The sequence below is a fragment of the Corylus avellana genome, chromosome 5, assembly GCF_965113065.1.
Source record: "Corylus avellana chromosome 5, dhCorAvel1.hap1.2, whole genome shotgun sequence".
In the NCBI taxonomy this organism is placed as follows: Eukaryota; Viridiplantae; Streptophyta; class Magnoliopsida; order Fagales; family Betulaceae; genus Corylus; species Corylus avellana.
This window is the reverse complement of record NC_142494.1, coordinates 15811924-15883587: the sequence shown is the minus strand read 5'-3', so window position 1 is coordinate 15883587 and position 71664 is coordinate 15811924. Positions and strand designations below refer to the sequence as shown.

The following is a 71664-nucleotide window of genomic DNA, read 5'->3' as shown; positions in this document are numbered from 1 at the left end:
TAATTGTACAATACTTTTTGATAAAAAGGAAAGGAAAAAAAAAAAAAAGTGTTATGCCATTGCAAACGTAAAAATGCCATTTTTATAGTTGTGCGTGTGTTAGAAGTTTTAAAAGGAAAGTTATGGTTTTTCTTAAGAAGTGTGGTAGGGTTAGAAAGTTGGGTTTTGAAATGGATGTGTTCTAAAAATAAGCTTAAAGAAATATATTTATGGATCAACCAATCATATAGTGGATCTAAATATATTTCTTTAAGCTTATTTTTAATCAAATCTAAAAAGGCAAAAGAGAATGAGTCGTGCTGGACTGTTTGAATATGTGGTTGAAAAATATTATTTTTTAAAAAAAAATAATAAAAATAAATTATTGATGAAAGAAAGCTTCTCTTAAACCCGATTGACTAAATCACTTAACCGAATCCATAACATAAAAGGAAACATTTTTCTGCCCAAGCATAGGTTAGGAATTATTACTAGATACAAGCACTCCCATTATTTTACTTAAGTGGCTCATATATGTGTTGTTGTATAGATGATTGAGTCTTTTGATAAGTTAGTCGAACTTTTTTTTTTTTTTTGTAAGAAAGGTAAGATCTTGAGACAAACCTTGAGACTTTGGTGTTAAAAGTTTTGCTTTTAGGTCTTACTTAGTGTTTAAGTTGGAAAAGGGAAATTTTTTTTTTTTTTTTTTTTTGGTGTCTTAGAACAACTTAGTGTTGTGGATAAAAACACATTTATCCTGCCCAAAGACTTGTGAGATATGAAAAGAACAAAGGATTTGCGGAAAAACAAGATAAGTAATCACGTAGGAACAACGAGATTTATGTGGTTCGCCGCTAAAGGCTTCGTTCGTTGAGTTGTAGTAGATTTCACCATGTAGAGAACGTTACACGAGGATTATAAAACAAGAGTGTTGAATAAACTATTCAACCTCTAAAACCTCTATAGAAAACTTCAAAATTCTTTTTTTATGTTTTTTCTCAGTATTTGGCTCGTAGAAAAACATAATTCTTGTCAAGAGGTTTGCAACAAGAAGTTTAGAGGGAGAAGATGAGGTTGATTCTATATTATTCGGCTTCTTGTTAACCTACTACAAACATCCTAATATATAGGATTAAGATAATATCACAATGACCAAAATGCCCCCAAACTCTAATGACTTACTAACCCTAATAACTCTTCTACCATTCCTCCTCAAGTTGGAACACATAAATCATATAAATCCAGCTTTGAAGAAACAAGCAAACAAAAAATACATAGAAAAACATACTTTAACACTCCCCATCAAGCTTAAACAGCTTTGAGGACACAATATAAACACTGATAAATATAAAAATAGCAAGAAAATTTGCTAAAACTTCAACGCTGGTCAAAAACTCGCTGGAAACTGCAACGAGTAGTCGAATCTCACCCAAAAACACCAAGGCCGATAGGATCTCACCACAAAACCTCAAGGCAGGTAGAATCTCGCTCGAAAACAACAACCGGTCGGAAACCACCGCACAACACCAAGGTTGGTCGGATCTTGATAACTAACAACCAACCACCAAGATTTGATTGGATCTCACCACAAAACAAATCTTGCCAGAAACTTGCCCATGACGACTAGAAACGCTGAAAAACTGCCGGAGACCACCATAACTTGCTGGAAACACCTCAGAACACCACAGAGGTCTCCAGAGAACTCAAGCAACACCATGAAATGCCACAAATACGCCGGAAATGTACCAGAGACAATCAGACATCGTTGGGAAACACCACAAAAGCCTGCCAGAGACTTAGAAATTGCCAATAATTTCCAAATTTCATTGGAAAACCACCGAAGGCTACTACACAAGGCACAACGACAACCAACCACCGTGGAAACGCACAGTAAATGATTTTTTTTTTTCTTTTTCACTTAAAGAGGCATTTCTGGTTACTATAGGGCGGTGATGCCACCAACGAGAGAAAACCTAACAAGAGGATTAGCCAAGAATCGAAACACGCTCTAATACCATGTCAAGATGTTTGCAGTAAGAAGTTTAGAGGGAGAAAAGGATGTTGATTCTATATTATTCAGCTTGTTGTTAACCTACTACAAACATCCTAATATATAGGATTATGAAAATATCATAATGACCAAAATACCCCCAAACCCTAATGACTTACCCTAATAATTCTTCTAACAATTCCAAAGTCCCAAAAAGAGACTTTAAATAGGCAGTAGTAGAAATCGTAGGTTTTAAGGCGGTGGTGTCCGGACAGCTCAGCCGGTCTGTCCGGGGACGTCTAGAGTTATTGAACTCGTTGCTCCATGTGATGCCCCAAAATATTTAAAAAAAATTTATAAAAAACAAGCGTTTATTTAAAACCAATGAACACCACAGTAATCTTCTAGAGAGCTTATGGAGTGCCATTTCTTTTGATAAAACTTTCACTTAAAAAATGGCCCCAAAAACCCAATTTCATCTTCTGACCAAACTTTCGTTGGGGACCATGCCAAACATTCGTTAACTAAGTTGTAAACCGATGGGTTTTGACCAAACGTTTGACCTGCAACCATAGAACCATTTTGTAATAGTACACTGAATGTTCGTACATGGTACACTCAACGTTTGGTAACGGTCTGAAAAGTAATTTTAACCTATTCTCCACCTTTACAGACCCATGCACTCGTTCCCCCACTATAAATACCCCTCTTTCTCGCCCCAAAATCATCCCTCCACCAAAAAATGCAACCCTAGAGTGAGATGAGGTTTTGAGAGAGAAGGAGAAGGCTTAGAAAGGGAATTGCCATCCTCAAGGTAAGCTTTTCTGGATCTACTTGGTTTTCATGTTATACTTATGATTTTCATTCTCCTTACAAGTTTTAAAATGGCTTGATAAATTGTGTTATCATTCTCTTCAAGAAAAGAAAAGGGTTTTCAAATGCTCCATGTTTGCTTAAGTTTGCATACTATTATGGTTTGTTATATTTACATGTACTCATTAAGAACCTAAGATTAGAATCCTTACGTGATGATTTGAGGATAGGAGCCTTACATGCATTCTGGCATCTGACCGAACACTCTCTACATTCTAATCGAATGTTCGCTCTCAAGCCAGGACGTTTGCTAAACTAACAGAACGTTTGACCAGTGCCCAGAATGAGTAAAATTAGGTTTTCATGACCTTTTAGCTAGTTGCTTCTTGATTAGAAACTTATGTGTTTGTAGTAGGTTCTCTAGTACTGCATATAACAATGAATATGTTTCGTTATAGCAGGGATTCGAGATGTTGGAGGATTCTAGCGAGCGAATGATGTAAGTAAATACTTACGACTGCTTTCCTGAAACACGTATGATATGTCAGATGACTGAGCACACGTATGTTTTGAGCATAATTACGTTTTACACAGTTTGGTAACTGTCTCAATAACTAATTAACAAGATGCATTGTATGACATGTTACATCGGTACGTGTGGTATAATGGCCATATGCTTACTATAGGTACTTCATTCTATGGTCAAATGTGTATGTGTGTGTGTGTGTGTGTGTACGCGCGTGTGTGTATGTTATATGGGCTTTAGATCCAATGCTTGTTTCATGACAGACGCATCCATGTTTGATTGGCAGGTCACTATAGGACATACATTATTAGTAGCGAGGGCCACCCGAGGTCAGACTCGGTCCGACTGGTAGTTATGGATGGTAGCATACAATGGTCGGGGCACCAACAATGTATTACAGGTCCCTCGGGACAGCGCCAACCTTACTAAGAATGGGTAATATCTCGGGTAAACCATACATGATAGTTATGACCTATTGAAACATTAGTTTTATACATTAAAACTTATAAGCGATTGTCGCTGGATTACACCTATACCTCTCTGAAACCAAAACTATGTTTTGTGGTGTAATAACATAGGCAACACCTCATTTACTTGCTACAATGAAATACATGTTTACTTATGCCTATAACAAGCTCATTTCATAATCGACTATGAGATTTATTTACTAAGTCCTTAGACTTACGCAGTTACTGCGGCTTGTAGATTACCTATTTTGAGGGGACCTCCTTCAAAGAACAGGCCAATGGTATGTTTGCCACATCACATTTGATTTGAATGATTTCCCTTTTTATTATTTAGTAGCTCATAGTCTTCGATCAATGATAACACATGCATCTTTTATGATTTTGGATATCTCAGATATGTCATTTTTGCCTTATGTTTGTATTTACTTTGAGTACGTTAGGCCGACAATCTCTTTAGTTAGTTACCAGTTAACTAAATTGAGAGAATTGCCAGTAATCATACCAGAATGGTTAATGACAATTTTAGGGCATTATAGCCCAACCTATCTGGACAGACGAACACAATGTCTGGACACGGCCCAAAACTAATGCTCTCGGTGGCTCATATTTGGACACCTCTCCTGGTCCGTTCGGTCATGCTCAAATCCTGAAGCTCTTGATGGCTCCTGTCCGGACACCTCTCATGGTTCGTTCGGACACACACTCAACCAGACTCCACCAACTTCAACACTTAGATTGCAAAAATATGGGATTTTTTGGAGTTAGGAGTTTCGATGCAACAATTGCGTTGACGATATCATTTGGATATCCACCCTAATTGTGAAATTGTCCTAACGGTACTTGAAGTGTCCTAATGAGTTTTAGGCAAAATGTAGAAAGTTGAAGTTTTTAGGTGCCAAGTTAGGATTTTCAGTTTAGAGTTTTAACTAACGATATAATACATTTTAGACGAACTTACCGACCCATGTGAGGGAGATTACATCGAGGCTTACTACACACAAGGTGAGTAAATTCTCACATGAACCCTAAACCATGATTATCTGGTTATGAAATGTGCATTTTATAATATTTTGAATGATTTCTAATTTATTGTTGTGAGCCATAATTTTATAGGCATGATGACATGACTTGTACAATGAATAATTGTGTGATACTTAGATCATGATTCATATGTATGAAATGAAATAAGTCTCTAATTGTATGACATGGCTACCATTGTTAAATCTTGTAAAACTTTTGTGAAAGAAATATTTGGCATGCCCATACTAGCTATATGGACTTGACAATATGGTCTAGTGATGTGTGTGAGTTTCTACCTTGGATTCAGGGCTGTTGTGACTAGCACAACCACCCACGGTAGAGCCACTCTTGCTTGCATCACTAGTTGGTGGATTGATCGGGGTGGGACTCGGTCAGAAAATTATGTGATGGCATTTTTGTGCATTTCTCAAGGCACCGACATTGTACCAAAAGTCACACACAAGACGTGCAAACCCTACCGTGAAAGGGTTAAGGGTGCAAATAGGCCATATTGAACATAATTACGGCATTTAATATATGAGAATAACTTTTATAAAGTTTTGATACAAACTAACCTCTTTGTGCCCTCCAATAAGAGATTGACACATTAGCCTAGAACAAAAAAATCAAATACTACCAAAACACATCTTGCCCTTTCTTTCACTCATCTACGTAAAAGATAAACACTTTTTGCTACAATTTTACATGATGATGAAGACTTAGGAGTAAGACTTTGGATTATTTTCTAATAAATATTCTGGGAGTGTTGCCCTTGTGACTGAACTTGTTATATATGCATCTCCGTATAGTGTCATTTTTTTCCCTTATCCAATTCTCTTGATATTGAGAAGGAAAAAAAAATTGCCATATAGGCATTTAATTTTTAAAATCAAATATAGAAAGCATAGATTTGTCAGCAAAAATTTGTGAAAACTACCATTACTTTTTTTTTTTTTCCTTTTGTTCTTTTTTTTTTGTGTGGGTGGGTGATGAGTGGGCGTGCATGCATATTCATGGGGTGGACTTGTTTGGGACAATTGGTGGTCCTTGACGGTGACTTTATCGATCAGAAATTTATGGACAAAATAGTTGTAGCACCATCCCAATCTACCTTTATAGTTTGACATTTATTTTCTTTCACATTGTGCTTATATTATAATGTTGCACATAATTACTAGTTCAAGAAGCATGTTTTCAAACCATCTTAAATAGGCTTTTATACATTGTCGGAGTTTGGTCCCCTTCTGCCCTTACAAGAATGTAGTTTACAAATTTATGTTGTCTAGCTTCTATCTTGACCTTTCGACCATCTAAAAATCTTTGGCTGAAAATATACTACTCTGACAAGCATGTTTTTCTCGGATGAATCAGCATGATATATCTGTTCTCATGTCAATCTCCTTTTCTTTTGATGGATATTTGACACTGAAAGAAACCAAAAATTACTTGCATTATATGACTCTTTTGTGCACTCAAGTGAACAACGATTTCACCTTTGTAAAGTTCTCCATAGATTTTTTGATTTTTTTTTTTTTTTTTTTTTTTTTTTTTTTTAGTGAAAGAATAAAATTTGATTCTGATGGTGTGCAAGTGGGGAGACCAACTATTTTTTTTTTTTTTTTTTCACGACCATAGTAGCACCTTACACATTGGGAGTTACACAAGAGAGAGCCTAGACAGTGAAAATCGCGTATGCTTCTTCAAGTGCGATTAAACTATAACTTGACCTACCTCTACCAAGGTATCAATATGAACCAATGTAATTTACTCTAATCAAGCGTGAAGATTCTCATTACAGGTTTCAAACTCATGCCCTAGTGTATATCTAACCGCTTTGAAAATTCTCTAAGCCATGAAACACCACCCTAAATGGTATCCCAATAATAAACTTTTGTAAATCATTTACATATTTATAAATGGAAAAATACATTTTACCCCTTGAACTATCTACACATTTGCACGTTTAACCCAAATGTTTAAAAAATGACATTTTACCCTCATCTTAAAGTATATGACATTGACACTTGACCCCATAAACTACACTTTATCCCCTAAAGTATTTTGAGTTGACACTTTACCCTTGAAGTAACTAAGTTTTTTGGGGTAAAGTGTCAACTCAGAGAGGTAAAGTGTCCATTCAAAATGAGTAAGGAAAGAGAGTGAAAACAAAAAGAAGACTGATGAAGACGGTTAGAATTAAGAAATATTCAAACAATATTAATTAATCTGTCTCATTAAGTCATCGTTTGCATATATCATGTTTGAACAGAAACGAGTAATGACTTTGTCATATATCCTCGTGGACTCGCACGTTTATTAGCTGCAGATTAGACTTTTGCTTACCAAGAATCTAAGTTAGGTGTAATTTTCCCCATTTTTCTAGCAGATAATGAAGATAGGCTTAGTATTCAGGATATTTAATTTCACTAAGCTGGAAAACTAATGAGCATTAAAACCTCAAGTTGACCTCATTTTGTTGTTTGGAAATATGGATTAGATGTAATTGCTTGACAGCTTGATCTCTATCGTATGCCATAGCTACAATCTATAAACCAAATTAAACAGTAGGGGTGACAATATATATTCGCATATTATATTTATATTGTGTCGTGTTGAGATATATGTATAAGATTATAGAGGTTAATTATAATTTAACCCATTTAATCTTCTACTCTAACCTGCTAATTTCATGCTAGATTTGTGTCGAAATTCATGAATCGAATAAAAAATTGTCAAACCTATGAAACAATACTTTGATTTATATTTCTTTGAAATTTAACTCAATATTGCCTTATTTGAACAATCGTATATAGGTCATTATGTAACCATATAGTGAAGTTTTGGAACTTAAAATTAAGGGACAGGGTACTCTTCCATCTCTCATTCAGATCTTTTTCAAATTCACAGCTGGATCCCCTACATATTAAATGGTGAATTTGAAAAAAAAATAATAATAATAATGAATAGAGATGGATGAGAGATTAAGAAAAATAGCATTTCTCGTTGCTTAAATATTAAGAAATCGACCAGTCTTATCTTGACAAGGGATTTTCAAAAGGTTGAATTGAATTTTACAATTGTCATTAGCCAATTTTGTTCTTGTCACTCAAAGAAATGAGACTAGGTAGGATTGGACACTTGAAAATTCAAACTATAAACGGAAAAAAAAAATTAAAAAATAAGAATAAGAATTGAAAATAGTAGAAGAGTTTCGTGTATGTAAGCAAATCATCCAAAAGTCCATGTATAGATTGTGCTTAGACACTTGATAATTGATTGAAGAGAAAAGAAAACAAACAGCCATTCACATCCAAATACAAGAAGACAGAAATGTAATGGAAACTCTCATTAATATGTATATATATATTTAGGGTTTCCCATTGATCAAGAACCTTTACTCCTTCCAAGAAAGAAGCAGATATGTATGAGCTTAAATTGGTTAAACATGAATCTGGTGGCAAGCCTAACATGCTTGCGTGTTGGGAATCTCAGAATTTCACCTTCTTTTGTGTGTCAAACTAAAATTCTTCCACCATTTCCACTTTTATCTTGTCCTTTCTACATATCACAATTTTTACACGAAATATAATAAGTATATATATATATATTGTATGAATACTACAATGATCATAATATAGAATAGATATTTGGGTTCCACAATCTTACAAAACCTTTTTGTCTCCTCTTTGGTCATTGTGCTTCCAGTGAATTTATTAATTACTTGCAGAGGTAAAGAGATGGAACTCGCAGCATGGCATTTGAGTGATATGCCTAAAAAAAACAAATTATAGTATATATGTTGTAGTTTTACCAACAGTTCATATTGAAGAAGACACGGCAGATTCCAGTCCATTGTCAATAATAAGGATTCCATATTCATCACATATTTAATTTTATTCTCTCTTTCTTTCTCATGTAAAACCTATCACACGTATACTGTATTTTTTTACGGTACTTAAAGTAATTATACTTGATCTCAATCCCACCCCTAATCTCTTCTATTCTTACATACTATATCTTTGCAGCTCTTTTTCGCTGTCTCTCTCTCTCTTTTCATCGCAGCTCCTCAAATGATTTGAGAACATAAAAAAATATTTGACGATTTATCATACAAGCTAAATGTTAGAAAATAATTTTCGAACCATTTTCCAAGTTGCAAACAAATAGCGAGCGAAGAAAAAAAAATCTTCGTTTTTTAAAACATGTTTTCACCTGTAAAACATTTTCTGAGGCATAAAATATTTTATGCTGAAACAAACGGGAGCTTTAATTTATATACTAGCTTATTTCTATTTATACATTGAAATTATGATATAAAAAAAATAAAAAAATTAATAGCATTTTGCAAGACATTTACTTATTTTTAGAAGGATTTCTCCATTTTTTTGTCAGAACAAAAGGCATATAAAAACCTTCCAGTTTAAAATATTGGATTACTATTCTAGTCTATTAAAAATGAATTTTTGCGAGAAATATATCCACATGTTTATTAAAAGATGTAGTTTTATTCAAATTGAGTTGGTAATTTTTTTATTCAATTCAATCTATTAAATTAAAAGTTGTTCTTAAAACATATAATTCTCACATATATTTTTAATATAAATTGACATTTATTCTTAGAGTAAGTGATTCGTGTTCTAAAGACATATGTCAATTTAATATACTGAGTTTGAAGAATTTCTTCCAACACAACTAAGAGAAAAATTTATCTTTTATTACAGTTTTTTCGGATAAAATTTTTTTTTTTAACTCAATCTATTAATTAACATATATTCAAAATACATGTAATTCTCATATATATATATATATATATATATATATATATGTGTGTGAATTTCATTCTATTAAAAATGTATATACCTTTTAAAACATACAAGTCAAAATTTAATAAATTTTAAGAATAAATTAATTTAATGGACAAAAATAAAGACAAATGCTGCCACCCATTTTGAAGGATTACTTTTCCATTCGTAGTTTGAACTTTGAAGTCATAACATTATCCAAGTATTTCCCAAAAATGACCTTTGAATATTGGTATACATGAGTCGGCTCCAGTGCTTTTCATTTAAGAAGCTACCAACTCTCTTCAAGAAAAATGTTTGTAAAAAAAAAAAAAAAAAAAAAAAAAATGATATTGCTAGCTTCCATCCCGCTGGCAGTGACAACTATGATGTGATGTGATTGAACACTTTCAAGACGTACTGTGGATAATGATGGATAGATTTGGATTAGGTACATTAAAAAAATAAAAAAAATTTAAAGCTAGATTTTTAAGAATTCAAATTTTATTTTATTTTGTTTTCTCTCTTTTCATTAAATACTTGAGGATATTGGATTGGAATGACAAGTATCACAATGCCTATATGGAATTATGGATCATCTCCAATTTATTTATTTATTTATTTTTTTAATTTTTGGGACATCATCTCCAATTGATGAGGAGTCCGTTCTCTTTAAGTGAAGAGCAAAATTGTAAAATTATAATAATAAAAAAAAAAAAAAACAAAACAAAACAAAATTTTTCTCAATTTAAAGAGGATCGATTCTACTCCGGTTAAAATCAAATGGAGAGAATCTGCTTCCTCGCAATGCTTCAACTGAACCTTTTTTTCTTTTTTTATTAAATCAATCACCCATCTATTCATTAACGAGATAAAACTTGAGTACAACGTACAGCGATTACAATATTATTAACGCAATGAGGAGTGTTCCTCGTGTGAACCACTTTTTCTCCTATAGAAAGTGCAAGCTTTTGTTATTATATGAGCAGTTTCTTTTGCCTCTCATTTTACTTGAGACACCTCTAACATAGAAATTTATTTCAAACATATTACATTCTGTCTTTAAAAAACACGAATTTAATTTATTTAAGAGGTAAAATTACATTTTGTCTCCATAAACTATAGCGCCTTAGTACTTTTCCTCCATGAACTATTAACTATGACTCCTAAATCCATCAAACTACCATCTTATGACAAAAAGTCTTCTTTCGTTAGTCAAAGGTGTCAAAATTGATGGCCAACGGTCATATGTAAGCCATGCGTCATGACTGTTGACTGTCAATTTTAACACATTTGACTGACGAAAAGAAATTTTTTATCATAAGATGGTAATTTGATAGGGTAAAGTGTTATAGTTGATAGTTCATAGAAGAAAGTGCTAAGGCACTGTAATTTATAAGGACAAAAAATAATTACTCCTTTATTTAATTCGAATATAAATTATAAAAAATTAGTGTATAAATTCTTCCAATATATGAAAATAGGAATTTGAAGGGGGCCGGTGATGTTGGATATTTCAAAGTCCGCAGCACATGGGATGAAAGAGGAGACAAAGGAGATTGGGTGGGAACCTAAATGCACTAATTTTCGAGTTTCCAAGCATTTGAGTATTTATCTTATTATTTAAACGTTTCTTTTGGGCGTCAACAACGCTACAAAGTCCAATGCGTGTGTGGTTTGCTCCAACTCCCACCAGACCCGTCGTTTTGCGTTCATATTTCTTATGGTGTCATTGGGGATTGGGCTTCTTGCGGTACAAGGTTTAGGGTTTTATTCAACATTTAATTACAAGTGCCAAACCTTCCCCCAATTTATTACTACTTTTTGTTAACATGTGTGACGGTGTCCAAAATTAGAAATTTTGTTGACCCTTGAGTTGAGAAGTTTCTTCTCCATTCATCATCTTCAACTCTTTAATTGCGATTCCACTTCATGATCGGCACCGTCCCAACTTAGTTGGTATAAATAAGAAAAATACTAGAGGTGAATAAGTCATTTATATTTGATTTATATTTTTTTATAAATTTAATATATTAAACATTAAATTTGTGGCGTCTACCATTGACTTATGTAGAGTTCATATAAGTTTACAAATTTAATGATTAATTTGTAAGATGAAATAAGCAAAATATGAATATATATATATATATATATATCCTAACATTTCTATATATAAATAACATCCATGAGACTATCATTGTGCCACATGGCATTTCCATGTTTTTTTTATAAAAAATGACTTCTAAAATATATACAATTTTTTTTCCCTTCTAAAAACAAAATACACATTTTGAAACACATTCGAAAGGTTCCCAAGGCATAGTTCAATCGGCTGTGGACCACGTCTTATGAAGCGGAAATCACTAGTTCGAATCCCCCTTCCCCCTTTCTGGACATGTCAAACAAAAAAAACAAAAAACACTTTCGCGAGCGAACTCGAGATCGGCTCGTATAAGCTCGACTCGATTATTAAATGAGGCGCTTCGTGAACATAAATTTTGGTTCGAATATTAAACGAAACAAGCTCGACTCGACTCAGTTAGGCTCGTAAGCAAGCTGGTATGAGGCTCAATTTATATATTTTTTTTATTAAGTAACTAACAATATATAGTCAATATTACTCAATAATATATATATATATATATATATATATATATATATATATATATATATATATATATATAATTTTTTTAACATTATTTTCTCTCTCTCTCTCTCTCTCTCCCCGCGTCTTTCCATCTCTGATTCTCTGTCGCTCGTCTTCTTCACCCAAACAAAAACACGCTTTCACCACTTAGCCGTGATCACAGAGAGAGAGAGAGCAATCATTAAAAAGACTCAAATTCAATTAGAACAGACCCAAACGAAAGAAAGAAGAATCAAGCTGAAACTATTGAGGGAAATTGCGAAAGGTAAGAACTATTGAAGAATCAAACAAACTCAAACACTTTGGATCACTATCAATCTGGTGAGTGAGAGCGAGAGAGTGGAAAATGAGAGTTAGGATGGAAGATGCGCTGTGACTGATGAGGGAGATCAAAAGAGAAAGACGTTAAAAAAATATTTTTTTATAGGGAGCGTTGTCCCACTGCAGTTTGAATACAACTAACTTGTCACACATTGCTAAGAAAACATCAATCCCCAAGTTTGCTTATCTATAAAAGGATGCATATCTTCTCTTTTCGAAACCAAGTGCCTTGTTGTATTGACTCAGGCTTCATACTCGGCTAATCAAGCTAAGTAAATGCTCATATGCAAGCTGACTTTTTGAGCCGTTTAAGAGTATTTGAAGTTTAAATTTATAAAAAATTAAAAAAACAATTAAATATAAGAGCCGCTCGACTTATTATGAGCTCAAGCTCAATTCTTTGGCTTATCCTTGAGTTCGAGTAAAATTTTAAACGAGTCGAGTCCAAACAAGGGAAGCTCACTCAAGTTCGACTCGTTTAGACCCCTATTAACAAACATACCTATTTTTGCATTCTCTTTGTAATGTTTTTACACCAATCAAATGAGACATGGTGATAGAAAAATAATAATAATAATAATAATAATAATAATAAAAGAAAAATAGAATAAGGGTAAAAATATAATTTCCAAATAAAAAGGGTTAATTGTTTCGGAAGTATAGCATGCATTTTGACTAAATTCATTCTCAATTCTAAATGATGATGATATCATTTTACATATGATACATTTAGGCAAGTCACTTCATAAGAAGAGAGTGAAGATATGGCTATACAATTTTTTACTAAAAAATTCCTTACAAATTGATAACGTCAATTCAATTAGTGAAATGATTAAGAAATAATTTGATTTATTAATTTAATTAGGTAGTAATTGACTTGTCAATTAAAAATTCTTAATTATTTCACCAATTATAGTTACTACAACTTTTATTACAATTAGTTAATAACTGACTTATTAACTATATACTCATAATCATTTAGCCAATTATAATTGGTCACGTCAATTTGTAAGATAATTGTATTAAAAGTTGTACAATATTTAAATATAATAAAAATAATTTTTTTTTTTTTTAAACGTAAGAAACAAATTGGTCCCTGAATTTAAGAGGTCCAAGTATAATTAACAAAAAAATAAAAACAATGTCTACAAACCATGATTTATTATGAAATCCATGCTTTAAAATATTATAATGTAAACGGCTAGCATTAATGGAAATATGTTTATCTTTTTTGTAGGAAGTTGAAATATGTTCATTATCATCCAAAAAAAGAAATATGTTTATTATCATGAAAAACAATGCTCCTTTTTATGTTTTTGACAAAAACAAAAGAGAAACTCTTTGTCTGACTCTTTTTTATGCGACAAATGAGTATATTTTATTTTTGTCGACAACTCTGTTTATGTGTAAGTCTCTACAACCCAATCTTCATTGGCTAATTATGTATTTTAATGACATAATAATTGTTGTTATCATAATAATGATGAACAATAGGGAATAGAAAAAAAAAAAAAAAAAAAAAAAGAAGAATAAAAGAAAAAATTGAGACACAGATCTATGTAGTTCGACAATATACCTACGTCTATAGGAGAGTACAACTATATTTCAATATTCAATGATTTAGGGTTACAACATAACATACTTATAGGAAAATCTCAATTGTACGTTCACTTCGTTTTGTTCCTCCCTGACAATTGGCCTACCATATTAGTATTTCAATATTACTCTCGATACCTAAGAGAATATGAGCCACTTATTTTAATAATAATAATGAAAAATCATTGGTTGTTTAAAAAAAGAAAGAAAAAAAAAAAAAAAATCCTTGGCACAAGGCAAGTAGGCAACTCATGCAGGAAATATAAAAAAATTATTATTTTTTTTTAATATTAATTACATTTTGAATTAGGAAGGTGAGATAAGTAAGAGAGTGAGAAACTGGCCTCGCTTTATAATAATTGATCTGCCATCCTGTAAGACAAATATTTATGTGAATTAAAAAAAATACTTGAAGATATCATAAGTGTATTAACATAATAAAATGGGAATGTTAGGTGATTTTTTAGTGTTTTTTTGGTTTTTGATGAATATTATTTTGTAAAAAGGTAAAAAAGGAACTAGTACTTATTTTTCTTACTTAATTTTTAGAAAATAATATTCACTTAAGGCTAGGAGAACACCAGGACAATACCTAGCATTTTCTCATAAATTAAAAAACATGCTGAGAAAATTTGCTACAAATTGGTTTGTAGCTAATTCATACAAACACATCTAATAAAATGACATGTGTCTCATAACTATTAAAAAAATATGTAAAAAACACATGCTATTAAACAAAAAACATGTGATTTTCACATGTTAACGAAAAAATGTCATTTTTTAGAACAATGCTGGATATAAAAAGAAAGGAAAAGAATAATAATATCATTATCCTGGTAAAAATCTAGTATCTAGAATTCTTTGTGGTCCATTTTGTAAGATATTTAAGTAATTTTTTTAAAATAATACTTGAAGATTAGCTTTGTTTGTTGATTTTTTTTTTATTTGTTTTTTTTTTTTCCTTTTGAAAACGAAAACATTAACAAACCACTTAAAATATAAACTTTTATATGACATTAGAACATTTTTTTCAAACAAAAACAAGAAGCACTCTCTAAAAAGTGTTAAGAAATATAATCTTTGTATTAAAATAAAACATTGGAAAAACATACAATAACATTTCAATCACTTCTGACTGCTAGAAACAACTAGGTTTTCATTCAACAATCACTTGAAATAGTAAGCTCAGTTAATCGATATTCAACTGAGACATCTATTGTGTTTGGCAAAGGCCTGGATCAGACCGGACCCAAAAACTCAAAAAATTCTTTTCAAAATCAACCAAAACATTCTTACTTTTTATATCACATAAACTATTTTTTATTATTATTCAAATAAAAAAATCACTATAAAACAAATTTTTTTCATTTTTTTTAATACAAAACATACTTACTTTTTTCTCTCATATCAATCAAATCTATTACAGTACCGTTCCACTCCCTTTTTCTATTCCATTGCCAAACACACCCTATCAAGGCTCTAGGTTTTGGTACTGCATTGTGAAGTACTAGCTCGGCCAACCAAGATTCATGTTAGCTAGAGACATTTCATTGTAAGTCACCCTTTGTCTTTTCCTCAATGCTTCAATGTGTACATGTAAAATGCAAGTGTACTAAGAGCACCAAAAGGTATCTACAGTAGGAAACAATGTAGATACCTAATGTTTTATTTTTTGATATGTTTGCACAAGAGGGATAAAAGAGATTTAAATTAGTGACATTCGCTTCATTAGGCGTGGTCCCAACCGATTGAGCTATCTCTGAGGGATGATACCCAATGTTTTATTAAATTATAAACAAATCATTCTCTCTCCCCTCTCCTTCACATGTTCCAACAATCTCCTCTCTTCTTTTATTGGTTGCAATTATAAAAAGAAATAGTATTTGATTCATAGAAAGAAAAATAAGAGAATCTATTGTGAAACCTTTTTTTAATAGAGAATCAAAAAGTAATTTTATTCCTTAAATTAAAAGAAAATGGCTGGAAAGCTACTATTAGTGCTCTTATAGCACTCAAAGGCGATTGCTTGAGCCTATGCCCTTGTGTGTGTTGCTTAAAGGCTTTTTTCTCTATCACTCGAGTTATAATTAAAGCGAAGAGCATACCTTATAAAATAATTGACTTCACTATGACAATATTTTCTCCATATTCCCTCCAAAATATTGGATTAACATAAATGATGTAGATATTTCATATCAATGCACTTAATACCTTGGATAGAAAATATATTAAATAACTATTTGAAATATTAAAATAAATAATTTAAGGAAATGACCTAACAATACATGTATTGTTCATTCTGACCAAACATATAGCACAGTCGCACACGCACTGAAGCGTGTGCTGAGCTGGTATGCACCCAGAGTCTGCTGCCCCACAAAACATCCAAAGAAAAAAACAAATGGTTGAACATAAAAAATAAAAAAAATAAAAGGGCAAAATAGTCGTACTTATTTAAATTTAAAATGTCTCATCAAATTAATTTCTCATAAAAAGAGAAAAATAGTCATACTTATTTAATTTAAGAAAAATATTAGGCTTATAAACACATTTTATAAAAAAAAAATTTATAAACTAACGTGGCACAATATGATTAGATTTGAGAAACTCAATCATGTTGTATCATATCAGTTTGTAAATTTTTTTTTGTAAAATGTGTTTGTAAGCCTAATATTCTTTTAAACTAATACTCAATTTGTAATGCCCTATCAAATTAATTTCTCAAATTTAGTACCTAAAAATATCATGTGTCTTTTAAACATATGAGAATTACACTTTTTTTTTTGGACATAATTTTTCTCCAAATTTCGTTGAAGAAATTTTCTTTACTTTTCAAGTGAGAAATACATGTTTTTTAAATAGTATGTGAGAAGCACATGTTTTTTTAATAAAATTTATTCTAACTTTGTCATTGTAATTAAAAAAAAAAAAAAACATGTGCTTCTCACATGTGGTAGACACATGTCATTTTTATAGAATAAGTTGAAGAAAATTCTTCCAACCCAGTTTAGAGAAAAACTCAATTCTAAAGTACATGTTTTTTAGATAGCAAGGTACACACGACAATTTTAGAGATCGAATTGAATGAATTTTCCTATAATGAGTTTGTAAAAATATTATCTTCTTGCACAACATCCTCTAAACTACCAAAATTTTTTATTGCTTCCCAAATGACAAAAATGCCTTTAAGAAAAAGTAATATATATATATATATATATATATATATATATATATATTTTTTAAAAAGTGTATTTTTTTCTGATAAAAATATTTGAAAGAAAAATAGCGTCTTCCAATTCTTATTGTGGACACTTTGAAGTCGTTTGTTATGGTCATTGGTCCAACAAAAGAAGAGCATTAAAGAAAAGGAAACATCTACCCTACCCACATAGACCAGCTTGTTACTTATAACGCACATTATGACAAACCACTTGCAATAAAGGTTATTATTATTGTTTACAAAAAAAAAAAAAAAGGTTATTATTATTATTATGATCTGAGCCACTAATATTACTCATATGGGTGGAAAAGGGTGCTTGTCTTTCTAACTTGTTTGTAAATTTCAAATCTAGATTTTTCTCTATTTTACTAATTTTACTTTTAAGCAGTGTTATTTAATAAATTAGACTGTTATATGATTTTTATACAAGTGTAAATGCCGTTATAGTCATTTTCATTTTTTTTTTTTTTCTATTTTATTATTTTTATTCTGAATAATAATATTTAATGGTCAGTTATATGATTTTTATTAATGTTGTTTTAATATTGTTTTTTAACAAATACCAGTTCAAAAGTAATTTGCACACGTCAGCACAATTACATCACATTCAATCTAGTATTGTAAATAACATTCACCTTCACGTTTCTTTGGTATTGTGGTCAGAGCTGATTTCCTGTTCCTTTTGATTGAAATAGACAATGTCAAAAACTCCGACCAAGAAAAAAGCCAAAGCAGAGCAAGAGAGGAGAGCCACCAAACAGCTAGCTTTGCTTTGACTTTGTGGAGGCATCTGCAGCCGTTGATCTAAAAAGAACTATGAACTGTCAAGCGTATGATCATGAAGCAGGAAGGAGAGACGAAGATTCCCACGACGACCAGATAAAAAATCACAATACTCCTACACTCGAATTAAAAAAGGTTCTTTTTTTTTTTTTTGTGAAAATGAATAATATATTTAATCAAAGCGCGTAGTTGAACGGGCATGACTTCTGAAAGCCATGGGATTCAAAGTCTTCACCTTTGATTTTTAACCGAACGCTGCTCTCTTTCTATTCGGTTCTTTCCTTTTCGGAGAGAGGTAGAGAGAAAGAGCGAGATTTTTCATATATAAAACTCAATCTGATTTTCCATTTTTATTTCATTTTCCCAGACCCTTTTCCATTTCTCTAATCTTCAATCAAGCTTTCTGTTTCTGGGTTTTCATTTTCATATATATCCTCCCTTCTTTTCTCCATATTCCACTAAAAATTCAGTTTCATCTAAGCATTTCTCTTCACCCTTTTCTTTTCTGAATCGAAAGAAAAAGCTTCGAATTTTTAAGCTAAAAGTCTTCGTCTTTCTGGGGTTTTGTTAATTTCTCTCATTTTTTTTCTCCTGAATCTTCTGAAGTTGAATTCGGTGTAGGTTTTTCCCTACCATGAGTTTTAAGGTTGCTCTCATTCTGTTCCTCTTTTTAGTCTTCTCCGGCGCTTTCCAAGCGCTTGCTGGACTTCACCATCACAGAAAACACAGTCCCAACGGCTCTTCTCTTGCCGGTATCGAATTTAACGATCACCTGAGCTTCAATGCCGTCTCGGTTTCGGCGAGTTCCGGGTGTGGCCTTTCAACCACCAAGAAATCGGAGCTTTCAGAATCAACGATGCAGGCGGCAACAAATGAAGAAGAAGAAGAAGAATATGATGAAGACGGAGATGTTATTGTTTCAGCGAAACCGCTGAAGCAACAATCTGTGAAGCTCCATCTTAAGCACAACCCGCTTCGCCAAAAAACCGACCCGAAAGATCCTGCGGTTGAGTTCACAGCCAAGGACTCGACCAGGATTAAGACTCTCCACACGAGGATTACAGAGAAGAAGAACCAAAACACCATTTCAAGGCTACAGAAAGAGAAGCCGGTTGTTGCTCCGGCAGCCTCGCCGGAATCTTACCCTGGCGGCCAACTGGGTCAGCTCATGGCGACTTTGGGATCTGGTGTTACTCTCGGCTCTGGAGAATACTTCATGGATGTGTTTGTGGGTACTCCTCCTAAGCATTTCTCTTTGATTTTGGATACCGGAAGCGACCTCAATTGGATTCAATGCGTTCCTTGCTATGATTGCTTTGAACAAAACGGTCCTCATTATGATCCAAAAGATTCAAGCTCTTTTAGGAATATCAGCTGCCATGATCCTCGATGCCAGCTGGTTTCTTCTCCGGATCCTCCTCGGACTTGCAACGCAGAGAATCAAACATGTCCATACTTTTACTGGTATGGAGACAGTTCAAACACGACAGGAGACTTTTCGCTTGAAACATTCACTGTCAATCTGACAGCACCTTCAGGGAAGTCAGTAATCAAACAGGTGGAGAATGTGATGTTTGGCTGCGGCCATTGGAACAGAGGCCTCTTCCATGGGGCTGCGGGATTGTTGGGGCTTGGGAGAGGGCCTCTCTCATTTTCCTCCCAGCTGCAGTCTCTCTACGGCCACTCTTTCTCATACTGTCTTGTGGATAGAAACAGCGACACAAGTGTCAGCAGCAAGCTGATTTTTGGGGAGGATAAGGATCTTCTGAGACACCCAAATCTGAATTTTACTTCATTGATTGCCGGCAAAGAAAACCCAGTTGACACATTCTACTATGTCCAGATCAAGTCGGTGGTTGTCGGAGGAGAGGTGCTTGACATACCAGAAAAGACATGGCTTTTGACAGCAGATGGTGGTGGTGGTACAATCATCGATTCTGGTACAACCTTAAGCTATTTTGCAGAGCCTGCATATCAGATTATAAAGGAGGCGTTTTTGAAGAAGGTTCAACGCTACTCTGTGGTAACAGATTTTCCAATTCTGGAGCCTTGCTACAATGTTTCTGGGGTTGAGAAGATGGAGCTGCCTGAATTTGCAATCCATTTTGCGGATGGAGCTGTGTGGAATTTCCCAGTTGAGAATTACTTCATCCGGCTTGAACCAGAGGATGTTGTCTGCTTGGCAATTCTAGGGACCCCTCATTCTGCTCTTTCCATTATTGGAAACTACCAGCAGCAGAATTTTCATATCTTGTATGACATCAAGAACTCCAGGCTCGGATATGCACCAATGAGATGTGCTGATGTTTGACATTATGTTTACAAGGTCAGATGGTAGGAGAAATAACTGTAAAAATTGGGAAGGATTCTGAGGGAGATTTTTTGGGTTTTTGTTTCATATATGGTAACATAAAAGATACTATATTCTTTTTTTCTTTTCTTTTTTTCAATCTTTTGAGCTCAAGTGATTATAGAAACTGGGTCATAATCTGCTTCACCAGAAATGTATCTTTGTCTTATTCTTACATATAACATTTGCTTCCTTTTGAATTTGGTTATTTATTTTGATTTGAAATTGTTGTTTGGCTCCTTGCTTATTCTTGTTCAATCCCTATCTTGAAATCAAAACACCTATACACTCACCATAGATTCTGTGACTGAAGAAGACCTTATCTTAACTGTTGGAGATTCATCACAGGAATTCCTGCATTCAACTTGCTCAAATTGCTAGCGGTAGTGTGGGCAAGCCCAAATGAAATTCACCGGTGGTTAAACAGTTCAAAATTTATTTAGACAGATGAGTTCTATATGAACTCTCTCTCATTATGTGATTAGCAATTCGAATTCAGATAGGTAATTGCTGTGAATCACAATCCGAATTGTAAAAACGTTATTCATGTGAGAGCCCGACATTAAAGGCAATTTACCTGTCTGAATTGTAACAATATGAAATTTATTTATCTGGATAGGTGATTAAACTGTTCAAATTTACCCAGTTAAAAAGGGTGTATTTGTCTTAATGCACCATACTCATTGTAAGAGCTTGCAATATTCTTAACTATTATTGATATATTAATATAATTATTTGGAGTACTTGAGTCTTCATATAATATATATATATATATATATATATATATATATATACACTCTCCATGTTGTGACTCAAACTTAACCGCTGAAGAAGTTTTGCTTGCGCAGTTTTTGCTGACTATAAGACATCTCTTCATGACTGCTTAATACCATCTTTAAAATGTGTTTTGCTACGCCAGAAAACCAAGGTTGCCTACAAAAATGGACTGTTATTTCAAAGGCATCTTCTTGTTGACTCCCAGTCATGCCCACCTAACTGAAACATTGGAGAAAAATGATTATTTAAAAGCATACGCAAAGTATTTGAAAAATTTATATATGCTTCTATATATGGAGCTGCTATTTATGACCGCTAGAGCATATGATAAGGATAAAAATTCTTGTAAATGAAGGGATTTGATTAGGATTATGTTGGATTTGAATAAATTCAAATTATTTGTAAATTATAGGAAAAAATTCATATACCCCACTCAAATTACCACCTAAAATGTGCCTTTAAACTTTCAATTAGGACAAATGTCCTCCCAACTACAAAAAAAAATTGCCAATATCTCATTCAAGGTCATCAAAAAGACAAAAATGATCATAAATTTTTGTTAAAAAGACAACAATACTCCTACAAATTTGTAAAAAAAAAAAAAAAACACTTTTCCCTAAGTTCTATAAATAGAGCTTCTTAATGTAGGGCAGATGTCCGTGTCTAACTACTCGTAAAATCTTTTGTGTGACATCCCACATTGCTTGAGGTAGAAAATGAGATGTGCTTATATGTATACTTGCACTCTTCTTGAAACATCGCGTTTTAAAGCAGTGATGGCCATGAATCTATCAGAACTTCGTAGATAAAGTGTGCTTATGCGAGAATAGTACCAAGATGGGTCACCTCTTGGAAAATTTGGTTTGGAAGAGTAAAAAACGAACAATATTGTATCTATTTTCTCTTGTTCCGTTATTCTCTTTATGTTTCAGGACCACCTGCGATTAGTTTTGATGAAAGAAGTTGCACATTTTTATCTGTCATGCACTAAAATAGAAAGATTTGATACTGAGAGGGATCTTCTTGTATAGTACTCAGATAGTGCATCTCATTTTCATCCATCTACCTGCAGTTATTTGAAAACTATTTCAATGGCGTACCGACCTCTCCCATTCAAATGTCTGCCTTTTTTTTTTCTCTCATTTCAAAAGGAAAACAAGACTAGTGTAGCAAAAATGAATATAAACTGTCAATTTATTGCCACATCAGTCATTGCTAACTAACACCTATCGCTTTGAAAGCTTTTACTTCTTCACATTCTCTCTCTTTGTCAGGGATATTGATGAAAAAATGATCTTAAAAACCAAATTTCTTAGTCAAGAAAGGACTCTATCCTCTGCCAATCATAAGGATGAGATATCTCCTCAAGTTTCAACTCAAGAGAAGTCATTATGTATACAAACTCTTTGTTATAATCCTTTTGATACCAGCAATGCTACCATTCACACTTATATATTTTTAGTAACTTTTCATTTTAGTCATTAAAAAAAAAAAAATGCTACTTAAAACACGCTATATCAACCGATGTGAAATAAATGTGAAGAGTAGTAGCATTACTCTTTTGATAAAAAAATGCTATTTAATTAGTAGCATTATATATGTGAACTAATCGCATCAAAAGCAGTGAAAAATTCCCGTGGACTGTGCTTCATGATGAACATAGCACCAGTTTTTTAATAATATAAAAACAACATATGTATTCTAAAAAGAATTGCTTACTTTGGTGAGTGAAACTTCAAGAACGGTTTTAGTATGGCATTTGGAGGCTAGGGTTTGATTTCAAAGACCTATAAGATCTTCTCCTGAATTCTGATTTCTTAACCAAAGAGTGTGGGCTCTCGTATATTCGCAAGGCTTATTCTAATGAGCGTAAGATACTTATAATCTCATGACTTGTTCTAAATTACAACTTATTACACTAAAAAAGTCATGGAATCTTTTTTATTTATTTTTGAGCTATATCAATCTGAATGTGTAATTTGGTACTCTTTTCCTCTTTCTAAGAAAATAAAATTCATATATATATATATATATAAGTAGGATGGACCCCTTTGAACAAGAGGAAGTGGCAATAACATAGAAAGGTGGATTGGGCAAAAAGCCCATTACAAAGTGAGACCACAATGTTGTAGATCTACGGTGAGATGCTAGAGCGGACCACAACGGGAACCGATTGGGCTTCTGATGGAACCGTTTCAGTATCCAGCCAAATTTGAGACTGCAGGGTGGCTCGCCATTTTGGACTCACGGCTAATAAGAGGCCCGTGCTTCACTACATATCTGACCATATATATAGTCAGCAAGAACAAAAAACAAGAAGAATTTGTGAATGTCATTGTTTATTATCATTTGAAATATGAATTATTTATCTTTCAAAAAAGAAAAAAAAGAAAAAAAGAAAAAAGAATTATTAATGAAAGAAAATAGTAGTACCTTATAAGAATATCTACAAAAAGATTTATAGCCCGTTTGGTTTGCGAAGAGAGTAGAATGAAATAATTATTTATATTTCATGGTTTGGTAACAACACACATGAATGGAATTAAATCAAAATTATTAAAAACTCCACTCTTTCTTCTTCTTCTTCTTTTTTTTTTTTTTTTTTTTTTTTTTTTTTTAACTTAATTAATATATATATAAAATTAAATGGGTGGCCTGCCACCCACTGAGTATAGTGACTCAAATAATTAACTAAGTTTAAGTAGCTTAGTTAGAGGGTTAATTTGGACTTTGGGTCATTAGGAACAGCTAGAAGGGCATTTTGAAAATTTTGGACTTTCTAACCGGACGTACGCTCCTGTCGTTTGTAGAGGACATACGCGGGAGGGACCACCGTACGTACACTCTTGTTTTTAGTGTGGATGTACGCATGGGGACCACTGTATATACGCTGATAATAGTACGTCGTACTCTGTAAATAGTATACGGACGTACGCTCCTATAGTACTGGATGTACTCTACTTTTTGGTTGACCGTTGGTTAATACCTGGACATACGCTACATCCTTTAGACCGCTGTGTAAATAGTACTGGACGTACGCCCCAATAGTACCAAACGTCTACTACTTTTCAGAATAGTTAGTAGCGCTCTCAGCTTTTTCTCACCTATAAATACCCCCTTACCCCCTCGCCCTTTCATGTTCATTTACGTCCTCAGGCTCTCTAAAACCAATGTGTGAGTGTTTTGTGAGGATTTTGTGAGTTCTTGGAGAAGGAGAGGTGATTCTTGAAGGTTTCGCTTCAAGGAGGTAATCTTCTAAGCTTAACTTGTTCCTTAGTCGTTATACTGTTTAAAGCACTTTTCATAGTTAGCTTAATTGCTAGTTTGTAGCTTTTAGTTATGTTGTTGCCCTTAATCTTTGTTTAAGCATGGGTTAGCGTTTAATTCTTGTTGGGCATATTTCCTTTTATATGGAGATGTTGTTTTGAGATAGGAGGTCCTAGGAATCCTTTTGGTAGCTTTAGAACTAGTTTGGGAGGATAGGAGGACGGTTGAACCAAATGAGGTTCTACCTAAAACTCTCTGAGTGGACGTATGGCCATGAGACCGGATGTATGAGCCTTCTAGGCGGATGTACGGCCACGGACCCGGACGTACGGTAAAAAATGTTCTAGGGAATGCCACTTTGGCTAGTCGTCCGATAGCCTCTGCTTTCATGTTCTAGGTTCGTTTTAGTTGGATTTAGATCTAATGATAGGTCTTTTTTCAGGATTCGATGTTATAGAGCATCAAGGGAATTTTATGGAGGAGCCTTACGACTCGGGTGAGTACAAACTCACATGGATACTTGTTGTTACTTTTTCCGTATTGCACGTCTATTTTATATATATCAAACATGCATATTTTATAACTCTCATGAAATACATTTTGGAACTACTGTGAATACCTTTTTGTGAAAGCGTATGTTGATTAATAAGATAATAAGGAGACTTGTAAAACCATGCATGTAAAAGACTGATAAGATTAATTGCATTATATGACTTGATACACCGGTATGTGCGGGATAACGACCATGGGCTTATTATACAGGTTAACTTTATGGTCAAAGGTGTGTGTGTGTTGGTTTTGGATCCAATGGTTCCATGACTAGGCATAGCCATTTCTTAATTGATGGTCACTATAAGACGAACATCATTAGTGATGTGGGCCACTCAAGGTCGGACTCGATCGTGCCATTAATGGGATGGACGGTAGCGTACAATATCCGACACACCGGTATTGTATTACAGGTCTTTTGGGACAGCGCCAACCCTGCTGAAAATGAGTAATATCTCGGGTAGACAATACGGTTACTCGTGATTATAAGCATATATTATATCTATATTATATCCATGATAAACTGTCATCTCATAATGTTGCATATGCTTTATAAACAACTGAGTTTACCATTTAATAACGGTTATATCATGTGCATTTATACTCACTAAGTCATCTGATTTACTTTGTATTATTTACCTTTTTCTCCATATGTACAACTATGCGGTTATAGATAGTTTAGCAGAGATGGATACTACGAAGCATCTGGTTTTGTGGAGGATTCGACCCAGGAGATGCTTGAGGACTTATTGTAAGCTTAGGCGGGTGCTCATGGTAACTAGTACTTTTGAGTTATGTTGTACACCTAAGTGCTTTGATGTATGCTTGTATATTAAGGTGTAGCATATCCCTTGTAGCGATGATATGCATAGTATGATTTTCAGCTACTTTGATGTTTCTTAGTAGATGCTCTAGTTGTAATGATTATGTTTATTAGGGGTGCAAAGGCGATTACGGTTAGCGGTTAGTGGCAATAACCGCTAACCGTAACCGCCTTAGCGGTTAGTAGATTTCACTAACCGCAACCGCTAACCGCCTAGCGGTTAGCGGTTAGCGGTTAGCGGTTAACCGCCGGTTAGCGGTTAGCTAAATAGATAACCGCCCGCTAACCGCTTTTTTAAAATTTGGCTCTTTTTTTGGGCTTTTTGGGCTCTCTTTAGGGCTTTTTGGGCTTTTTTTTACCCTCATTTTTTTTCTTGTATTTTTAATATCTTCTTGGGCCCAATTGCTATAAAAAGAGCCCATATTGAAAAATCAAAAATATTTGACCCAAAATTTACATTTACTTGTACTTTAAACAAATTTCCTTAAATATTAAATCATAACCAGTTAACTTTTTTTTTTTAAAAAAAAAAAAAAAAAAATTCAACACAACATACAAAAAAAAGTTCAGAATTCAGACAACTGTCACAACATATAAAAAAATATATAAAAAAAAGTTCAATACAAAGCATATAAAATAAGTTCAAAAAATGGTTAAATTTCTTTTTCTAAAAAATGTTCAAAAAATACATTAATACTTCAATTGTGATTATAAGTAACACATTGTTAAATCTAATGTCAATTACTTAATTTGATATTATATAATTATATAGTCTCATTAAATTATATCATATGATTCATATGATTAATTATTTAAATTCTTATCATATTTACTTATAATCTTTTTTCTTTGAATTGAACTTAATATCTAATGGTAAATGGTAATGTTCAAACTCCTAAATCCTAAATTCTTAAAGCATCTAATAATGCTTTAATTAAATTGTAGACTTGTAGTTATAAGTAATATATTGTTTAATTCAATTGAATCAATTGTGATTATCATTGTAAATGAATCATATGATTAACTTGTAGACTTATGACTTATGAGTTATGTCATATTATATATGTATTATTTATTATTATGTAATCATATGATTTAATGATCAAGTCATCATGTGATATAATCATTTCAATTATAGTGATAATATATAAATTACTAAAATTATAATGATAATACATTAATACTTAAATTGTGTTTATAAGTAACACATTGGTCATTGTTTAATCCAATGTCAATTACTTAATTTGATATTATACGAATCATATCATCATTGTACATGAATAATATGATTCACTTGAAGTCTTGAATAAAGTATTTGAATTGTCATTGAATCATATGATTAAGTATTGATATTATACATTTATATTATTCATATACATATGTAGACTTATATAGACTTATAACATATATAGACTTATAAGTTTATAACATACATTGAAAATAAGTCTTTAGATATTTAATTGTTGTATTAGTATGAATTGGTATACTTATGAGTTATGTCATATTATATATGTATAATTTGTTATTATATAATCAAATGATTTAATGATCAATCTCATGTGATATAATCATATAAATTATAGTGATAATATATTAATACTCAAATTGTAATTTAATTATTTTTTTAAAAAAATTGTGATTTAATGATCAAGTGATTATGTTATATCTATAAATATTTTTATAATTATAATTATAAAAATATATTATATAAAAAGGCGGTTAGCGGTTACCGGTTACGGTTAGTAGACCCAATAACCGCTAACCGCTAACCACTAGGCGGTTATAGCGGTTAGACGGTTAGCGGTTAATGCGGTTAGACGGTTAGGCGGTTAGGCGGTTGGCGGTTATAACGGTTAGCGGTTAGCGGACGGTTTTTAACCGCCCGCCTTTGCACCCCTAATGTTTATAGAACTTTAATATTTTTCGCTGCTTAGGATCCTCTCTTTTCGAAGAGTAGAGGTCTCTGAGTCTTGTTTTGAGAGGGATAAGGCTGGAAGATGAACCGTGGAGTTAATTACTAGTTAATTAATTTTCGGGGCATTACATTGAGTCGGTGGTCAGCCACCCACAGAGCGGCCGAGGATGGCCGCGGCCACCCCGAAATGCCACGGGAGTGGTCGCACCACCCTTGGAGTGCCTAGGGGACCACCACGACGCCCTCCAGGGGTGGTAGTGCCACCCTCAACCTCTTTTATGGGTGGCCGGCCACCCCAATGGGTGGTCGGCCACCCACTTTATTTTCCATTTTTTTTAAAAAAATTTATTTTGTAAGTTTGGAGTAAAAAGGAAAAAAAAAAAAAAAAAGGAGTATTATTTTGGAAAATGCAGTCAATTTCTTCAGGAATAGCCATTCCTCTCATTTTTGAGAGGAATGGCTATTCCTGTGTATAAGAGATTTGTGATTCTCACAGAATAACCATTCTTATGAATATGCCATTATCAAACAAATGAATGACTATTTTACAGGAATAACTATTCCATTTTAGGGGTTTATTTTACAAACCAAACGGGCCCTTAGTCTAAACCCTAAACAACAAACAACAAACTCCATTAAAGTTGAGTGCACTGTGCATTAAGAAATGATGTACAAGCAAGGAGAGGGAGAAGGAGAGTCCATTGCATGCAAAGTAACAAGCAATCAGTCAAACCAAGATGAATGAAAAGAGACCAAAGACAACAAGGCCAGGGGTGGAACCAGAATGTTTTGTTTGGGGGGGAAAATTTTTTTAAAAAAATTCTTGGGAACAAAAGTTAATTTTTAAAGGTATATTTTTTTTTAAAAAATTTTTTTTTGGAGACCACCCTATGGCTAGGGGTGTAAAAAAAAGGGAAAACCGGTTGGGAAAAATTGGTAACCAAGGTGCCCGGTTCTGGTTACGGGTTTTGGAGTTTCTAAATACCTGATTATAACAAGCTAACCGAGTATATAATAATAATAATAATAATAATAATAATAATAAATTTTATATTTTTGAATTATTATTATTATTATTATTATTATTATTATTTTAAATGGGGCACAAAATGGTTAAATTAAGCCCAAACGCCCAATACCTAAAATAAACCAAAAAATTAGGCCAAATACCTAAAATAAACCCAAAATGGAAAAAAAATAATAATAAAAAAAACTGGTTACTCGCTTCGGATAACCGAGTACCAACCGAAACTGGATGGTTATTGTATAATCGGTTAACCGGGTACCCGATTTCGGTTCCAGTTTTCAAAAATAAAAAACCGGATGCCACGGATCCGATTCCCGGTTTTGGCCAATAACCAAAAATCGGGAACGGGTTTTCACCCCTACCTATGGCCCCCCAAGGGGTGGTTCCGCCCATGAACAAGGCATATGAGCCAATTAGAGCTTCAAACAAAGCAACTTTAATTAATTTACTTCTGTACCCATTATGTAGCACGTTGAACCGCAACCATAAATATTTTGCATTCCCTCTGCTTCTCCTCTTCCTTCCATTCTTATTGTCAGTGAAAAAGATCTCCTTCCTTTTCTGGTTTGGTTTTGTGGTTGTGTTTGGCAAAGGAGTGGGCCGTACTGGACCCAAAAACTCAAAAAATTCATCTCAAAATCAACTCTAACATTTTTATTTTTTACATCACATCAATCACTTTTTATTATTATTCAAATAAAAAAATTACTACTAAACAAAATTTTTCACTTTTTTCTTTCATATCAATTAAATCTGCTACACTTTCGGTCCACTTTTTCTTTCAAGCCTTTTGCCAAACACAACTGTAAAAAAAAAAAAAAAAAAAAAAAATTTGGGTACTTTTATAAAAAAATAAAAAATAAAAAAAATTTCATCGCTCGTTCCAACCCATCCTATACATGAGGGGTAGGTACGAGGTAGATGGCTAGATGCCCATGAGTTTCGAAACTCATTGACCAGAGGTCCAGAACCTAACACACGAGCCATTCCCGGTGATCCATGAATCTTAATAGAAAAGAGATGTTAAAAAAAAAAAAAAAAAAAAAAAAAACACACGTAAACAATGTTGGGGTTGGTGGCAATCACGCCCACAGCTACTCCTTCAGCGTCTGGAAAAGAGATGACCATATGCGCTCTCTCTTTCCAAGTTGGTGGCTACCAACCTTAGTAACTGCTTCACCATCTTCCTCTTCATATACCCACTTGTTTTGCGCCATTCGTTTGCTTCTCTCCATCACTAAACTCCACTTCTCATTGCTTCAGTGTCAGCTTCATGTTAGAACCTTTACAATTTTTGGCTTCTTAGTTCAACATTGTTGATTCTGTTTTAAAATTTCCGCAATTCTTCACCAATCCATTTCTGGGTTCAGTCATTTTTATCACCTTTGGCATTTTTCTTATGATTTTCGTCTGTTTTGCGCAGTTGTCGGTATCGTGTCCGTAATTTGATCAATCATTTTAAATGGCTCAACAAGTTGTAAACCCAGATGAGCAGGTAATCTTTATGTAATCTATAATCATGGAATTAGTTTCAGTCCTGAAATGATTTTATTTCCTTTTCTATATAAATTCATGCAACTGTTTATCATTATAAATTTTTCGCTCTATGTTTATATAATTTATAATCTCTAGATGGATTGCTATAACGAAAAGTATGTCTCTTAGGTTGTTCTTGGGGAAGAAATAGACCATGTGAGGTTGATCACCTTAAACCGGCCTCGTCAATTGAATGTCATCTCTTCTACAGTGGTATGTTCAATAAATTTGACCCACATCGACTTCTTTCAGTTCTTGGAATCCTTTTTTGTTTATAAGTAGTTTTTTCTTTTAGCAACCAGGCTTCTCTGAGTGTTTTTTCTTTTGCTGCAAACAGGTTTCTCTGCTAGCAGAATACTTGGAAAAGTGGGAGAAGGACGATAAAGCAGAGCTTGTAATAATCAAGGTTAATTCTAATTCCTTCTGAATTTCTGACCCATCATGGGTAATATTGGTGTTTTTACTTAGAATGAGCTATTTGATTAAATCACTTATATACAGATGTGATTATACACTTAATTTTGGACTCTTTATCTCCATGAACTGTTGATTTTCCTTCACTAAAGCTTGTTATGTTGGTCGTCTTGTATCTTACTCAGGGTGCTGGCCGAGCATTTTCTGCTGGTGGGGATCTGAAAATGTTCTATGATGGAAGAAATACGAGTAAATGCGCTACCCCTAAAATAGTTTTATTGCTTCTTTGTTTCCTTTATGGTTCTTTATGCCACAACATGCAGAATCAAGTTAATTAGGATTTATGAATTTCATTTTGGCAGAGGACTCTTGCCTTGAAGTGGTCTATAGAATGTATTGGCTCTGTTATCACATTCATACCTATAAGAAAACTCAGGTACTGTTTTGAAATTGTAATCCCATACAATGATTGTGTAAAGGAAATAAATGTACCCTATAGTTTTTCCTAGTCTATGGCCGGGATGTGCTACTCAAGTTTTGATGCTATCAACAGGTTGCCCTTGTGCATGGAATTTCAATGGGTGGAGGTGCATCTTTGATGGTTCCAATGAAGTTCTCAGTTGTCACAGAAAAAACTGTGAGTATTTGATCATAGTTAGGTGCTTCCATATAAAAATATTACCTTTTTGGTTTTGCTTTTGGTAGGGCTTAGTTTCAAGTTCTGTATTTTAACACCTAATTACGTCGTGGTGTATTTCATGAATGCTTTAATGAAGGTATTTGCCACACCAGAAGCAAGCATTGGGTTTCACACTGATTGTGGCTTTTCATACATGCACTCTCATCTCCCTGGGAGTTTAGGTAAGCATAAACTTAACAAGAGAAGATTGAAAGTAATTCTCTCTCTCTCTCTCTCTTTGGATTAGTTTGAGGTGTTTTCCATTTTACTCCCATTCAAGAGGAACTGTTCTGTTGTGACAACATATACATATTTTGTTATGAAAAAAAAAATTGAAAAGCTGTTTGTAAAATACAAGAGTAAATTATAAAGGAAAAGTTGTTTCCCACATTTATTGGCTAAATGATTAGTACCTTTCTCGTTACATATGCAGGGGAATTCTTGGCCTTAACAGGAGCTAGACTGAATGGTAAAGAATTGGTTGTGGCTGGACTGGCAACACATTTTGTCCCTTCTGAGGTGCGTTTTAGAGCTCTTTTCTAAAGTACTATCTTGTTGTCCATCACAGGTATGTGGTGGATTGGACAAAACCTCCAAAAAACTGATGCGTTGTTAGTTGTTACAATATGCAAAAACATGTGTTGTCTGGAATGGAAAAGGAAAATAATAAAACAATAAATTCCCACTTTTGTTTTGATAGGTGTGAACATATTTGTCCACTTCCTGTTTTCATTTTTTGTTTTGATTAGAAATATCAGTAAAAATATTGTTAACTTCATTAACTAATGTCTATGCCTCCCTTGATTAAATTGTGTCAAACTGTTTTTTGAGAAGTCATTGTGATTGAAGGAAAAATGCAATGAGTATTACTAGAGCTTAAGGCTAGCCATTTTAGAGGTTTGATGACTCCAATGAGGCATGCATTATTGTTGGGTATAATTTCTCCATCGATTTTACTAGAAAAAACGGTGACCTTCTTATGAGTTATGACTAGGGAATGATTGTAGCAATGAGGTTAATCATACATGATGACCAGCAGATGATTGAGGAGCTTCCCTTTATGATAGAAAATTATTACTCTGAAAAATTTAATATAAATTGAAGCTCTGGATTTCTACCACTACAATCAGATAATGAATTTGTTGTCATCATCTAAGTTTATCTAGGGCCATGTACCATTTTACATGGTATAAACCATGTTGTCTTTCCCACACCTATTTTTACATTCTGTTTGGTCCTCTGCTGGTTCCTGTTCTTGTTTAATTAATCTATGACCACTTTTATGTGACATAATGTAGCCTTATATATTTTCTGGCTTGTGAATTTCTATAGAATGAGTGCAAAACCTTCCATAATGACAATATTCTCATTATTACCAACTCGTAGTTCCTTGTTAATTGTCTTAATGGTTAATTATTACAAGGATACCACTGATAGATAATAAATGATATTATCCAAGCGCAAAAGAATGTCATTCAGTTGATATCTTGGGAAAGTCAAAGAAGTTCCTTCCTTCTTTGATCCCCTCTCTTCTCCAAATAACAGTTTCTTAGTGCCATTATTTATTATGAGAAATGCAAGTTTGCTTCCTTTCTTGTGTGTTAGATTTTTGTTTACGTTGTGTCTTTTGATTAATATCTGGTCTTGCTTTTCAATAGTTGCTGCACCATTGACATATGCGTCCTACACTTTTTGTCCATGTTTATTCTTCAACTGTTGAACTTAGCATTTCTCCTAAATTTCGCTGTCCAATTAGTGTATGAGTTTCAAAACAAACAAAAAGCAATGTGTAGAGAGAAGATAACAAAAATGAGTTTTTGAAATTAGGTCTGAGGTAATTTCGGTGTATGGCACTTTGATAGTGTAGACTGCAAGCTTCAGGAATTTTGCCCTCGTTTGACAATGTTTTGTTGAAAAGGTTTTTGTTTTATAGCAAAAAAGAAAAAAAAATCAACAAACAACTCTAAACACAAAACACTTAAAAAATACCCAAAAATACGTTTACTTTTTATGGCACCTCAAAACTCTTTTTCAACCAAAAAGCAAAAATTACCCTCTAAAAGGTTTTATCAAATGAACCGACCATAATTGTAGTGTGCAGGATCTTTTAAATAAGGCGTTCCCTTGGGACAATAAACAACCAAGTAGATCAGAATGGAACATCCTCAACCCAACTGCACAATAATGAATAGCCCTGGAAAACCTTTCCTTGAGACGAGCAATGGTTAACAACCAACAGCACAATAATTGTACTGTCCAGGATCTTTTATATAAACATTGACAAATCACATATTGCAATATGAATTTGTGGGAGATGGTTTTGGGAATGAATAAACTTGATAGAGCTTATAACATAAAAGACCATCATTGGAAATTGTAATACTGATGGTCTTGTGGCTAACATGTGACGGACGGCATGTATAGGAAAGAAATCTTAACCATTTGAATTGAGGAGCTCTTCTTGGCATCATCAGTGCTGTTGATCATTCACCAATCAGATATAATGGAATCACTGCAGAAAATGGAGCCATCGCTTGTGGTAATGAGTTAGTGTTCTCAATGGTTTTGGGGTTCTTACATTCAGACATGGGTATATTAAATGGTCTTTTGAACCCTTTTAAGTGTGATCTCTTTATGGTGGACTTGAATATTTGGCTTATTGTACTGAGCGATTACAAGAACTTGAAAAATAAAAAGAACTTTTGATGAACATTTAAAAGGATGGGAGAAAGGACTATAGCGTTGCACAACTAGCTTTCAAATTAATTACTAAACCTAGTCCATCAAAACAAGCCTAAGTGGTGCCCAATTGGGCTCTAGACCTTTTCATGCTATTAATCAAGTAATACTTTTGAATCCAAAGCCTGACTAAATTGAATGGATCTCTCAAGTGCTAGGTATAGCCAAAAGGGATACCATAGCCCTTTCTAAATGTCAAAATTAGATTAGAAAAAATGACAATATAAAATAATACCAGAAACGATCTTCTAGATGATGACCATATCCCAATCTCCATAGCTTGTCTAGCTGATTAAGCTTCATTTAGTCTCTCGTTCTATGAAGAAATGCTAATGCCACAGATCTTGACGGTATATGCATATTCCTATCTGATAACGTATTGAAGCTATAATTGATCAAAAGCTGCATTGTGACCTGTTTTTCACTGACTTTGGAGTTAGTAATATGGAGTCGGTCTACTTGAGATTATGTTGCTCTACGCTTACTATTTTTGCTGAATATCAGAAACTGCCGGAGCTAGAGAAGCGTCTGATAAGTTTGAACTCTGGCAACAAGAATGCAGTAAAATCTGCAATTGAAGAGTTCTCAGTGGAAGTTCAGCTTGATGAAGATAGTGTCTTGAACAAGTAATAGATCTTAACAAGTGATATATATTTATACACACACACATACACTCACACATACACTCACACACAGATTTGATAGATAAATACAACTGCGAGATTAAACCTGTGACCTCATCCTCCACCCCTTCCTTATTGTGGGGGAGGGAGGAGAAGTGTTGCGGTCCATAGATCATTGGCTCTAGGGATGCATAGTTGCTATTGCCAATAGGATCCTAAATATTATCAGCTCTGTGATATTGCTAACAATTAGCTTTGGTGACTTTTCAGGAAATCAATAATTGATGAGTGCTTTTCCAAGGATACCGTGGAAGAGATTATAAAATCATTTGTAAGTATTTAATTTTCTTTTCTCCGCAGTTTCCATGGAGAAGTTCATCATATTACTGCAAATTAATATCTTTTCTAAGCCATGTATACTGTATGAAATCTGCTTTACAGGAAGCTGAGGCAAGCAAAGAAGGAAACGGATGGATAGGTGCAGTGCTTAAGGGGTTAAAGAGATCTTCCCCTGCAGGATTGACAATAACACTAAGATCGGTAATTTTTTTTTTTTTTTTTTTTTTTTTTTTCAATTTGATTAGTAACAGATGTTATAATAAATTTCTGGCTTACATTGATTGCTTCAAAAGGAATAATAGACATAAGATAATTGTTGATGGGAATTTTGTAACATCATTAGTTTATAAAAAACATGTTGGACTTACTCATCAACTCTCAATTTAAGGTGCAAACATAATACTTTATTCCTTCAAGATGTCTCTGATGTTGAATTGAACATATACGCTAACATTTTGCCATCCTGTAATGTGGTAATCATAATGGGTATGTTTGTTAATGTGTTTTGGAGGTGTTTTTTGTTTTTGGTTCGAAAAAGGATTTGGATGCGACATAAAGGTGAAAACAATTTTAAGTGTTTTGTAGGTATTTTGTGTTTTAGATTGTTTGTTAATGTTTTTGTTTTGAAAACAAAAAAATGAAACGCAGAAGAAGAAAATTTTAAGGAATGAAGCCATTATGTTTGCATCCTTTACCTAACCAACAATGGGGGAATTCTTATATCAGTTCAAAACATGAAAATCCTTTTCTTTTAAGTGCTTGAACATCACCTAGTATTTTATGTATTTGGAGCATCAAAGATCATCTTGACTGTATTCAGGAATTTCACGTCTAGCTTACATTGTATTTTTCTTTTTCCCCACAACTTCTTTGAAACTTTTGGTTAGATTGAACATGTTTATTGATGAGTGAACTTTATTTCCTTCGTTCCTGCACCCCCCCCAGTACGTATGGAATTGAGTTAGTCAATTGTATTGTCAGAACTGGATTTGTTTGTTCATAAAGAGTGAAGGAATTACTTTCTGCAGAAGACAAAGCAAAATCACAACTTATCTTTGGACTAACAGAGTGCTTTTCTTTTCTTTATTTTCCCCTGGTCTTCTTCAAGTTACTCCATTTTCAGCATTCTCTTTAATTCTTTGTTTTCTTTTCTTAGTTTCTTTTAAAAGTAAGTTTTTTACTTGGAAGATGTGTGATACTTGGTGTAATAATACTCAAGATGGTGACATCATTAGAAAAAACACCTCTTGCCTTTTGTGACTAAAATGATTATTAACTTAAACATCAGCATAAGAAGCAGAATTGGTTTCCTTGAGTGTTATTCTTGCATATGTTGCCTCAAATTCATGTCAAACATATCCAGATTCGCGAAGGGAGGAAGCAAACACTGGCTGAAAGTCTGAAAAAGGAATTTAGACTAACAATTAATATACTACGAACCACAATCTCTGAGGATGTCTATGAGGTGATTGTTGCAGTTTTATTACTTATGAAAACTTACAATCCAAGTTTAAATATACAATATTTATTCCTTCACTTCTAAAATGAATTTTTGTCTCTTTTTCTTTTTCATTTTTTGACAACAGGGTATAAGAGCTCTCACCATTGATAAGGATAATGCTCCAAAGGTACTTTCTCTTTGCAAATCAGTGTAATCACAGGAAATGATTTTGCAGAAATTTTTCCTTATAAAAAAAAAAAATTACTCTTTTTATTATTATTTACTGCTAACAGTATTTCTTTCCCTGTTAATCTATCTAAAATATTGACTCTGGCAGTGGAGCCCACCATCTCTGGACAAAGTGGAGGATGAGAAGGTAGGCCTTGTATTTCAGCCATTCAAAGAGGATTTGGAGCTCCAGATTGCAGAGAAGGAAGAGAACAGGTGTTTATTATACCCACACTGCATAATGTTCAGTATCAGGGAAATGAAGAGTTATTAATTAATCTTATTTATCCAAACCAAATTACAGGTGGCATGGTAAATATGAGACTACACCCTATGCAACTTCAGCCTTGACAGCCTAAGCAAGATAAATGTCTGGTCAGCAGCTGCATGTTCCTGCAATTGTTGTCAAACTCATCATAATGTCAGGCCCTTACTGCTATTGTGTATGTCACCTTTGCTGGTTTTTTTGTCATGTTTCTTCTTGAAATAAAAATAATGTGATGAGAACTCACAAGCCTTTTATCATGGTTTCAAAAGAATCCAATGAAAAAAAAAGGGGGAAGGAATTACTGATAAAGTTTTGGATAGGTTCAAGAACCAGCTTTAACACTAATTAGGAAAACGCTTAGGAATTTAATCTTAATGCGTTGTCATAAATAACGGATTTAGTTTTTTAGTTAATATACAAATAACTTCCCTTACATATGGACCAAACTCTCTCGATAAGTGAGATAAATGTGTTGAATACTCAATTAAAATAAAAGGTAAAGTGAAAAGTCAAATTTCAAACTCAAAGCTATTTTTCTCATATAATGTCGAAATGGAGAATATATATATATATATATATATATATATATATATATATAACCTAGGTTTTATTACTTAATTGTAACGCTAATGGAATTTTTATTATTATGTTAGTCAGCCACTACGTCACCACAACGGAATAAAATAAACATGTCTTAACCATCATTCATCATGAAATTATAATTATATCCTTAAAAAAAAAAAAAAAAAAAAGTACCAAAAGAAGTATGACGTATCCATTTTATTACATGATTGCGACTAACTTTACAATTGACCGATGTGACAAAAACTGTCAGCAATTTCATCAAAAGAACAAATGGAATGAATTTTTAAGAATGATAAAAATCCAGGCAGTGTATTATTTTTTTTATATTTTTGGAAGCCTCAGTAGTGATTCTTTAATCGGCTTAACTCAAACCAAATTTTTATATTTATTTTCCATATATATAACGTGTCATGATATCATTGATATGTGTTGGGAATCAGGCTGGCAATCATAAGCTCAAATTATAATGAAAGAGTAATAGAAGCCCATCACTGTTCGGGATTTGTAATTTATGATTGTTGAGTAATTTTGGAAGTTCTTCTTGTGTCATTTCAAGAATTATGTGACTATTAAAATCACAATTTGATCAAAATTCAATAATGATCAATCACAAGCCAAATTGTGATTTTAATAGGCACATCATTCTTGGAGAGATTCAAGAGGGACACAAGAGGGACTTGTAGCATTACTCATGATCGTCACCTTGAGGCCCAGCAACATATCTTGATATTAATAATCTACTTTCAGTTGAGAGACATATCCAACTATGTATACTGATCACTTCACTGAATTCGATTGTTAGTTTCCTTCTCGTGATCTTGTAACTTGTTGATGATTGCTTAGACCTTTGGAATATAAGTTATTAATAAACTATAACTCTCATTCGATGGTATCGGAATATGGTAGTGGCGCCCATCAACTCCTCAAACTGAGGAGTACAAGCACCATACCTTGTTGACACGTAGTACTTAGCCCTCTTAGGGCCGCCCCCTAATCATAGGATTGAAGGGAAACATGGACTAACTATCATGGTGGCATTCAATGCTTGGTCTCTATATAAATCACATTACGCCTAGGTACGTGGGATCTTTTCGACTTTTTTTCTATAAAACATAAGAGCACTTTGAATTCAGTCTTTATTAATCATTGAAGTGATAACTGATTTAAGCATCAGAGCTATTTTCTACCGGCTCACTCCAACAAACTCTTTTGCCTCATCTATTTCTCTTTTGTAAGAGTGCCGGACCTATTCATGATTAACAATATGTACAATGTATAACATATTATACATTAAACAATAACAATAACAAAGCTATAGGACAATAAACAATAACAAAACTATACAAAAAGCTCCCATAATTTATTTTTCCCCCAATAAGACACAAGTTTTAACTTGGTATGCACGTTACCACACAATACTAGGAAGGTCCAGAATTTTGTTTGCAAGAGCAGATTTGTACGACACATTCTAGCTTTATGGTTGGTGACAAAGATTCTGAGAGGAAGAGTGTGTTACACTTAAATTGATCCGTTTAGAGAGAAGGTAATCAAATCAAGCATAATTAATTAAGCAAAGCAATTATCACTTTCTTGAACCCACTTTTCTTGTACTACTCTCATTATTCCACCCCAATTGCGGTGGAATTTCCATGTATCCCCTGGTCAGAGACTCACTGTAAAATGATGTCCCTCACTTTCAATCAAGGCATTTTCTTATTGAATGATAGAGGTTGTTAGTGAGTTCTAATCAATAAGTCTTTTTCCTAAGAATACCCACTTGATTACCCATCAATTCAAGGACAATTTGTCAAAAAAATGCTTTCACAAGGTAAGGTGAGATTGATTTTCCTTTCTTAAAAACAAAACACACACAAAAAAAAGAAAAAAAAAGAAAAGCTTTCTACGTACCGAATATAGAGCTATTTGAACAAGTAATGTGAAGGGCTCTATATAAGATTTACCTGTCCAAATAAATTTTGAACTGTTCGGCCACCTATTCAAATCAATAAATCTCATATAGAGTTTCTTACGGTACATGTTCAAATTACTATTAATTTGAAAACAAGATAATAACTTCTATGGGGTTGTGGAACAAACTCATCATTTTGTGTACTCAAATGAGAGATTGGCACCTCATCATAGTACAACTTAAGAAAAAAATAAAAAATAATAAGCACATCAGATCACATCCATATATGTGCCATAACTTTTATGGGGTTGTGGCACAAACCCATTTTTTGTGCCTTCCAATGAGAGATTGACACCTCAGCTTAGTTCAACTTAAGAAAAGAAAATAAACACATCAAATCACATCAAAATCTACTAAAAATTAAAAAATCTCATCTAACATATATAGATGTAATCTCGCGTGTTTGGTTGTTTGTTTGTTTGTTTTTTTTCTTTCTTTTTAAAAAGGGCAATGCTAGGTGCGATTCTAGTGTTCTCCTTGTATCATTCCAACTGTGATATGACTTTTAAAATCACTATTGAATTTGAAATTATCATTATTGACTTTTAATCTATTGGTGATTTTAAAAGCCACATTACAGTTGAGAGAACACCAAGAGAACACTAAAAGAGCACCTAACATTTCCCTTTTAAAAAATTGAGATGTCAATATCTCATTGGAGGGTAAAAGAATGAATTTATACCACAATCCTTCCTCTCTTCGTATCTTTAACACAAACTTTTGGCCAAAGAGAGGAGGGGGGCTCTGCTCATATTAGTTGAAACCCTTGATGATATATCCATGAAGCTCATGATGATGTGGTGGCCAGTACTACAGTTGGAAGAACATGTGAGTCCGTGACGTGTCAACAGACGTTAGAAACTGCCATGATAAGCTCAAGTGTAAAGTTTGGACGACATGGACCGATTTGGCAACTTAACCAACTTTTTCAGACTAAATTATCAGGATTAGTCAACTAATTACTTGCACTTTCATCCTCATCACGTGAATGAGGGTGCCTAGACTTGAGAGCAATAATGGTAACTTATTAGTGGTGTAAATTGTGATATCATGACCATTATCAACATGTATTATATTGGTAAGTATATATCGATCTCTTGCATATAATTTACAAATTATCTCAAAATGTGTCATCAATATTACTTTTTGGTGTACTCAAAGGATAATCCCTGAGGGAATTGGTTCTCAGAAGACCCATTTCGTAAAAAATATTACAAGCAAGTCAGGCTTCATCAAACAGTAGACAATGGACGTATCAGTCTCATAAAAACAACGTGTACATAAAATCATATATAGTTGGGCACATGTACCCTAACGCTATGATATTCTCGGGGTATAGGAAAGAAATTGCCTAGCAAAGTAAGGGTCACATACTCAAATCAATTATTCTTGAGCCCTCTTTTCCGAAACGACCATCACGCCAGAAACACTCTACAGAAAGAAGGAAAATTGTTCAATTATGAGGTAGACACCGCTTTCGTCCCAAATATCTCTTTGAAAATTATACATAAAACCATAGAACGCCCTGATCGTCTAACAAAATAGGGGTCACATAATCAAATCTATTATTCTTGATACCTCTCCCCCGAAACGACCATCATGCTGGAAATACTCCATAGAAAGAAGGAAAACGGTTCATTGATCATGAGTAACATACTGTTCTCGCCCCCAACAACTCTTTGAATTTCCTTTCCTTCCACATACAAGCACACCCAACAATGTCAAATGTAATTGTTTTCCTCTCCTTTGCAAGTTTCATTAGCTTGCCCAGGGGTGGAACTAGAATGTTTAGTTTGGAGGGCAAAATTAAAAAAAAAAAATTCTTTAGGGGCAAAAGTAAATTTTTAAAGGTATATATATATATATATATTTTTTTTAAAAAAAAATTTGGGGAACACCCAATGGCTTCGGGGTGCCCCAGCCCCAAGCCAAGGGGTGGTTCCACCCCTGAGCCTAGCTAAAATACGATATCTGATCAACTGACTCTTCACGTATAGCATCAATATGGAGCAAGAGCTAGCTAGCACCTAAAAACCCCATACAGAAATATTTGGTATTCACGTTTTATGGGTTTGGTTTTATTCTTTTGGTAGCAATTGTAGCAAGGGAATTTCTGTACACAACCCATTGTAGAGTGGGTCGACCATCCTTGAAAAGGTGAAGATTCTTTGATGGAGTGGTCCTTAACTTGTCTGGTATAGAGTGTGTCACATGTAGTGGAGAGTACAGACTAGATAGGGCTTCCACCTTTTTCTCTTGAAACATATTAATCCCAACAGGTATAGCTTCCAAATTAATCATCATGAAGCTCAAGAAATCAAGTGAAGTATTTGATAAGGGAGGACCCCATTCAGCTTTTGTCCAATCAATAATTAATTACATTTCCCACATACAAGAATTTGTTGAGCTAAGTTTTCTTGGCCCACATGTTTTGTTTTATTAACCTCAAATATTCATTACTCTTCTGCTTCTCGATCTATTCTATTTTGTGTGTCTTAGCATCCTTAAAAACTATCCTCCTGTTCATTAAACTAGAGCTGTTTTAGTTATGTTAGCTATAATTCCTAACAGGTTGGATTTAGCCCCTCTAGCCATGATGGGAGAGAAAAGCCATTGATTTTTGTTCTATCTTAGAAGTAGACTCAATTTGGTGATAAAAACTAGGGTTATCAACTTTTTAACACTTTTAAGTATTATGGCCTAAAGAGTTAGGCTTTCTAATTGATGTTTGTGAAACCGTCAAGACCATCACCAACCTCCCCTGTGTGAATCATGGATAAAGAATTTAAAAACTAACCCTAGAGCATTGTCACCTTGACGTTCTGATGTTGATGCCAGTAGGCTTGAGAGTACCGTAACCTAGACCGTAGTGATGCTGACTAAAATAAGGGACTCTTGAGAGCTCCTACGTACACCTGGACGGTAGTGACGTTGGGGACTTCCTAGAGCTCTATCACTTGGAACGCCATGACGCTTCTTGTGAAAGATGACTTCCAGAGATCTATGTTACCTGAATTGTCAACAATATCATTGTGACATTGCTTAGTTGTCACTAGAGTTAGTGATGAAACCCTAGTGACTGTCATATGACAGTTTTGGACCCGTCCTAATGCCACGAGAATTCTTGCCATAAAAATGCTTCATTTTTACACATTGCAAAGGGGCTCTTGCCTAACCTGTAAATAGATTAGGTTGCTCATTTTGGTAAGATGTGAAGTCTAAGCCTTAGAATCTCTTTAGAGGTAGACACCTTCACCCTTGTGAGCCAAGAGAGCATTTGTTGAGACCCATTAATGATTTCCCTCTCTTGATGTATTTTTTTCAAACCACACACCATCATATAAACCTTCAACCGTTTAAAGTCTACCAGTGGGTCAATAAGAAAGTCATATATATAATATTGGCCAGTGAAGTGCTGAAGCCTATATATTGAGGAGGCAAGGTAGCAAATGAGGAGTTTGTTTGCGTAGTAAGTATTTTACAGAGGGGCTGTAAGTTTACTTTGTCTGTATTTGAATCTTTTATAATAATTAATTTCATAAGTTTAACTGTTCCGGAGTAATTTTACATTTGAAGTGCTCAAAAGATTTCCACCTCATTATCAAAATCATTGCATTGATTGTTGGGTGTAATTATCTTTGTGGATTGTTTATATTTTGTTTATTACAATAATTTATTTTAGAGTAGTGTTTGTGAGAACACTAATGTGTATGAACAAATATAACTGCGCGGGCGCACACACACATTCTAGACTAACACACACTATAAGAAATATAGTGTGTAATTCTAGACTAGTAGGGTTAATTGGTTAAACAAGACAAGAAATATAGTGTGTAATTCTAGACTAGTAGGGTTAATTGGTTAAACAAGACAAGAAATATAGTGTGTAATTCTAGACTAGTAGGGTTAATTGGTTAAACAAGACAAGGGTCCCCGTTTCACGTGAATTCTACTATTTCGTTTTGTGTCCAAACCCCGCCACATCAATAAATCACCTTGTCCATGACATTCGACCAAACCAGCATTATTAATTTCAACAAAAATTGGCCATATTACAAACTTCACCATTACTTTTTCAATCTTAATAATTATGCGGAAAAACTATAATCAGTCCTCCCAAGCTGGCTCCCCTTTGTCAACATACTCTAAATTTTAATTTTCAAGACAAAATTTAGTATTTGAATAAAATTTTGTACATGTGTGTCACATAAACAACTTAATTTCTATTTATTTTAATGCCACGATCTAACACAAGGGTTCATTCATATTATTTTAATGAACATAACATGAATGACCCTTCCATCCCACAACTTCCTTTCTGGTTGTGTTAACCAAAAGAGAAAAAAAATGCTACATGAATTTCTTTTTTTGAACTTTCAAGTGCTTACTCTCTAATGTACGTGACTGACTGTTGTCATGTCAGTTTTCTACTACAACATTTTTTAATCACATCTGCTTGCTTTTCTTTCTGCAACTGTCACATTAGGTAATAAGCACTTAGAAATATAAAAGAGGAAGTTCGCTTAGCATTTGTCAAAGAGAAATGCTACACAGACTTTAACTCCCATACTATCGTTCATATACTTCTGTGACGTAGTTTTTAGGATCATCATTGGATTTAAGATGGATCACTATTAAGTTTTGATCTAATGATAATTTTAAAAGCCACGTTAAAAGGTGCAAAAATAAAAATGTAAAAGTGAGAGTATGTACAGTTTTACTCTTTCTCAAAAGAAATGACAGTGTTGAGGGCGAATTCAAGGAAATCATCTGCTTACTTTCTTTCTGCAGCTGTCGGATCTTTTTGTCTGACTTTTTCTTTTTTGAGGGTAGTGGTGAATCAGTTCAAGCATGCTAGCTATTGCAGTGCATTATGTGCATACGTACCCAGTAGTAGTGGGAGGCAGAAGATAATGTTTACCATCACAACCTACCAAGATCCACTGTAAACAATCTCTACTCAAAATTTTCTTCCTCCTTTGAAATATATCCATTCTTTTTGCCATGAAATTCCACTTTCTCCACCATCCCAAAAAGGCTGTCATAAGTGAACCCCACATGGTTGAAATCTCCACTTTCTTTTCTTCCTCAAATGATCTTCACACCTCAACCATCAGCCTCCATGCAGCATCTCTAGCTCTTTATTTAAAAGGCCTTACCCTTCTCGTTCTACAAACCAAACAACTTTTGTGGAAGATTAAACTCAACCTTAAATAAAATTACTGTCTACATAGTTTATATATATATATACATTGTTCAAGTGGGTTAATGCTTTTAATCTCAAAAAGTTGGGAGGAAAAGTGAGAGAGGAGTATTCAAGTGGCTGTCGCTGTTTTTGGAGAACATCAAGTACCTCAGCCTGTCTCCTCTTTTATTTTTATTTATTTTTATTTTTATTTTTATGTATAAACTTTATTTCCTCTAACTGCTATTCAAAGCTTTGAAGTATATAAAGGTTTCTAGATCTTTAAAGGAGAGGCCACTGCTCATCTGTTTCCTCAGAGAAATAGAGAGAATGCAACTTCTGCAGAAATTGGTTTCTTTCACCATCCATGCAAGTGTTTTTGTTCTTGTTCTACCACTTCCCAGCTCATCTCAAGAACACTCAAAAGCTACAACTCATGCAGGCAATAAAGACAGCAGTCATCATAAGGTTTTTCTTCTTCTCCTCCTTCCATTTGATCTCTTGCAAATTCTTCTTTATTTCTAATACAATATATGTCATGACAACAGCAGAGTCAGAAGCTGCTGTTTGAGATTACACTCCATGGATTTCTCCTCTGGGCCTCATTGGGGTTCTTGATGCCTGTTGGGATACTTGTTATCAGAATGTCAAACAGAGAGGAATGTGGAGGAAGGCTCAAAATTCTGTTCTACCTTCATGCAATTTTACAGGCTAGTTTCTCACTCTCTTTCTCCTGTTTGCGTTATCATGTACATTTTCCACATGTCTAGATTATTAACAATATTGAGATTTCGTTTTAATTGCTTTCTGATTTTTTTTTTTCATGCCCCACTCTTAAGACTTGTAATGATGGTGAAAGGTACTTTAAAGTAATTAATAAACCTTCCTGATTTGAGATTATTTAATATAGCCCACAGTTTCTTCATGACGAACACCAAGTAAACTTCATTATTCCTCAAAGTTTAAGGATTATCATGAATGCTTAAAAGGCAAGAAAGGCAGTTAAAATATTCCAGCTGATTAAAAATCCATCGCTTTCCAATCTTATTTGGAATTTAACATGTGCATGGAACACATTTAATTATGACGTTAGGTGTGGCATTATCCCAATCTCAAGTAACAAAGTAAAGAAATAATACATACAAGTGGATGTATATATATATATATACACACAGAGAAGCATATTTTTGCAAGGTTGGACTGGTCAAGGGACCACCTGCAATACAAGAAAACGGCCACCGGAGTGGGTCGGCCGTGGCCGGCGGAAAGCCTCCGATTGTGAAGCCAGTAAAGTGTTGGTAGAGAAAAAATAGAATTAGAAAAGAGAGAGTTCAAGGAGAAAATGACTCCTTATTTGAGGATGATCCCCTTCTTTTATCTAAGACTCCTTTTTTAACTGCGACCTGGTGGGCTTGTGATTATGAAGGCTCGTAGGCCTTTGGGTGTTCATTGGGCTCAAGGCTTTGGGACTCTGGCTTATTTATGGTACTACCGGTTGCCCCTTATTTCCGTAGTTGATTAGTATAATTGGTCGGATATTGAGAATTTTATTGGTTTTTTACTTGTTCCCTTTTTAGAGTGATTGTGCTGAGCCTTTTTGGGTTGTCCCCTGTTCTTGTAGGGAGTTGGTTTTTGAGCATCTAGTTTGAGGCTTGATCTCTTGGCTATTACCCTTGGGTTGGCTCAAGTGTTTATTTTAATGTATTTATTTGCCTAATGACTTCTATATTTGCTCTCATTCATAGATTGAAAGTAAGTATTTTGTGTTGAACAGACACTCATGGTACTTCTTGCCACGGCAGGAGCAGTAATGTCCATCAAAAACTTCAACAACTCCTTCAACAATTATCACCAAAGGATAGGGGTACTCCTATATGCCATCATATGGTTGCAAGCCCTAATTGGTTTTGTAAGGCCCCAGAGGTAAACCATTTAATTTATAGTATCAAGCTCCATTTGGTAACTGAGCAGACATAGTAGAAGTACGCCTTTGAGCATATTTTGCACAGTAGAGAGCAAAATACAAGTAAATATAAGTTCTGTTGTTGAGTTTGCCACCCTTTTTGCTGTTCCCTGCAGGGGGTCTAAAGCAAGAAGTATATGGTTTTTTGTGCATTGGCTACTTGGAACTACAGTATCCATACTTGGAGTTCTGAACATATATACAGGATTACAAGCCTATCACGAAAAGACATCAAGAAGTATAAGGCTTTGGACTATCCTTTTCACCACTGAGATTTCCTTCATTGCCTTCTTCTACCTGTTGCAAGACAAATGGGTGTACACAAAGAAGCAAGGAGTGATTTTGGGCGATGACCCAATAAGGCCTATTGATCAACACATATCTCCAAGTGAAACACAAAAGGAATTGATGGTCAAGTCTTGTTGATGAAGAAAATGAACTAGGGTCTTGATTTTACTAACAAGAATTTTTTTTTTTACCCTTGTCATCCCATTTTCTCTCGAGATTTGCTACACTTCTCAAAATTATTTTTCAAAAGTTGGCTCCCAACTCATGTTTTTATTATTTTAGGAAATGTGTCACCAACTCATAGAATGGTGACACATCATTTGGAAATCAACTTTTGGAGAAAAAATTTGAAAAGTGTAGCATTTCTCTCTTCTCTCTGGTTTTCTCTAGAATGGACTACTTGGTGTTTATTAGTTAAGAAAACATAAGGTATTGAGTGTTGGGATGGATACATCATATAAGATGAAGTACAGATGTTTTTGTTTTTTATTTGACTTCTTCATTAGAAACGGTTAGGATTTGTATTGGCATATTCAGTGTCGAAACTAAGCTGGTTGTAATTCTAGGGTTAGTGGTTGAGTCAGTCTTGAGTTGATGTTTGAAAAACTTCAGAGTGCAATATAGAATACTTTATCGCAACAACGTTCTTCGAACGTTCTAATGTGGCAGCTCCACAGACTTCAAAATTCTAGGTAGTATGCCTTGTTCGTAATGACGTTGGAAGAAAGTTCAAACTTCTATACCTCAAGTGCCTCACATAAACTTTTGCTCCTAGTTACGTTCAATGAATGTTCGAACGGATTGTTCAATAATTTAGGCAGAAACTTCAACCCGCAACGATATTGTTTGAAGAATGTTCAATCCCGGCATGCGATAAACCTTGAAACCCTAGGTAACGTTCGAACGGCACTTACATTCAATCGCCGCCTTCTCTGGCAGTGTTTTAATTAAACCGACTTGCTCTATAAAACAATCACTGTATACAATTAACTCACTTGGAAGAGTAAAGCACAAAAATCAATGATAGAGAATCATAATGTCACTATAGTACTCTTATATCATTTATGTCATGGAAAAAGCTGTACATAACCAGTTATTATAGCAATCCCTAATATTATAAAGGGGGGAAGAATTATGAAAGCTCCAATGGTGGCAAAGAAAACCGAATCATTCCTCTGAGACACTTCATCCAGGTATGCTTGTCTTCTGATATTTCTCTTCTGTGAGATGGTTAAGAACTTGGCACTAACCTTCTTTAAATCTTTACCCAAGGGAATAGTGAAATCATCATCTCTGTCTCCAACCAATTGTGCTAGCTGCTCACGGATTGTACGTCTCCCAGAGCTGCCATCACTCTCATAACCTGAAGATGAGATAAAACCATAAGTAAATCTGAAGTTGAACCTTAAGCGATCCTTGTGTAAAGAGAAATGATACACGATCTCCCCTTTTTACGCTCCAAATGCTTATTCTCCAATGTGGTAATTGCCACGTCAGCTTTTCACTACAACGTTTTTTAATCTCATCTGCTTATTCTCTTTCTGCAACTGCAACGCTAGGGAGTAAGCATTTGGGAGTATAAAAGAGAGGGTTCGTGTAGCATTTCTCTCATGTAAAATGGTTCTCCCCTTTCTCATTGTGTTCCTTTTGTTGAAGAGAGAATCAGAGCATGAATGTTCCAATGTTGGATGAATTCACATACCATCAACAGCTGAGCTTGTGGAAGTGAGTTGATCCAACAGATCCAGCTGCGTGCGTGAAGAAGATAAAGAAGACCCTTTTAACATCAAAAGCACATCAGCAACAATATCAAACTTTTGCAATTCATAGTATCTTGCATCACTGAACAATATGTAATAACCTTCCAGATAGAATCTGCTACCTTTTGAGGGAAAAGGGAGCAGAAAATTTGAGGTAACAGAAGGAGAAAGCATCAAGCAGTCAGAAAGAAAACATTAACTACAGAGAAACAAATTTGATGAGTTCGAAGAATCTCATCACCATAAATGACTTAAAACAGCTTAAGAGTTATTGAATCAAACAACCAAGTAAATTGCACAGAAATCATTGGGGATATGATCTTTGGGCATACATGAAGCACTTCAATTCTTTCAGAAGAAAAAATTGGCAAGAATTTGGCAAAAATTGGATAGAATCTGCTACCATTGGCAAGAATTTGTTCATAAAAGCTAGAATACCAATTATCAAAAACTATTTATAAGCAGCATACATAAAAATCACTGCTTGCTTTCTTTTTTTCTTGACCTGATAAATATTATACAGGGGGGACCTTTAAATTAGGTGTTATTTAGTATTTAGTACACCGCTATACATCTGCCACACAAGTTGATGATGTAAATTATTGTCACACCCAAGTTGAAATTCCTTATAGGATACCAAAAGCATTAAAGAAAATAAGATTCTACTGAGCCAACTATATCTAGTATCTTCATATATATATATATATTTGGTAGAGAAATATGAGAGTGAAAGCTTTTCCAGACCAATAAGAAGAAGCTAATAAAACAGTTTGTCAAAGAATGTAACAATTGCTTACCAGAGAAAGAAACAGGGGGATCCTCCTCTTTAACTCTTCCTTCAACTCCCTCTGACTGAGAAAATGCTCTAAAACTAGAAGAAGAAGAAGAAGAAGAGTGGTGAAGCTTGAGGAGGTGCTTGTGTTTTGGGAACAGAAGTGGAGGAGGGGCAGTAGAAGGTTTTGGGTGAAGAGAAGAAGTAACAAAAGTCAAGGCCATGGAATCCTGTGTGAATGTTGTACCAAGCGAAAGGTATTGCTTCCCATTGTCTCTTGACTCTGAGGCTGTCGTTCGGTTGGTTTTCGGTTTTCAAAACAGATGTTCTGTAATATTCTACAGACCTCATTTTTTATTTCGCCCAAAAATAGCTCCTCCACACGTTTATTTCCTTAAAACAAGCCAATGGAAGTCGCCCATGTGTAAAATACTTGTTTCTTTTTTTTTTTTTTTTTTTTTTTGAAGAAAATGCATTAATTTTTATTTTTTTCTTTCCGGGTCTTAGCCATTGCAAATGGTGGTAATTCGGGTTTATGGGTATGTTAATATCGTATCCAATTATGGTTATATAATATGATTATATGGGTCGACTTGAACACAACTAATTTAATTAATTATGTGAAACATGTAACACCCAATATTAAGAAGTGCAAACAATAATAAATAATAATAATTAAAATATTTTAGTTTTAGGGATGGAGGAATTAGTTAATTTAGTGAAGATTAAAGAGTTAAAAAGTTAGTTAGTTAGTGGTTAAAGTTAGTAGATTAGCTTGTTAGGTATAAAGAAAATAAATTTAAGGATAAGGTAGTAAATATGAGATTAGTTTAAAAAAGAAAAAAAGGTTATGATGTGACAGTAAACCGAATGAGCTAAAGAAAAATTGGATTTGGCTTAGGTGCTATAAAAAAACTACAACACTAATATTAGTACACCACCATCTCAATTTAACTCTAATACTTTTTGGTCGACACCTCTCTCATGCGTATTTGTCGTCTTGGTGGCATCATTATGCACCAAGACATTCATTAATGGTTCAATATAGCTAAAGTACTCAAAAATCTTATGCACAAGTTGGCACTTGAGCCATTTAGTTGATAACTTAGTTTTTGTTGGAAAGCAATAGATATAGTTTTATTTCTTTCCAAGTCGGGGGTATGCAGCAGACTTCATTAGTTGAAGTTTCCTAGTGCACCATTACCCCATCTTTTGAAGCTGGCATATTGCTTTTCCTCCTTGGCGATGACCTTTCCCTTGGGGTCCACATCCGGCTCCTTCTTGGGCTCAAACGAACCAGAATCCTGCTCTGGCTCAGTCTCTTCCAAAACAGGCTCTCTTCCTCCATCCTTATTTGAAAGTCATGCGAACCTTCCGGAGGACATAGTTAATTACTATCAAAATAAAGGGGAACAGAGAGAGATTGAGATTGAGACATGATGAAGGGGTTAAGGATCACACAAGGAAATTAAGCCAACCAACAATGAACCAATGCTCTTATACCAATTAAAAATTCTAGGTTAGAGCCCAATTTGATTAATTGCGAAATATTACCACACAAACAACAGTTTAAAAACTTTTATCACCACATATATATAATTACCGAATTACAATATGCAGAAAATTAAAGGAATATACAGATTTGGTGACGAAGTAAAAACCTATTTGAAGAACTCTTCAAATAATAACACAAATCTGGGAGCCAGCCAACTCCAAAGTCATCCGCTATAGAAGACTTAATGTTACAGATTGTTCTACTTACAAAATCTTTATAGCCCGAAGACTCAATCCCGTAATTCCAACAAGTGATCCATTCACTTCCCCCCATAATGGCTCTAGAACCTCTGAACTTCTTCTATATAGATGACCTGCACAAATGAGCCTCGTCCACCTCATAAACTGAAACTTTGGTGGCTGCAAACTATTCTGTAGTTTGAAAAGCTAAGAATAAACAAGGAAAATGTTTTGATTTGTTTAGATTCAAGAACAATACTAAACTTCTCCAAAACACTTAAGAAACTACATCTTTGTGCTCTAAAAGTTGTGTTATGATCCCTATATAGATAAAAGGAAGAAATAGGGTTTTTAGGTCAAAGTCGACTATTTTTAAAACATTGTAGGTTAGGCTTGGTCGATCGACCACTAGGGTTTCAATATTAAAAACACTAAACTACCTCGGTTGACTAAACTACCTTGGCTTTGATGCATCATCTCGGCCGCTCGAGCATTGACTGAGCTCCTCCAAATTTTAATTTTCCATATTTTTTCAACCGCAATTTGATTCCGACTCAACCATAAACCTAATGTTACAACACACATGCTTTAACACTGATTTAGCCAATACTAAACCTAATTTTACAAACCTAAGAAGAACCAGTTATTATTACCTCATTCAATCACTTTGTGATAATAGTCAACAAAATCTCTGGCAATAGTCCTCCCTAGAGAACATACAAAGCACAAAAATTTCCAAAGACAACATTTACATAATCATCCACCAACCTGTGCAAGTTGAAGGCTACAACACTTCTAATATAAATCTTATATTTGTGGGAGCAAAACTGACCATAGGGTTTGGTGAGAAAATCTCCATAAGAAAAGACTGATTGATGAATACCAGATAATGACAATTTCTTAAGGACCATATGCAAAATGCAGATCACCACCTCTGCAGTCCCTCCACCTTGTTGCCACGAATCTCATATGTCATTTTGATACTTTACACAAATAGGTATGGGCAAAATTGCCAAAAACAAGAAATTTCCCAAGCTCAAGCCAAGAACTCATTGTATTTGAAACCATTTATTTGAGTATCAGTAAGTGTTCTATACCTGTTAACACAAAAATGAAAAACTAAAAAATATAAGAAAATAAAATAAAGAAAGAAGTGTAACAGAATGAATCAGATCAGATTTGTTTCACTGAGCATGTGCTACAATCTCAATACTGTACAATACCTGGACTGGAAAGTTCAATAACTAAAGAACATATGTCTATAAGGATGACATAGGTTTTTTAGAGCTTGCATGGATACCTTCCTGGGGAATTATCAATAACTATCATCAGTCATCACCAGTAGTCTTTGCAGGAACAAAATCCGTCCTTGAAGTGATGGAACCGAACTCGGTCCCTAACAATTATTTCTCGATTAAATGCTTTCGAAACATGTTTTGTAAACGAATGACAATCTCTACAAACTCTTAAATTCTTTACTATTCGTATAGGTGTTCCTTTTGAAGTTCTTGCCAAACCAAAAGCAATTGCTAACTTCTCGCTATGACATGATGTGGAAGTTTCCAGACACTCTTTGGTAATCAATCCAGCCACAACGATAAAGGACTTCTCTGGCACGTAACCAAGCAGGGTAGCCTGGCAGATTACTTCTCTTAGTTTGCAATAAATTTCATTGGAATCCGGATGTGACTTGTCATCAACAACAAATTTATGAATGTTATTACCAACTTCAATCCAGCTCCAACCCGGTGTGGTCTTTATTCCCTGGCTTTTAATCATTTTTCTCATCTTTAAAACACCATCAGTATTTTTGGCTCCAGCGTATATTGTAGCAAGAAGAACACAGTCCCCGGCATTTGATGCCCTGAGCTGAATTAGATTCCTCATGGCGATTTCTCCTATTTTCACATTTTTGTGAATCTTGCAAGAACCAAGCAAAGTTCTCCATAAAACTGGATCATCTTGTGAAGGAGAGGTCCCTATTACTTCAAGTGCCTTCTCAAGCTTCCCGGCTCGTCCAAACAAATCTACCATGCATCCGTAATGCTTAATTCCAGGCTTCAAGTTGAACTTCGAGCGCATCATGTGGAAATACTCTACACCCTCCTCAACAAATCCTTGGTGACTACATCCACACAATAAACCAAGGAATGTTATGGAATTTGGTTGAACTCCTGCCATCAACATCTGCTTAAAGAAAGAGATTGCTCCATCCCCACGACCGTGCACTCCATACCCAACAATCATTGAGTTCCAAGTAAAAATATCCCGTCTCTGCATGCGATCAAAGACACGGAGAGCATCATCCAAACTTCCACATTTCGCATACATATCTATAAGTGCATTTCCAACAAAAACATTCTCCACAAACCCCTCTTCAGAAGCAACCCTATGCAAATGAACCCCAATATTCAACGCGCCCACGTGAGCACAAGACGAGAGCAAGCCTACAAGCGTAAACCCATCGAGACCCACATTCTCATTCTTCATCCTATCGTACACCTTCAACGCCTCGTGGTGAAAACCCGCCTGAGAGTAGCAAGAAATCATTGAATTCCAAGAGACCAAGTCTCTCTCGGACATATTATCAAACATCATTTGGGCAAGTCCAATCAACCCATTTACCACATACGACCGAACAAGATTGGTACAAACAACAACGTCCCTCTCATACCCACATCGTATTATATTCCCATGAACCTCTCTGCACTTGCTCTCCGCCTTAACTCTCTCGCAGGCCTTCAGAACAAACGAGAAAGTGAAGGTGTCGGGACGAGCAACCAAAGCAGAAAGCATGTCATTGTAATAAAGAATGGCTTGGAGAGGAGATGGGCTATTGGCAAAGCCTCTGATAATGGAATTCCAAGCTTCCGTTTGTGGGTTCTCAATGTGGCGGAAGAGAAGCTGAGCGTAGGCCAAGGAGCCAGAGACTGAGACAGCACAGAAGTTGAGGAGTTTGGTGGAAATGGCGGGGTGGTGTTGGAGTCCGTTGGTGATGACGTGTGAATGGATTTTTTGAAGCCTTCTGAGACTGTTGCAGCCTTGCAAGAGTTTTAGGATGGTGTCGGATTTGGGCATCTCTCTGTTCCAGTTGCCTCTGAGCTTTGCAAAATTTTGCATATACGAAGATGGCCAATAAATTGCAGAACGAAAATCTAAATCTTGCTAGGAAAAATAACAAAAAACTCGCTCCCTCCTATGGGGCTCCTCCTAGAACCTTGGTTCTACCACCAGAAGATTCACGTCTTCTTTCTTCCCTCCCTGCTTACTCCTTTCCATTTCCAGATTTTCTCCCCTCTTCTCCTCCTTTTCCCCCTCTTTAAATGTTTGATTTTTCCTAAATTTAAAAAACTAAAATATATTTTGCTTCTTCATGTAAATAGTAAAAACACTCCGCAATAAGTTTGGAACATGATCATCTCCAATTTATAATGGACTGGAGAATATTCAGTTTATGGCCAGAATTTCTTCTCAGAAATCCTATGGCCACAAATGAGACACATATCCCATCAATAAAAATAATAATAAAATATTATTTTAAATTAAAAAACAAATTAATAAAAAAAAAAGAAAAAAAGAAGAGGGTGGATGGCCACCATAGGGGGTGGCCGGCCACCCCCATTTTGGGTAGGGGGTGGCTCAAGCCACCCCCAATGTCCGACCAGGGGGTGGCCAAACCACCCCCATGGCCTATGGGGGTGGTTCGGCCACCCCCATCTTGCAAAAGGGGGGTGGCCGAGCCACCCCCAAGGCTGGGCAGGCTGGGCCAAGGGGTGGCTTCGGCCACCCCATGGCCCTTGGGGGTGGATCGGCCACCCCCAAGGGCCAAGTTAAAAAAAAAAAAAAAAAAAAAGGGTTGGCCCTTTGGGGTGGCCGAACCACCCCCAAGGGCCATGCCCCTTTTGCAAGATGGGGGTGGCTCATAGGCCATGGGGGTGGTTCGGCCACCCCTTGGCCGAACATTGGGGGTGGCTCCCTACCCAAAATGGGGGTGGCCGGCCACCCCCTATGGTGGCCAGCCACCTCCTCCTTTTTTCTTATTTTTTATTAATTTGTTTTTTAATTTAAAATAATATTTTATTATTATTTTTATTGATGGGATATGTGTCGCATTTGTGGCCATAGAATTTCTGAAAAGAAATCCTGGCCATAAACTGGATATTCTCCAGTCCATTATGGACTGGAGAGGATCCTGTTCCAATAAGTTTCATTATATTTTCCTTTGCTAATTAAATTTTCTTTCTTTACAAAATATAACTTCACTACTTTACCCTCACTTCTTTTATAAAATCACAACATAATCCTCAATAACAAAGAAAGGAGGCTTCCTAATAAGTTGGGTAACATTATAGCATACCAAATCTTTATATGTTATAGCATAACATATAAAGAACACTTAAAAAAGAAAAAAGAAAAAAAACGAACCTATAGAGAAGCTCTTGCAAGTGGTTTTTTGTGATTTTTCCTGTATTTAGGAAAGGAAAGCGAATAGCTGTTATGAATGCTCTAATCCTTTACACAATCAATGCCTACCTTTTCTAGGGCACATTTTCTCTCATTGATGTGGTCTTTCTAAAACAAAATATATCAATAATAATATATCACTTGCAATAGGACGAATCCTCGTAGGATATCGCTATATTGAGGGTGTTGAACCTCAAGGATTGCACAGACGTTGTTATTAAGGTTGTCAAGATTGAAAGTAACTCAATTTAAAGAAAGTTGATTTGTTTTTCTATTATAAAAATAAATACATAAAAGTAAAGATAGATAGTAATAATGAGATAAATAATAGGGAGTTGATTTCACCACTAATCACATACAATGGTCAATCATAAATTAACAAAGAGAAATTCATACTATGCAAGAAAGGGCTATGCGAATAGGAAGAATAGTGCCCTATTGTCTCTACTTTCATTTGTAGCATGATATAGAGCTTGTTTCACTCGAGTAATTAAGAAAATATTATCATTAAGAGAGAAGTATAATTCATCTTCAGTTGGTACAGACTGTTTGCCTAACCTCTAGATGCAGTACGATCCGTCTTCCCTAAGTATGAACTATAAAATATCTTAATAAGTTACACACAATCAATGGATAAATATAACTCATCTTCGGGTCGTACTAATTGTCTACCTAAATTACACTAAGTTAGGGTGTAGAGTAATTCACATTATCTAGGTATGGCCTATCAAATCTTATTGATCATGTGTCAATTAAAACCGTTGGATAACAATCATTTATATAATCACAGAAAATATGAAGGATTGAGTTCAATCAATATAAAAAGCTTTCTAAAACAAGAGAATAATTTCATAATTATTGAATATAAGCATTACGATCAATTCTTATACTTATACAACCATCATGCATATAAAAAATCCCAAATTAAAATACAATTAAACTATTGTTACTTAAAAAGGGCTACATCAACATCGTATTACGAATTTAGTTGCTCATGCTGGTGCTGGGATGGCCTCTTGCCATGTTCATCTTCGCTTCAATTCTTCAAGCCTCCAAAAAGATATTTTATGTATAAAACTAAGCACACCTCTCTTCAAGACTTAGAAGCCTATTTATAGGGTGTAAAACAAACCCTAGAAGCCATAGGAATCCCAGGAAAATTGTACTCTAGTCTCCTAGTTAGATTAGGAAGCAATCCTAGTACAAATCGAAATAGGATTCGTCCAGATTTGGGTTCTTATTTCGCGGGATGATTTTGGCATAGCAAACATCCGAATTAGGTAAATCTTATTGACAATGATTTGTAGTATTTTGAGTTAGCTTTCCAATTCCGCTGGTTTCACCTCAATCCGATACTTGAGCGGAAAGTTATGGTCAAAATACTGAGACATGTGCAGAATCCAAATTTGAATCCAATCCGACTTTAACTCCAAATAGAGAAATTTTGATTTAATCATTTCTTTTATTTGATTAAACTTAACCACATAATATGTGTCCTCTATTATGATTGGTTAAGCTAAATAATATCTTCTAAGTCTTCTCAAAGTATGCTTTAAGCCTAAAGTCAATGAAATTTCTTGCATCTTTATTTAAAACGTGAAAACAATAAAACAATAGAAAATCAAACAAATAACAATGCTAAAGAATTAACATATGCAAGTTAAGGGGCTTGAATGTGCAACATTCGACGCTTATCACTCATAAAACCCTTAACAAACAAATCATTAAGCTGCCCAAAAGGAAGCTTGGGAATTTGTTCCTTTCACCTTTGCGGTGCTTGGGCCCAACAAATTTCTCTTTAAGTTTAGTGATAAAAAATAACATTTCAAAAAATTTCAAGCGAGTTACTTGGAATGTTTAACGTCCATAAAATCAAATAATGAAGTTAGGGGAAAATTCACTTTACCCCCCTGAAGTTTCAGGAGTTTTTCAATTCGAACCCCAATGTTTAAAAATTGGCAATGTACCTCCCTAATGTTTCAAAAAATTTCAATTCAGACCTTCCGTTACTAATTTTTGTCTAATTGGATGAAAATCATCCCATGTACGTCTCATGTGAGATTTTGATGCCATCTATTCCAATTTTGCTCTCATTAAAACCTATAAAATTACGTAATTATCCTCATTAAAACTTATAAAATTAAGGGTAATTATGTAATTTCATAGGTTTTAATGAGAGCAAAATTAGAATAGAGTTCATCAAAATCCCACGTGAGATGCACGTGGGATGATTTCCTTCCAATTAGACGAAAATTAGTAACGGAGGGTCTGAATTGAAATTTTTTGAAACATTAGGGGGGTACATTGCCAATTTTTAAACATTGGGGTTCGAATTGAAAAACCTTGAAACTTCAGGGGGGTAAAGTGAATTTAACCCTTAAATTTACTTAAGTTGGAGTGTTATCTTTAGTGTCTTCAAATTAATGAACTAGTAATTAGCTTAATTTATCATGCTAAACTAATTATGAGAGTATATTATAGCGGGAATAAATAATGTGATGCAACTAATCATATGTTCTTAAATAAAATTATGTATCATCAACATAAACTCAGAGCTTCCAAACATACATTATTATAACATTAACAATTAAAACTAATTGAACCTAACAATATGAGTCATTCGCTCAACATCTTGGTCCCAGCGAATTCAGCATTCAACAGCCTAACAACTTGCTAAACTGCAAAACACGAAAATGTTCCACAAGTGAAAAAAAGTAACTATGTAAGCCCACGACTTAGTAAGTAAATTGTTATGAAACTGGTTTATGAAATTAGCCTCGGGGGAAAATCCACTTTACCCCCCTGAAGTTTCAGGAGTTTTTCAATTTGAACCCCAAAGTTTCAAAATTTGCAATGTGCCCCCCTAAAGTTACAAAAATTGTCAATTTAACCCTTCTGTTAGTATCTGCCATCAAAGTGGATGGAAAACGTCTCACGTGCATATCACGTGAGCTTTTTCAGCATAATCTTCCAAGTTTGCCCTCAATCACACCTAAAGCCCTTTTCTTTTTCTTTTTCACTCCAACCTTTAGTCAACCCGTATTTTCACCATCATTCACCCACGGCCTCAAGCAGCTCCCTCCCTCCTTTTCACTGCAATAAGCACAGAAGTCATAAGGCTGAAGACGACAAGAAGAATGTGGTCCCCTTGTGAGTACCGAAAGCGATTTTCGTGGTCCCCGTGTGTTTCTACCCCACCCACACGACACGCACACGACAAGAGGAAGACGACAGTTGGTGAATTCGTTCGTGGTCCCCTTGTGGTTGGAGAAAGGGGACAACCCACTACCCTCTTACATAAATTGGATTAAATTACAAGGTATGCCCCAAATTTGCTGATACTGATGACGTTTTGTGTAATATTGAGAGAAAAAAGTTAGGGTTTACGGTTTTGTGTAATGTTGGGGGATTTGGGGGAATATTTAGGGTTTAGGGTTGTTGTCGATTGAAATTAATAGGTTGGTTAAATGGTTTGAAATGAGTTTGGCTATGGATTTGTTTAGGGTTTAGGGAAAACGATTAAATATTAATTGTGGATTTGTTGAACAATGGTGTATTTTGTAGTCTGAATTAGGGAAAATTAAGAGAGGCTGAATTTTGTATTGCTTGTTTGATGGGCTTGTTCCTAGCATATTTGAGATTAGGATATTTTTCATTACCACTGAAGTTCTCATTTCTGATTTGAGATAAATGAGACAAAATAATGAGTTACTAACAAGATTGTGAAGCACATAAAAGAAAATATATATATATATATATATTTAGCAAGTTGTCTATTAGCATGAAATTTGGACTGATAATGCTCAATAGATCATCTGCTATTGTAATATTTTAAGTAATTTAAGAACCAAATTGCAACTTCTTGAATATGAAACACGAAATATCTAAACTTCCAGTAAGGATAAAGGGCCAAAATCCTTAATATAAAATACTTGAAAAAGAAGGTGTTGAATCAGGATGTTTTTGTTTATACGGAATTCTCCATAAACATTTTCTGTTTCTCCTTCAACTTTTTCTTTGTTTTGCTATTGATTGGCTTCTGAAAAAGAAGATGTTCACTTTTGTTCATATTCATAACATAGTGCACGGAATTATCCATAAACATTTTGTGTTTGTCCTTGAACTTTTTATTTGTTTTGCTATTGATTGGCTTATGAAAAAGAAGGTGTTCACTCAATCATATTTGTTTATATGGAATTCTCCATAAAAAATTTCTGTTTATCCTTCAACTTTTTTTTTTTTCTTTTGCAATTGATTGGCTTAGTAGGTGTTCACTCATTCAGATTTATATTTGTTTATACGGAATTCTCCGTATAAAATGTATGTTTCTCCTTCAAGTTTATATTTGTTTAGGGTTTAGATGGCTTAGAAGGTGCTCATTCATTCATATTTATACTTGCTTATATGGAATTCTTCTTAAAAAATTTCTGTTTCTCCTTCAACTTTTTATTTGTTTAGGGTTTAGATGGCTTACAATGTGCTCATTCATTCATATTTATATTTGCTTATATGGAATTCTTCTTAAAAAATTTCTGTTTCTCCTTCAAGTTTATATTTGTTTAGGGTTTAGATGGCTTAGAATGTGCTCTTTCATTCATATTTATATTTGCTTATATGGAATTCTTCTTAAAAAATTTCTGTTTCTCCTTCAAGTTTATATTTGTTTAGGGTTTAGATGGCTTAGAAGGTGCTCATTCATTCATATTTATACTTGCTTATATGGAATTCAGCATAAAAATTTTATGTTTCTCCTTCAACTTTTTATTTGTTTAGGGTTTAGATGGCTTAGAATGTGCTCATTCATTCATATTTATATTTGCTTATATGGAATTCTTCTTAAAAAATTTCTGTTTCTCCTTCAAGTTTATATTTGTTTAGGGTTTAGATGGCTTAGAAGGTGCTCATTCATTCATATTTATACTTGCTTATATGGAATTCTCCATAAAAAATTTCTGTTTCTCCTTCAACTTTTTCGTTGTTTTGCTATTGATTGGCTTCTGAACAAGAAGGTCTTCACTCATTCATATTTGTTGTTTATATGGAATTTGTTTTTAAACATTTTGTGTTTGTCCTTGAACTTTTTCTTCTTCTTCTTCTTGTATTTGTAGAAAGAAAAAGGTGAATGAGAGCATATTATGGAAAATTTATATCTAGGAAAGGTAACAATATGTGTGCTAAAGAATACAATCTAATAAAAAAGTATATAAGTATCTAGTAACCTACTATTTATTTAGAAGGTTGTGACATGAGAGGCAACCTACTATTTACTTTCAACATGATCTCCTAGTTACTTGTGAGTTACTTATATGAATTAGAAAAATTCATGAATGATACAAAGACTTAATAAAATCTATTTAATAGTAGTTGTCTATTAGCATTAAATTTTGACTCATACGGCTCAATAGGGCTTTATGAAAAAAGACTGCAATCAAATCACTACTGATCGTTAAGAAGTATAGTGCAAATATTTTCGGTTCTTTAAACTTTGCATGTTGACACCTTCAAATTTCAAGTCAAGATGCAAAGTTTAAAGAACCGAAAATCTTTGCACTATAATTCTTAATGATTAGTAGTGATTTGATTGCAGTCTTTTTCATAAAGAGCCCTATGGGATATTCAAAAAATTTATATCATCTGTTCATTCTTACGGTATAATAATATTGGAGATATGAAACCAAGTGAAATAATTCCTTGCTTATACTCATTATTGATGCAGGATACAAATTCCCATGCACTGCAAATTGTGGGAATAGAAATTAACACGCCCAATTGCCGGATTTATAGTTATTCGATCGGTGGTTTAAAATTCGTAAGTACTTGTCAAAACTTTTATTTGATAATGGCTATATCATTCTACCATTTTCAATTTACAATTAACTCATTGTATCAATTTCATTTATTTTTCTTTAGATGTTTCTTATTATAAAATTTGATGAAATATTTCTTTTCACTTTGTAGGATGGCCAATTCAAGATTAGTGTTCGAGGTCCATTATGGGGGTAGATTCAACAGGACAGTTGGATGTGAGTATGTTGGGGGGGGGGGGGATGTGGCAGTCCATACAGAAAGTGCTGATCCAGATGAATTGTCTTACTTCGAATTGGAAGCCATATGTCGACATTATGGGTATAACTCAGGGGATTTAATTTATTTTCAAGAACCTGGTAAAACTCTAGCTACTGGGTTGCATTTGATTACATCTGACCATGCTGTGCTATCTATGGTTGCCTCCCATACTGGTCATAACATAGTGCACTTATTTGTTGTTTCTTTCGGAGAGAGTGTAGTTGGTGAAGAGGAATGTGAGGAAGAGGATGAAGATGAGGATGTAGGGAGGGCTGATGTTAACGACCCTTGGTGGCGTGATAAGCTTAGTGATGACGAAGATCTATTTGATGTAGATGTTGATGGGATTGATGATGGAGCTGGACCATCAAAAACACAACCTAATACGTCCAATGTAGCGGGGTGTGAGAATGAGGAGCAAGATAGGGATGAAAGAGGTGTAGAAGAGGGTGATGAAGATGGAAGTGATCATCATGACAATGATGAGGGAGAGGATGTTGTTGATGAGCAAGATGAAGGGGATAATAGTAGGGGTAAGTTTAAGAAATCATTTGATGATGATGATGATGATGATGATGACAACTCCAACATGGGTAGGAGTGATGTTCTTGTGTCACCAGTCCTTACTGATGAAGATGGTGAAGCCGTATCTGCACTCACATTAGATTTTCATGTTGTGGATCTAGGGGATCCAGCCATTCGGCTTCAAATGAAATTCCCAAATATTAAGATGTTTAGGGAATCTGTTAGGGTGTATAACCTGAAGAGGGGGAAGGATGTCAGATTTAAAAAAAATGAAACAATGAGGTGTGTAGCGATGTAGAGATGCCAAATGTAAGTATCGAGTGTATGCAAGGAAGATGCCTAGTGAAGAATCATTTTAGGTGAGATCTGTACACTCTAAGCACAGTTGTGGTCGGAAATACAGAAACACAATAGTCAACTCCACTTGGATTGCGAACAAGCTAATTGACAAGTTCAAGGTTCAGCCCAACATGCCTTTGGAAGTAATCCAACATGAAGTGAAAGACAAATGGCGTGTGGATGTAAATCCAACTATGATGTACAGAGCTAAGAGGAAGGCCAAGCAAACGTTATATGGGAATCTTGAGGGCTAATATCGGAGGTTGTGGGACTATTGTGAAACATTGAGGCATACTAACAGTGGAAGCTGTGTTATGATGAAAGTAGACAGACCGAACCCAAACTTGCCTCCAAGATTTGGAAGATTGTATGTTTCTCTGGTAGCCATGAAGAAGGGCTTTCTAGAGGGTTGCCGGCCTTTCATAGGGGTAGATGGGTGCTTCCTAAAAGGACCATTCAAGGGCCAACTCTTGTCTGCAGTTGGAAAAGACGGCTGGATTTGGTTCCTTGAAACACTCGTGTCTGATCTTGGTACCTATGCCAGGCATGCTAGGCCTACATTCATTTCAGATCGGCAAAAGGTAACATTTTAGTCACACTTTATAAAATATTCATGCACTTTGTTTGACTATAGAAAAGGTAATATTTTATAATTGTTTTTTTTTCGCAGGGTCTTATGCCTGCTTTTGAGGTTGTTATGCCAATGACTGATCACAGGATATGTGTCAGGCATCTATATGCCAACTTTAGAGACATTGGGGGGCATAGAGGGTTGGCATTGAAGGAACAATTATGGGCTGCAGCGTCTTCATACACAGAATATGCTTTCAATGATCATATGGAAGAGTTGAAGAAAATGAACAAAGACGTCTATGAGTATTTGAGTAATGTTGACCCTAGCGGGTGGTGTAGGGCATGGTTTAGTGACTACTCAAAATGCGACCTATTAGTGAACAACATTTGTGAGTGTTTCAACTCATACATTCTAAAGGCTCGTGACAAGCCCATATTGACGATGTTGGAGATGATAAGGAAGAAGCTGATGAAGAGATATCAAGTTAAGAGGGAAGGGATAGAGAAATTGACTGGGAAGTTATGCCCTAGAATTGCTGCAAAGTTGGAAGCAGTGGATTGCATTGCCCAGTATGCTGGTGATTCGATGTTTGAAGTGACTTGTCCGGATAATAGACAATTTGTGGTAGACCTCGGTAGAAGGAGGTGTGGTTGCAGGCAGTGGGAACTTATCGGAATCCCATGTCCCCATGCAGTGGCCGCTATACTTTATGATTGTGGGGATCCAAAGGATTATGTTGATGAATGCTTTACTATAGTGGTGTACAAGAAAGCATATGCTCCAATTATATACCCAATGCCTAGTGAGGAACAGTGGATACAAACGAGTCATGATAAATTGGAGCCACCAATAGCACGAGTTGCTCCTGGTAGGCCAAAGAAGCAAAGGAAAAGGGGTCCGGATGAGAGTAAAGACCCAAAAAATCCGGACCGGATGAGAAAATTTGGAGCAAGAATGAAATGTGGGAAGTGTAATGGAGTTGGTCACCATAAAATGTCATGTCCAACGAATAGAAGTGAAGCATCCAACAATAGGATATCTGTAAGTTTATTTGTTTACGTAACTATTATGTTTAAGAATGAGATGCGTAATAATATTTATAGTGTGTGTGCTTTTATACATGATAATATTGTGACACTTATTTGTTGTTATCGGGTGTTATGTGTGCAGTCACAAAGGGTTGGTTCAAGGACACCTAAAGTGACCAAAGGCAAACAAAAGGTTGTGGAGAAGGTACTACTTTCAATGCTATGGTATTATTGTAGGAAATTCTAGGATTGAGTACTAAAATATCATCTTATTAAGAATGACTTACATCTATTGCATATTTTCTCTTGGTATGGGGACTCCTTTAAGGTTAGGAGAACAATTGATAAGATTGTTCTCAATTCAGTATACCAGGTTTCAATGATTGGTATTATAATACTCCACTTTTCAACAAATGCAATTATTAATATTTTTCCTTTCCACTATTTGTTATGCAGAGGGGTCAGCCGACAAGTGGTGGTGGACTATGCGGTCCAAAACAAAAATTTACAGTTTTTAAGGTCATTACTAAACCATTGTTTTATGTTTGTTTTTGTACCCTCATAGTTTGTGCCGGTTAAACTAACTTTCGGAATGTTTTGCTTGTTTTGTTTTTCCTTCATTTTTTAACATATAAAGAAGAAGGGCATATCCAACAGGAAAGCGTCTACAAGTGTTGGTGGTACACATTCCAAGAGCAAGGTAATCAACATCCCACAACTTGTTGATGAGCGAGACCACACACCGCCCCCTGGATTTGGTTGTGAAAGAAGAGAATTACCGCCTACTAGGGTTGCTGACGAAGCAAGGGTATCACCTACCACTGCCGATAATGATGAAGGAAGAGTATCACCTCCACCTACATTTGCGGAGCATGAAACGGGATTTGGTGCAGGCATTATCGTACCTCCAGCATGGGGTGTGTCAATCAGAGAATTAACAGATGATCTATTAATGCCTACATTGTCAATGGGAGGGCTTGCAACAAGGACTCGCCGTTCGGATCAGATAGCTGGTATTTGCCATAGTGTTCCCATAAAAAATACTGGGCCAATACACATTGATCTAATAGAAGATGAAAGTGAAACTAAAGCCGGTGGAAGGAGACAGCCATTAACTAGGGGTGGTGCAAGTTCAGGACCTGCAAGAAAAGGTCCACTGACTAGGGGTGGTGCAAGTTCAGGACCTACAAGAAAAGGTCCATTGACTAGGGGTGGTGCAACTGTAGCAACTGGCACCAGGGGTGGGGCAGCTAGGGGTGGTACAGTTAGGGGTGGAGCAGCCAGGGGTGGTGCAGCCAGGGGTGGTGGAACTGCTTCTTCATCACTGGACAAAGGAAAAGGCAAACGCATTGTTACAACAGTCCAAAAAGGAATAGAAATTATGGAGGCTAAGAAGAAAAGACTAAATCCAGATTGGAAGCCATAGCATACGATATTTTAGAGTTGTAAATACTCAAAATGGTAGTTTTCGTGGACTATGTGGGATGTAAAATGACATGTAAATTTGTTGGTTTTGTAAGTTTGGTGGTGTGTAAAATGCTAGGTGAAACTTTGTATTTTTTGGAATGTTGGGTGGTGTGTAAAATGATAGGTTATATAGTTTGTAGTTTGGTAGATGTTTGGTTGTGTAGAATGACATGTTATATAGTTTGTTTGGTATGTTTGGTGTTGTGTAAATGACAGGTTATATAGTTTGTTTGGTATGTTTGGTGGTGTGTAAATGACAGGTTATATAGTTTGTTTGGTATGTTTGGTGGTGTGTAAATGACAGGTTATATTTCAATGATCATTTGGAATGTTTGGTTTTGTGGTGTGTAAATGACAGGTTATATATATAGTTTGTACGTTTGGAATGTTTGGTTTTGTAGAATGAAATGTAATGGTTTGATATGTTTGGTGGTGTGTAAATGACAGGTTATATTTCAATGATCATTTGGAATGTTTGGTTTCGTAGAATGAAATGTAAATTGGTTGGTTTGATATGTTTGGTGGTGTGTAAAATTATAGGTAAAACTTTGTAGTTTTGGAATGTTGGGTGGTCTGTACATGTAAATTATACTTTATATACTTTGTAGTTTTGGTATGTTTGGTGGTATGCAAATTAGGTTGCAATACTCGTGCCATTATTAGTGTGTTTTGCTGTGTTTTGCGGTTATGTAAATATTCATTTAAGGTAACATTTATAGTGTGCGTTTTAAGGTAAATAGGCATGCAATTTACGGCTTTGTCAGTTTTGGTACAATTATACAGGTTTTCCATATACTATTATTAATGATACTAGGTACTACGCACTTGGAACGTTTTAAACGCAATAATGCAAAGTAGGGTATTTGCACAAAATAAAGTCCAAACATGATAACTCAAAGAAGGAAATTGTAAGTTCTTTTTCCTTAAATTAACAAGGCTAAACCATACTATTGGTCTCGTAAGCATGCGGAAAGGTTCCAAATATTGATTTTAGGAAGTTCATGATTCCATCCAAAAAACTAATGAGGATGTACAAAAGTAAATGACTTGAAACGGCCCATGTCATCAATACAAAAATAAATCCCACATCGGACTATTGTCTTCAAATAAATCCCATATGGGACTACATAATGACAACATAAATAACAACTTATATCATACTACGCATTGTTTACGAGCATATCAAAAAACCGCAACAAAAAATCATAGCAAGATCCAGCAACCCCACCATGACGGCCAACCTCAAGATAACATCTCACGGCGTACTTTGCATACATGGTGACCGTTGGAAGTGTATCCAAAGAAGAACATGCATAGTGCGAAGATTATTAAGCTCCATGAACAAACAATTATTTGTCTGGTAATTCTTCTTCATTGCATGCATCTTTATCTCTCCAATCTCTACTTGTTTACGATACTGAGATATCTCACTCTCCATTTCTGCCTTGAGCTGCGCAATTTTTTTCTCATTTTCTGCTCTCACCTTCCCAACTTCAACATCAACCAATGTTTCACATCATTTGGCTTGAGCCTCCAAATATTCATGCTTTTGATGCAAACGATGAACTACCTTCCTACCAAAGGAGCACATCTTTGGATCAATCCACTCAAAGAAATCACAGTCTTGGTTAATCTGCAAAACACATTACACCTAGCAATCACCAACCACTAAGAGCACATTTTATGTTCATACCATGATTACATAAAATATCAAGTACTTGCCTTCCAATTTTCGCAACTCACAAACCTCCTTCCAAAGTTTTTCTCAGTATTGGCGGTTTTGACAACTGTGGGCCGCTCGCAGAAGCAAAGGCGCTGCAGTGCAGATGAAGCACTGCTTTGAGATGAACCAAAGAAACTTGTACCTTCATTTGAGGTATCCATCCTACATGATATACTAATACATAATTAGTTTGCTTGCACATTATTCTCTATCACATTTGAAAGCAACCATAATGCATGCAAGGAACAAATCTATTATGAACCAATTTGTTTAATATATAATATTGGTACTTACATTAACTGTTTACTTGCAAGCATAAACCAAGCTACATTTTACTACTTGATTAATACAATTTTTTTTTTTTTTTAACACGGGAAATATTCTTCTACAAATTACACTATTACAGTTCTAAAACCTAAGACATACACTTAAATAAAATGAATCTGCAAACTATAATGTAAATCGGAAAAATACTATCAGCAATAGCCTCCAAGAAATATATAATCCCTATTTTTACTTCAACTTTAATTCTTTCTATTTTTTTTTAGTAGATACAAATACCGTATGAAAATTGGTATGTTGTGCAAACATATATTTCTTCTAATGGACCAGAAAAAGGAGAGTTTCCTTCACAAAAAGCACAAACAATGCACACACTTAGAATGCCTAAGTGAAAAAGTGAGTGTAACCCAAAGTTAGCCCAAAGCTATCCCAAGGAACAATGAAGCTTGGTAGGGTCTTAGTAGCTTCACATACATGTATATGTCATCAGAGTCTCTCTTCAAGACAGTCTTCTCTCTCCCCTTTTTTACCCAACACGTACCCTCCAACCCATTTTTCACATCAAATGGTCGAAAACCTCGCCAAAAAAAAAAAAAAAAAAAAATTGATAGGTTGGTTTCAAATACTTTTCAATCAAACTCAGTTGATTAATTAACCCAAACCATGTAGGAATATAGCAATATTAACAATTAAAACGCAAGAAAAATATATAACATCAAATATTTATTAGACTACCTTCGAATTACGATGACAAAAAGCCGACATTGAAGACTATTATGTTGCATTTCGATGTGCAGATGGAAATATGAGAGGCAGACAGATAATATTCCCCTAAAACCAATTTACAAGAACCCTAAACAAGATTCCCACAAAACCCCCAATTTTACATAAAACCCTAAAATAATAGATGGTCTTATATTCTGAAATTTGGGGCATACCAACTGGTTTCATGTGTATGTGGAAGATGATTCTGTCCAAGGTTGCTCCACGATTTGGTTGCTGTCGTCTTCGGCTGGGAGGATTTCGGTTCTGCACTTCAATGTCTTCTTCAGCTGGGGAGCACAACTTGTTTCCTTTTTTCCTTGCTGTCGTGGGTGTGTGCGTGTGTTGGAGTTAAGAAGACAAGGTGGGGTGCAAAATGGGTCAACTTAGCTGCTAGAAAAAGAAAAAAAGGCCTTAGGGCAATCTTGTAATTTCCATATCAATATTGAGGGCAAACTTGGAAGATTATGCTGAAGAAGCTCACGTGATATGCACATGAGACGTTTTCCATCCACTTTGACGGCAGATACTAACAGAAGGGTTAAATTGACAATTTTTGTAACTTTAGGAGGGTACATTGCAAATTTTGAAACTTTGGGGTTCAAATTGAAAAACCCTTGAAACTTCAGGGGGGTAAAGTGGATTTTCCCCTTAGCCTCGAGTATTGGTTCATATCCATCAACTATTAGACTTAGATGTAGGTTTTCTCAAAATGATGTTTTATCCTCGTTATTATGCCATCAAAATAAGGTTTTATTTTGAAAGGGGGTGGCACAATCCCGATGACAAGTCACTTAGGTTTTAATGTAGAGAAATCATGCAATATATATATATATATATATATATATATATATATATATATATATATATATAGCATTAATCATAGCTTTCATTCGTATAGTTTATGCAAGTCCTTAATTTGTTCTTTGTAGGGCTGGCACTATCCTGAAGGACTTGTAGTACAATATTGGTACCCCAAATACTGCGGCATATTGTCATATACTAGCAATCCGACTGAGTCTAACCTCAAGTAGTTCATGCTATTAGAAAATTTGTAGTGGTGACCCACCCTTACATGGTGCGCGTGTTAGAGACAACCATTAGATTCAATGCTAAACAATAAAAGTAAATCTTTGGACCAAAGGGTTAGGCCCTTATAATAGTAAGCTTATGGTCATTATACCGTACGTTCTAGTGTACCGTGTTATACGATTCAAGTATTTGTTCATTTATCTAAAAACCATTTATCATCAATTTGTACGTGTAAAGCATATCATAAAATCAGTAGGCTCATGACATATTCTTTTGAAAAGTAGAGCATGCTCAATCCACTGATATACCACACGTTAGAGTAAAAACAGTTTTGTAAGTATTACTTACCTCGAGTGATTCTCCTCACTCTCAGACATCTCAACCTCCAAGTTACTATAATTCATACTCTAAAACCAGACACTGCCTAATCTTGCACATTGAATCCTAATTACATAAATAAATAAAAAATAAAAAATAAAAAACCGAATCAGGCAAATTACAACCTTCATCGAAAGTTTAGAATCAAGGTCGATCTTTCAATTAACAAGGATCGAACGTTCGACTTAGGGGTCAATCATTCAGTTAATAAGGAGCAAATGTTTGGCAGGAATAGTGGAACGTTCGATGCCTGCCAATAATGCATGAAAAGCCCAAAACTACCTTTTAAACCCATTACTTAACTCAACCAAGACTCCTAATAACCCTCAAAAGACATGACAAAACATAATTACCTGAAAGTATGAACAAGTTCATATCTTTTTTGAAAATTTAGCTAACCCATGCATGTTTATTGGGAAATCCTAATATAATATGCTTGGATGTATTTAAAACCCCACATGATACTTTTTAAACAACAAAATCAATAGATTGAAACCAAGGAAAACATGCTTAAGAGTTACCTTCTCTTGAGGATGAAGCCTTACAAAGAGTAACTTTTTTCTCTCCCTCTCTATGATGTTTATCTCTCTCTTCTAAGGTTGCTGGTGTGAGGAAATGGCGAAATAGTGTTTTTCTAAAGATAATGATGGTTTTATAGGGGTCTTGCATGCTCAATGGTTGAGGTGGCTAAAAAGATAAAATGTTCTCAAACAGGATCGAATGTTTGGGAGATACTTCGAATGTTTAGTTTGAAAATATAGACTAGACTCCAAACAAGACCTAAAAGGGGAGTTCAATAGGTGTATGTAGATAATACGTGGAATTAAAAATTATCAAACAAGCAAACATTCACTAGATAGAATTGAAAACAGTAAATCAATCAGACACAGATATTTGGTGAGGAAGAGGAAACATTTTCGAGAATTCTCTAAAAGTAAAACTTCTCTGGGGCAGACAAACCTCGTAAATTACAACCCTTTGTAACTCCTATACTTTGTAAGATTAACAAGCTTCTTGCTTGTCTCTAACCTCGACAATCTTCTTCAAGTGATTCTCCTTTACTGGAACCTCCCATAGGCTTCTTATCATTAATGAACAAAAATTGCTTTTGAAACACAACAACACTCTAAGAGAAAATAGCTCTGAACCTCTTAATACTGATAATTCTCTCTTAGCACAATATATAGTTGTCCCCCCTCAATTGCTTAGAAAAATAGTGCTTATAGAGTCCTATATATAGGCAACTAAGAATTAGGTTTCCTTGCTAAAGTAGAAAATCTTATTTTGGAAAATTCGTGGCGGCGTTTGGACAATTATGGCCACCGTTCGAATGTAACTAGGTTTTTATAGAAATCCACACTGAAATTGGAAAACCCTAATGTGGCAACATCATACTTTCGGTCGAACACCCTGAGTTCCGTTCGGACACGGCGTCACCCATTTAGACGGTCCTGTGAATATGCAACGAATGAAGCTCTTGGGTTTCATTACGTACTTCTCCCATTTAGACAATCTAGCGAACGTGCAGCGAGCTAAGCTCTCTGCCTCTTCTATGAAATGCAGTCTTTTGAACACCATCGAACTCTCTTGCAAATGAAGCTTCAACCGACAAGAAATTACACATTTTTGACACCGAGTTAGCCAACATAA

The 71664-nt window shown here is 34.8% G+C and overlaps 6 protein-coding genes across 9 annotated transcripts; 4 read left to right on the top strand and 2 right to left on the bottom strand.

The window, feature by feature from the left end:
- Positions 1–18361: 18361 nt before the first annotated feature.
- Positions 18362–20701, top strand: LOC132181004 (aspartyl protease family protein 2). Its single transcript, XM_059594042.2, has one exon. The coding sequence runs from the start codon at positions 18778–18780 to the stop codon at positions 20452–20454; it is 1677 nt and encodes a 558-aa protein (XP_059450025.2). The 5' UTR covers positions 18362–18777; the 3' UTR covers positions 20455–20701.
- Positions 20702–29941: 9240 nt separating this feature from the next.
- Positions 29942–37375, top strand: LOC132182987 (ATP-dependent caseinolytic (Clp) protease/crotonase family protein). The gene is made up of 16 exons (XM_059596373.2): positions 29942–30126; positions 30275–30346; positions 30517–30600; positions 30725–30793; positions 30987–31050; positions 31164–31237; positions 31355–31438; positions 31578–31662; positions 31914–31999; positions 34724–34845; positions 35113–35173; positions 35284–35382; positions 36545–36646; positions 36768–36809; positions 36960–37066; positions 37155–37375. Exons 2-16 carry the CDS (start codon positions 30314–30316, stop codon positions 37207–37209), a joined length of 1167 nt encoding a protein of 388 aa, XP_059452356.2. The 5' UTR covers positions 29942–30126; positions 30275–30313; the 3' UTR covers positions 37210–37375.
- Positions 37376–45082: 7707 nt separating this feature from the next.
- Positions 45083–47741, top strand: LOC132181523 (cytochrome b561 domain-containing protein At4g18260). Of its 2 annotated transcripts, none has more exons than XM_059594780.2 (4): positions 45083–45325; positions 45409–45567; positions 46632–46780; positions 46937–47741. In XM_059594780.2, the coding sequence occupies exons 1-4, from the start codon at positions 45188–45190 to the stop codon at positions 47244–47246; spliced, it is 756 nt and encodes a 251-aa protein (XP_059450763.2). In that variant the 5' UTR covers positions 45083–45187; the 3' UTR covers positions 47247–47741. The 2 variants fall into 2 exon arrangements, with proteins under 2 accessions (XP_059450763.2, XP_059450762.2); XM_059594779.2 differs by having other exon boundaries at positions 45406–45567.
- Positions 47742–48129: 388 nt separating this feature from the next.
- On the bottom strand, positions 48130–49964 carry LOC132182335 (myosin-G heavy chain-like protein). Its single transcript, XM_059595552.2, has 3 exons — positions 49666–49964; positions 48811–48885; positions 48130–48471 (listed from the first exon to the last, which is right to left on the bottom strand). The coding sequence occupies exons 1-3, from the start codon at positions 49862–49864 to the stop codon at positions 48176–48178; spliced, it is 570 nt and encodes a 189-aa protein (XP_059451535.2). The 5' UTR covers positions 49865–49964; the 3' UTR covers positions 48130–48175.
- A 1270-nt stretch (positions 49965–51234) lies between these two features.
- On the bottom strand, positions 51235–54658 carry LOC148585842 (Pentatricopeptide repeat (PPR) superfamily protein). 3 transcript variants are annotated; one of them, XM_088516638.1, is made up of 3 exons: positions 52598–54658; positions 51833–52471; positions 51235–51508 (listed from the first exon to the last, which is right to left on the bottom strand). In XM_088516638.1, exon 1 carries the CDS (start codon positions 54492–54494, stop codon positions 52710–52712), a length of 1785 nt encoding a protein of 594 aa, XP_088372764.1. In that variant the 5' UTR covers positions 54495–54658; the 3' UTR covers positions 51235–51508; positions 51833–52471; positions 52598–52709. The 3 variants fall into 3 exon arrangements, with proteins under 3 accessions (XP_088372764.1, XP_088372765.1, XP_088372763.1); XM_088516639.1 differs by having other exon boundaries at positions 52207–52471; XM_088516637.1 differs by having other exon boundaries at positions 51235–52471.
- Positions 54659–63465: 8807 nt separating this feature from the next.
- LOC148585841 (uncharacterized) lies at positions 63466–65796 on the top strand. Its single transcript, XM_088516785.1, has 4 exons — positions 63466–64383; positions 64513–64575; positions 64827–64889; positions 65008–65796. The coding sequence occupies exons 1-4, from the start codon at positions 63466–63468 to the stop codon at positions 65794–65796; spliced, it is 1833 nt and encodes a 610-aa protein (XP_088372911.1).
- The last annotated feature ends 5868 nt before the right edge of the window (positions 65797–71664 follow it).

Excerpts from the sequence above, each read along its gene's own strand:
- LOC132181004 (XM_059594042.2), top strand. The coding sequence starts at position 18,778 with ATGAGTTTTAAGGTTGCTCTCATTCTGTTCCTCTTTTTAGTCTTCTCC.
- LOC132182987 (XM_059596373.2), top strand. The coding sequence starts at position 30,314 with ATGGCTCAACAAGTTGTAAACCCAGATGAGCAG. Across the intron at positions 32,000-34,723 it reads CACATTTTGTCCCTTCTGAG|AAACTGCCGGAGCTAGAGAA; the intron begins GTGCGTTTTAGA and ends GCTGAATATCAG. Across the intron at positions 34,846-35,112 it reads GAAGATAGTGTCTTGAACAA|GAAATCAATAATTGATGAGT; the intron begins GTAATAGATCTT and ends GTGACTTTTCAG.
- LOC132181523 (XM_059594779.2), top strand. The coding sequence starts at position 45,188 with ATGCAACTTCTGCAGAAATTGGTTTCTTTCACCATCCATGCAAGTGTT. Across the intron at positions 45,568-46,631 it reads ACCTTCATGCAATTTTACAG|ACACTCATGGTACTTCTTGC; the intron begins GCTAGTTTCTCA and ends TGTGTTGAACAG. Across the intron at positions 46,781-46,936 it reads GGTTTTGTAAGGCCCCAGAG|GGGGTCTAAAGCAAGAAGTA; the intron begins GTAAACCATTTA and ends TGTTCCCTGCAG.
- LOC132182335 (XM_059595552.2), bottom strand. The coding sequence starts at position 49,864 with ATGGCCTTGACTTTTGTTACTTCTTCTCTTCACCCAAAACCTTCTACT. Across the intron at positions 48,886-49,665 it reads TCCCCCTGTTTCTTTCTCTG|GGTCTTCTTTATCTTCTTCA; the intron begins GTAAGCAATTGT and ends TGATGTTAAAAG. Across the intron at positions 48,472-48,810 it reads CACAAGCTCAGCTGTTGATG|GTTATGAGAGTGATGGCAGC; the intron begins GTATGTGAATTC and ends TCTCATCTTCAG.
- LOC148585842 (XM_088516637.1), bottom strand. The coding sequence starts at position 54,494 with ATGCAAAATTTTGCAAAGCTCAGAGGCAACTGGAACAGAGAGATGCCC.
- LOC148585841 (XM_088516785.1), top strand. The coding sequence starts at position 63,466 with ATGCCAATGACTGATCACAGGATATGTGTCAGGCATCTATATGCCAAC. Across the intron at positions 64,384-64,512 it reads CATCCAACAATAGGATATCT|TCACAAAGGGTTGGTTCAAG; the intron begins GTAAGTTTATTT and ends TTATGTGTGCAG. Across the intron at positions 64,576-64,826 it reads AACAAAAGGTTGTGGAGAAG|AGGGGTCAGCCGACAAGTGG; the intron begins GTACTACTTTCA and ends TTTGTTATGCAG.